Below are 67690 nucleotides of genomic sequence, written 5' to 3' on the forward strand. Positions count from 1 at the left end.
CAGAAGGCTAGGTTGGTCCAGGTTTAATTGAATTTGAAAAAGTGCCTGAAAATGTGAGACTGGGAGCTGGAACTTGGTTGTGAGGGGACCAGGGAAAGGAAAAGGTGGAAGATGATCAAAGGAGGCTGCAGGATCAGGAGGAGCTCACACCGTGGTGGAGACAGACTAACCTGTCTGTGGCCACAAGTACTCTGAGAGAGCCTGGCAGGCAGCCTCCCTCCCGCCCTCCCCTTCCCGGCTCAGTAGACAGGACTGGAGCAGTTTCATGGCCTCATTCCTCCCCCTAGAGGCTCCTAGAAGCACAGCCTCTTTCTCCTAAGTGTGAGCAGGTTTGTGGTTTGAAGTTCTCTTTGGTCCTATCCCCTTGTTTTCTAGGTCAACCCCTTGGCCCTCCTCAAGCCGTGTGAGTCCCCTTAGGAGCTGGGTAAAGAAAAAACAATCAACTTATTGAAAGCAGTTTCTGGAGACTATGCTGACCTGCTTGTAGAGGGAAGTGGGAAGGTTCTAAACTGTCTGCCCCACTTGGCCGAAGCTGCTGGAGCCAAAGTGCACCATCTGTATGGGGGACTGGCATCACCCCTCACAAACTGTGACCTTGAGCCAGTAGTTTCACCTTGTGAAAACTAGTTTCTCCAAGATGGGCAGATTGCTTGAGCTAAGGAGTTCAAGACCAGCTTGAGTAAGAGCGAGAACCCTCTCTAAAAAATAGCTGGGTGTTGAGGCTCATGCCTGTAATCCTAGCAATTGGGAGGAAGACGAGGGAAGTAGATTGCCTGAGCTTATAGATTTGAGACAAGCCTGAGCCAGAGTGAGATCTCATCTGTAAAAATAGCCAGGAATTGTGGGGGCCACCTGTAGTCCCAGCTGCTTGGGAGGCTGAGGCAAGAGAATCCCTTAAGCCCAGGAGTTTGAGGTTGCTATCAGCAATGACACCATAGCACTCTACCAAGGGTGACAAAGTGAGACTCTGTTTCAAAAAAAAAAAAGAGAGAGGGCGGCGCCTGTGGTTCAGTGGGTAGGGCACCGGTCCCATATACCAAGGATGGTGGGTTCGAAACCAGCCCCGGCCAAATTGCAACAAAAAATATATGGGCATTGTGGTGGGTGCCTGTGGTCCCAGCTATTCAGGAGGCTGAGGCAAGAGAATTGCCAAAGTCCAGGAGTTGGAGGTTGCTGTGAACTGTGATGCCACGGCACTCTACCAAGGGCAATAAAGTGAGACTCTGTCTCTAAAAAAAAAAAAAAAAGAAAAAAGAGAGAGACTTTAATTCCTCCATCTGTAAAACAGATATGACCACCCATCTCAAATTTGTTTATGATCTTTTTCTCAAGACAGGGTCTCACTCTGTTGCTGGGCTACAATGCAATACGTAGCTCACTGCAACTTCCAACTGCTGGGCTCAATCCATGCTCCTGCCTCAACCTCCAAAGTAGCTGGAAATGCAGGCATGAGCAATCATGCTTGGCTGATTTTTTTTTCTTTGAAACAAAAATTTCACTTGTCACCCTCAGTGGAGTGCTGTAGAGTCATAGCTCACAGCAACCTCAAACTCTAGGGTTCAAGTGATCTTGCCTCAGCCTCCCAAATAGATGTGACTATAGGCGTCCACCACACCACCTGGCTATTTTTAGAGATGGGGTCTCACTCTGGCTTAGGCTGGTCTTGAACTCCTGAGTTTAAGCAATCCATCTGCCTCGGCCTCCCAGAGTGCTAGGATTATAGGGATGAACCACCACGCCTGGCCAACAAAAATTAAAAAAAAAATTATCCAGGGCAGCACCTGTGGCTCAAAGGGGTAGGGTGCTGGTCCCATATGCCGGAGGTGGCAGGTTCAAACCCAGCCCCTGTTTTTGCCCTGCCAAAACCCACAAAAATATAAATAAATAAAATAAAAAATTATTCAGGGTCAGCTTGGCACCTGTAACTCAGCAGCTAGGGCTGGGGGCTACATGCAACGGGGCTGGTGGGTTCCAACCCAGCCCGGGCCTGCCAAATAACAATAACAACTACAACAACAATAAAAAATAGTCAGGTGTCGGGTGGCGCCTGTGGCTCAAGGAGTAAGGCGCCAGTCCCATATGCCGGAGGTGGCAGGTTCAAACCTAGCCCCGGTCAAAAACCACAAAAAAAAAAAAAAAAAAAAAAAAAAAAAAGCCAGGTGTTGTGGCAGGCACCTGTAGTCTCAGCTACTTTAGAAGTTAAGGCAAGAAAAGCACTTAAACCCAAGAGTTTGAGGTTGCTGTGAGCTATGATGCCATAGCACTCTACCGAGGGCAACATAGTGAGACTCTTTCTCAAAAAGAAAACAAAAGCTTGCTGCCCATGGCACAGTAGTTACAGTGCCAGCCACCTGCACTGAGGGTGGCGGGTTTGAACGCAGCCCAGGCCGGCTAAATAATGACGACTGCAACAAAAAAATAGCTAGGCATTGTGGCAGGCGCCTGTAGTCCCAGCTACTTGGGAGGCTGAGGCAAGAGAATTGCTTAAGGGCAGCACCTGTGGCTCAGTGGGTAAGGTGCCAGCCCCATATACCAAGGGTGGCGGGTTCGAACCCTGTCCCAGCCAACTAAACCAGCAGTGACAACTGCAACAAAAAATAGCCGGGTGTTGTGGCAGGTGCCTGTAGTTCCAGCTACTACTCGGGAGGCTGAGGCAAGAGAATCTACTAAGCCCAGGAGGTGGAGGTTGCCTTGAGCTGTGACACAACAGCACTCTACTGAGGGTGATAAAGTGAGACTCTGTCTCTAAAAAAAAAAAGAGAATTGCTTAAGCCCAAGAGTTTGAGGTTGCTGTGAGCTGTGACACCAGGACAACCTAGTGAGATTCTATCTCAAAAAAAAAAAAAAAATTATCCAGGGACTGGGAGCAGTGGCTCACACCTGTAATCCTAGCATTTGGGAGGCTGAGGTGGGTGGATTGCCTGAGCTCACGAGTTCCAGACCAGCCTTAGCTGAGACCCAGTTTCTAAAAAAATAGCCAGGTATTGTGGCGGGCACCTGTAGTCCCAGGTACTGGGGAGGCTGAGGCAAGCAAATCGCCTAAGTCCAAGAGGTTTTTTTTTTTTTTTTTTTTTTTGAGACAGAGTGTGACTGTGTCACCCTCGGTAGAGTGCTGTGGCATCACAGCTCACAGCAACCTCAAACTCTTGGGCTTAAGCAATTTGCTTGTCTCAGCCTCCCCAGTAGCTGGGACTACAGGTGCCCGCCACAACATCCAGCTATTTTTTTTTTGTTGCAGTTGTCATTGTTGCTTTAGCTGCCCCAGGCTGGGTTCTAACCTGCCACCCCCAGTGTATGTGGCTGGCACCCTACCCACTCAGCTGCCAAGCCCAAGAGTTTGAGATTGCTGCGAGCTGTGACACCATGGCACTCTACTGAGGGCTACAAAGTAGGGCTGTCTCAAAACAAAACAAAAAAAAATTAGCCCAAAGACTGGATGCCGTGACTGAGGCCTATAATCCTAGCACTCTGGGAGTCCAAGGTGGGTAGATTGTTTGAGCTCAGGAGTTCAAGACCAGCCTGAGCAAAGTGAAACCCTGTTTCTACTAAAAATAGAAAAAACTAGCAGGGTGTTGTGGTGGGCATCTGTAGTCTTAGTTACTTGAGAGGCTGAGGCAAGAGGAATATTTGCTCTCAAGAGTTGGAGAGTGTTTTCTTTTTTTTATTGAGACAGAGTCTCACTTTGTCACCCTCAGTAGAGTGCTGTGATGTCACAGCTCACAGCAACCTCAAACTTTTGGGCCCAAGCAATTTTCTTGCCTCAGCCTCCCTAGTAGCTGGGAGTACAGGTGCCTGCCACAATGCCCAGCTAAGAGTTGGAGATTGTTGTGAGCTAAGACACCACTGCCTCTAGCTTGGGGCAACAGAGTGAAACTCTGTCTCAAAAAAAAAAAAAAAAGGCTGGGTGCAGTGCCTCATGCCTGCAATCCTAGCACTCTGGGAGACTGAGGTGGGTGGATTACCTGAGCTCATAGGTTCAAGACCAGCCTCTAAAAATAGCTGGGCGTTGTGGTGAGCGCCTGTAGTCCCAGGTACTTGGGAAGCTGAAGCAAAAGAATTGCTTGAGCCCAAGAGTCCGAGGTTGCTGTGAGCACGGCACTCTAGTAGGGGTGACAAAGTGAAACTCTATCTCAAAAATAAATAAATAAATAAATAAGAATACAAAATAATTTTTCTGTAGACTTGAGGGTCTCCTATGTTGCCCAGGCTGGTCTCAAACTCCTGGACTTATGACTCCTTTTAATTGTATTAAAGGGTTGTGGCTGGGTGGCGCCTGCAGCTCAGAGGGTAGGGCACCAGCCCCATATACCGAGGATGTCGGGTTCAAACCCAGCCCCAGCCAAACTGTAATAACAACAACAACAAAAATAGCCGGGCATTGTGGTAGGCACCTGTAGTCCCAGCTACTCAAGAGGCTGAGGCAAGAGAATCACCTAAGCCCAGGAGTTGGAGGTTGCTGTGAGCTGTGTGATGCCACGGCACTCTACTGAGGGCGGAAAAAGTGAGACTCTGTCTATTAAAAAAAAAAAAGGGTTGCAGCATTAGGAAGGTTGAGAACCACTGCCTCAAGTGATCCTCCAGCCTTAGCCTCCCAAAGTACTGGGATTGAAGGTATGAAGAACTGTGCCCAGTCAACCGTGATCATTTCATTTATTGTTCAAACTACGTTTATTGTTTACCTGGGTGAGCTGGCAGGTATGGTATGAAATTGATTCAGATACCATTACTCTCTGTGCATGTGTGTGCACTTACACTGTTACTGCAGATGCTGGGAGAAGATATTCGCTTTCTCAGTAAATCAGTCTTGACACCTCCCCTTACTTCCTGTGCTGAGGTCAGCCTCTCTCCTCCACATGGGCCAGTGGGAGCTCTTGCCCTCCACCAGGCTGGAGGACCCTAGTCTTCCTCTCCACCCTGCCCATTTCCATGAGTGGCTGTTGTATTCACCTGGGACCTTGCTCACTCCAGAGAAGAGTGAAGATTCAGATCCTGGGGTTCAGGGATGGCCTCAGCTGAGGGCCTACTGAGCAATTAAAGGGCATTGGCAGGAATAGGCACAGAGGCTGGCCCTAGCCTTGGGCTGGGGGTTGGCCCAGCACCTTCTCTGCAGTAGGATCATGACTCTGGGCAAACTGTTTACCACAGCAGCAAAGGCCTATTTATAGCCTCAGCTCCTCTTCTTTCAGACTCACTGAGGAGGGGGTAGGGTGGCTCCTCATATCAAGGGTGGTAGCCACTGCCTGAACCCCTGGCCCCTTCCCATGGCAAGAGAGACCTTCCCTTTTACCTCCTCCACATTGCACTCTCTCTGCCTGCAGCGAGAGTGGGTGGAATGGAAGGACCGGCGGCGTGCTGCTGCCCAGCAGAGCCGAAGCCACAGGTGCCCCTTAAGTGTCCAGGCCCGACTCATCAGGCCTTGCCGCACCTGCCAAGACTCAGCTGTCCACAATGCCCTATTCTCTGGTGACCTACAATAGGTCCAAGCCCTGTTCCCAGATGAAGAGGCTGCCAACATGATTGTGGAGATGGTGAGCAACCATCTGGCCTGGTCGGCTGAACAGGGTAAGGACCACCAGGAGAGGGTGGGAGAGGAGGGAGGGCCTAGGCCCCATTCCCTCCCTGTGGACTGAAGGCTTGAGAGCACTGGTTCCCACTGCCCAGCCTTACTCCCTCCTAGAAGATGAGGCAGTCAGTGGCCTGCATGTCTTTTCAGAATTAAAAATTATATTCTTTTAACATATATTTTGATAAATATGATCATGTAGTATGTTAATTATATAGTAACATACATTCAAACACAATTTTTTATCTGCACATATATTCACACACATGAATATTTAATCTTTCACAGAATGAAATGATATCCCAAATGCAATTTTATAACCTTATTTTTTCATGTAACATCTTTTAATGTCAATAACCATGTCTAGAAAATATTTTAAATGGGTGCATAAGTTGTATGGTTAGGGGTATGTGCTATTATTTAAATAACTAACCCTCAAACAGATTGGGTAGATAGCGTTCCATTTTTACTTTTTTTTTTTTTGAGACAGAGCCTCAGGCTGTCAGCCTGGGTAGAGTGCTGTAGCATCACAGCTCACAGCAACCTCCAACTCCTGGGCTCAAGCAATTCTCCTGCCTCCGCCTCCCAAGTAGCTGGGACTACAGGCCCCTGCCACAACGCTGGCTATTTTTTGGTTGCAGCCATCATTGTTGTTTGGCAGGCCCAGGCTGGATTCGAACCCGCCAGCTCAGGTGTATGTGGCTGGTGCCTTAGCGGCTTGAGCCACAGGCGCCGAGCCCATTTTTACTTTTTTTTGAGACATAGTCTCACTGTGTCACCCTTGGTAGTGCTGTGGCATCACAGCTCACAGCAATCTCGAACTCTTGGACTTAAGCAATTCTCTTTTTATTTATTTATTTTTAAAACGACTGGCTATTTTTGTGTTGCAGTTGTCATATTTTGTTTTTAACTGGCCTGGGCCAGGCTCGAACACACCACCTTCAGTACATGTGGCTGGCGCCATAACCACTGTGCTATGGGAGCCAAGCCATTAAGCAATTCTCTTGCCTCTGCCTCCCAAGTAGCTGGGACTACAGGTGCCTGCCACAATGCCTGGCTATTTTTTTTGTTGCAGTTGTTGTTGTTTACCTGGCCTGAGCCAGGTTCGAACCTGCCACCCTAGGTCTATGTGCCTGGCACCCTACCTCCTGAGCTACAGGCGTCGCCATTCTTTTTTTACTTTTTAACTATTTAAAATATCAGTATGGGCTCGGCTCCTGTAGCTCAAGCAGCTAAGGTGCCAGCCACATACACCAGAGCTAGCAGGTTCGTATTCAGCCTGGGCCTGCCAAACAACAATGACAACTACAACCAAAAATAGCTGGGCGTTGTGGGGGGTGCCTGTAGTCCCAGCTACTTGGGAGGCTGAGGCAAGAGAATCGCTTAAGCCCAGGAGTTAGAGGTTGCTTGAACGGTGACGCCATGACGCCATGGCACTCTACTCAGGGTGACAGCTTGAGGCTCTGTCTCAAAAAAATAATAATAATAATAAATGAAATGAAATAAATAAAATAGTACAAGGAACATCTCTAATATACTTGCCAGACGACTTCCTTAGGATATATTCTGGCCAGAGGGTTTATCCACATAAATCCAAGATCTCAGCTGAGATCCTAATGGCTTCAAATCAACAGGAGATTGCCTCAAACCCACCCACGAACCTGGGGCTTGAATCCTGAGGAGAGCTTATCCTCTCACAGTCATTATGGGCTCCAAATTCTGTTTGGCTGTGACTCCACCATCCTGGTCTTGCCCAGCAGCTTAATCATATTACCCAAGAGACTTACTGTGCTGCCATGCAAACAAGTTATAGTTCCATTATTTGGCATCTTTTTTTTTTTTTTTTTTTTTGTAGAGACAGAGTCTCACTTTATGGCCCTCGGTAGAGTGCCGTGGCGTCACACAGCCCACAGCAACCTCCAACTCCTGGGCTTAAGCGATTCAAAAAATCGCTGGGACTACAGGCGCCCGCCACAATGCCCAGCTATTTTTTGGTTGCAGTTCAGCCGGGGCCAGGTTTGAACCCGCCACCCTCGGTATATGGGGCCGGCGCCTTACTGACTGAGCCACAGGCGCCACCCCATTATTTGGCATCTTATGTAGTGACCATTCAATCCAGATCAACCCCTCTCCTCATTCTTTCTCTCCCCACCTCCACGTCTTATTCTTACCTCCCACACATACACCCTCCCCCCTACTTCCACTCATCCCTCCCACCCTTGCTCTGGGCATATTCCCCAACTCCAGAACTCCAGTGGCTTCATGGCCACTCCTAAATTCAGGCCCAGGTCCACCACACACCTAGCACCTGAGGTGAACAAAAAAAGCCATCAACTCTATTAGTGGATCAAAGGCTTCCTTAATAGGATTCACTCTCTCTAGTTAGCACTTGTGGTTTTATAGAGCAATTAATTTTTTTCTTTTCTTTCTTTTTCTTTTAGACAGAGTCTCAAGCTGTCCCCCTGGGTAGAGTGCTGTGGCGTCATAGATCACAACAACCTCCAACTCATGGGCTCAAGGGATCCTCTTGCCTCAATTATTCTACTTTTTGGTAGAGATGGGGTTTTGCTTTTGATCAGGCTGGTCTTGGACTCAAGTAATCGAGCTCAAGCAATCCACCCGCCTCGGCCTCCCAGAGTGCTAGAATTACAGGTGTGAGCCACCATGCCCAGCCAATTAATTTTTTTTCTATGATACTATGTTTTGTTATAGGTTGACAAAGGCTGTTTTATTTTAATTTATGTTCCAAATTCAGGGCTTGAGTGAGCCCCTTTCCACAGACAGCCTGGCACAGTATTTGTGCCTCAGCAAACTGTGCAAAGTGAAGGCCGGGTCAGCTGTCAGCTGAAGGCAGCGCTGCCCTCCTCCACCCTGTCTGTCTCACACACCTCCTCTGACACTGCCTGCTCTCCTCAGGATTCTGGGTGCTGACCCCCAAGACCAAGAAGACGGCACCTCTCACCATTGTTGCAGCCTGAGGCTACACAGACTGTGAACATCACTTGATCCTACAGGGAGCTGAGCTAGACGCCCGGGTTGGGGGCCAAGCTGCCTTGCACGAGACCTGTGCCCAGGCCCAGCCTGACTGTGTGCAGCTGCTGCTAACCTTCGGTGCCAAGGCTAATGTGCTGTCTGAGGAGGGCACGACCCCCTTGCACCTCTGCACGACCCCTGAGTCCTTGCGGTAGGTGCCCAGGGACAGGGATGGTTTGGGGGAGGAGTGTGTGTGTGTGTGTGTGTCCCCAAATCCCAGGGCCAGAAAAGGTGAACTTGACATCCATAAGCAGCTTTGTAGTTCCCAAAGCACGTCACGTACATCTCTTCATGGCAACTTGGAGAGAGGTTCTCTTCTATTGAGGAGAAAAATGAGGCTCAGGAAGATTTAGTGACTTGTCCAAGGTCACATCTGCTAAACCCAGGAGGCAGAAGCCCTTTGCTCTTTCAGCTTTCCAAATGCAGTCTCCAATTTCCTGTGAATTCTCTGTAGCTAAATTCATATTTGTTTTCAGGTGGCCATCAAGAAAGAGCTAGCCCCAAGCTGGGCATGGTGGCTCACACCCATAGTCCCAGCTACTCAGGAAGCTAAGGCAGGAAGATCTCTTGAGCTTAAGAGTTTGAAATCAGCCTGGGCAACACAACCAGGACCTGTCTCTACAAAAAGAAAGCAAGAAAAATCTAGTCTCATGTTTGAAAAATCTAGCCTCATGTTTCTCAGACTCACTGTGAGGACCCCCATACCTCCTTCTCCCACTTGAAGGTCAATTGTTTCTTTGACTCCCTGTTTGGCGGTATTTGCACTTTTACAATCAGGCCAACAGTCAGGGTTCACAGGTAAAGATTCAAGGGTTCTTGGAAGACTCTCCACAGTTCACATGCTGGGGACTTCTCTCTGATATAGTACTATGTCAGTGATGGACCTAGAATCAATCAAAATTTGCCATCCCTTTCTTGGGTTCTCTACTGAAAAAAATAATAGAAAAATGGAAGCAAGAGATCTCTTGAGCCTAACAGTTTGAGGTTGCTGTGATGGCACTGTACCCAGGGCGACAAAGTGAGACTCTGTCTTAAATACATACATACATAGATTATTTGGATTTCGAATCTACCAGCCTTGGTGTATGTAGCTGGCACCATAACCACTGTGCTACAGCCTAGTATTTGGAAACAAAAACTATCCCGTGATTAGAATTTGCTGAGGACATAAATTGCCTAGTGTATGGAAGACTGGCTGCTACTCAGCTGTTGGCTACTGAGCAAAGCACCTGCTGGGTGACTGAGCAGAAATTCTGGCCATTTTGGGAAAGGACGCCTGTATCAGGGTTTTATCAGGATTGACTGATCTGCTCCTGAGTTTCCAGTGGCTGCTACTGTGGCTTTTTAATTATAAATTACTGTTAGTTTAATTTCATCATTATTAATTTAGTTCGTGACGTGTTTGGTTTACCCTGTGGTAGGTAATGATGCATATTTGTTACAACAGTGTTCTGGCCTATAATTTTCCCAGGCACGAGGAGATTGTGAAACATGCATTCTGTAAAATGTGGGAATTTTTGTTCCTTTGGTTTTATTTTCTATGAGGGAAAATGGGGAAAGGAGGTCCAGAAGTGCCTGCTGTTGCTTGAATGATTATGGCTTGGCCTAGAAGAGTGGTCCTAGGAACCAGGAAGAAAATATTACAATTCTATTTATTTTCCTTTTTGGCTCATACATTTCCTATTCATGTAGCTGTACATAGGAGTGAGTTTTTATTTTATTTTATTTTTTGAGACAGAGTCACTTTGTCACCCTCAGGAGAGTGCTGAGGCATCATAGCTCCCAGCAACCTCAAACTCTTGGGCTCAAGTGATTCTCTTGCCTCAGCCTCTCCAGCAGCTGGGACTATAGGTGCCTGCCACATACTAGGCTATTTTTAGAGACAGGGTCTCTCTCTTGCTCAGGCTGGTCTTGAACTTGGCCTCCCAGGGTGCTAGGATTATAGGCATGAGCTACTGTGCCTGCAGGAAGCTCATGCCTTTCAAAATTTTGTGCTGTCAAAATGTTAAGAGGCAGCTTGATGCCTGTAGTTCAGTGGTTAGGGTGCTGGCTACATACACTGGGACTTGTGGATTCGAACCCGTTCCGGGCCTACTAAACAACGACAACTATAACAACAAAAAAATACGCCAGCCCCATACGCCAAGGGTGGTGGGTTCAAACCCAGCCCCGGCCAAACTGCAACAAAAAAATAGCCGGGTGTTGTGGTGGGCACCTGTAGTCCCAGCTGCTTGGGAGGCTGAGGCAAGAGAATCGCATAAGCCCAAGAGTTAGAGGTTGCTGTGAGCCGTGTGACGCCACGGCACTCTACCCGAGGGCGGTACAGTGAGACTCTGTCTCTACAAAAAAAAAAAAAAAAAAAAAAAAATAGGTGGGTTGGGTGGTGCCTGTGGTTCAAAGGAGTAGAGCGCTGTCCCCATATACCAGAGGTGGCGGGTTCAAACCCGGCCCCGGCCAAAAACTGCAAAAAAAAAAAAAAAAAATAGGTGGGCCTTGTAGCAGGTGCCTGTAGTCCCAGCTACTTGGGAGGCAAGAGAATCACTTAAACTCAAGAGTTTGAGGTTACTGTGAGCTGTGATACCACAGCACTCTACTGAGGGCAACATAGTGAGACTGTCTCAAAAAAAAAAAAGTTAGGAGGCCACTGAGAAATAATTCAGAACCAGGCCTTGGGGTCCCATTCCACTGAGGAGTCAGGGCAGGTTCTGGGAGGGACTGAGGCAGTGAATACTAATTCTGTTGCAGCCACTAACTTGCTGTGTGACCTTGACTGCACAAATTGTTTCTGTACTCAAGTTTTTCATCTGAAAATTGGGGATGGTTCTGGTGGTTTTCATGGCCCTTCCAGCTCTACTGTCATGTGGCTTCTGTGATTCTAAGGGGTGACATCAGGCTGGACATCCAGGAGAGGGGTGGGAAAGAAGTAGGGGTGGCGGAGACAGCAGGCTCAGGGATCCCAGACCAGGCCTAGGGCCCTCAGGATTTGCCCCGGGGCCTCTTGCCCTGTCCCAGGTGTGCCAAGTTGCTGCTGGAGGCTGGAGGGAAGGTGAACCTGGCGGAAAGCGAGAGAGAGGTGACGCCTCTCCATGTGGCTGCGGCGCGTGGCCTGGACAAACATGTGGCTCTCTACCTGGAACATGGGGCTGACGTAGGCCTGCGCACCAGCCAGGGTGAGACGGCGCTGAACGCAGCTTGTGCAGGGGCCGAGGGCCTGGGTGAAGGCGGGCAGCACGAGGCCGCAGCACGTCTGCTCCTGAAGGCTGGAGCTGATGCCCGGGCAGCTGGGCGCAAGCGCCATACGCCGCTGCACAACGCCTGTGTCAATGGCCGCGGGGGCCTGGTTGAGCTGCTACTGAGCCATGGGGCCTGTGCCAGGGTCCGCAACAGGACGGGCCACACACCCATAGACTGTGCTCTGCAGGCCGTCCACGACAACCCCAACTGGGAGCCTAAGGTCCTCTTCGCAGCACTGCTGGATTACGGGGGCCCAGCCTATGCGTCCTGAGGTGCGTAGGGTGGGCCTAAGAAGGCGCCCAAGGAGGGTGAGGGCGTCTGCAGCTGGTATTTCCCTGCCTGTGGGGGAGAGAGGGGTCCAAGAGAGTGAATGCTGGCTCGGCGCCTGTGGCTCAAGCGGCTAAAGCGCCAGCCACATACACCTAAGCTGGCGGTTCAAATCCAGTCTGGGCCCACCAAACAACAATGACGGCTGCAACCAGAAAATGGCTGGGCATTGTTGGGGGTGCCTGTAGTCCCAACTGCTTGGGAGGTAGAGGCAGGAGAATCGCTTAAGCCCAGGAGTTGGAGGTTGCTGTGAGCTGTGATGTCACAGCACTCTACCCAGAGCGACAGCTTGAGGCTCTGTCTCCAAAAAAAAAAAAAAGAGAGACTGAATGCTTACTCAGTGGCTCAAGGTCTGTCCTCATCTTCGGAGGGGGGTGTCCAGGGAAGGAAAGAACCCCCAAGGAAACTGGGGCCGAGATGTTGGAACACACTTGAGGGTAGTGTAAATTGAGGCACGGAAAAATGAGAATATACTCAGACCTTAACTCAGCCAAATTAGGTTGTGAGTCTGGACAGGGTAGCTCATGCCTGTTATCTCAGCACTTTGGGTCACTGAGGTGGGAAGGATTGCTTGAGGCCAGGAGTTTGAGACCAGCCTGAGCAATATAGCAAGATTCTGTCTCTACAAAAATAAAAAGAAATTAGGGTATGAGTGGGGATTTGGTCTTGGGTCTGCCTTGGTTGGGAAAGGCATAGTGCCCAAGACCTTCTTTTGATTCTTAGATGCTGAAACACTGTGCCAACTTCCCTCGGGCCCTGGAAGTCCTGCTTAATGCCTATCTTTGTGTTCCATCTTGTGATACCTGGGTGGAGACAGTGCTTCCAGAGCTGTGGCAGGTATATCCACCTTAGGGCAGAGGTCCTTTCACAGGGGAGACAGGGAGGAAGGATGCACCACAGATCTGTTCCTCCATGACTGTCTTTTTTTTTTTGTAGAGACAGAGTCTCACTGTACTGCCCTCGGGTAGAGGGCCGTGGCATCACACGGCTCACAGCAACCTCTAACTCTTGGGCTTACGCGATTCTCTTGCCTCAGCCTCCTGAGCAGCTGGGACTACAGGTGCCCGCCACAACGCCTGGCTATTTTTTTGTTGCAGTTTGGCCGGGGCTGGGTTTGAACCCGCCACCCTCGGCATATGGGGCCGGCACTCTACTCACTGAGCCACAGGCGCCGCCCCCTCCATGACTGTCTTAATGGAAGCAGGAGCAGGTAGGCCCCTGGATAGGAACACGGCCAAGTGGAGCCCCCTCCACTGGCAGCACAGACTGACTTGTAATTTTACACACCCTCCAGCCTGTCTCACCTGTATCAGCACTGACATTTATCAGGCGTCTCTGACTCAGGGGACACTGTGCCAGCATCTCTGGGGTGGGAGTGGGTGCAGACATGGCTGAGACCCTGCCCTGAAGTATAGCCCCAGCCCCCTTTACCACTGCAGGGCCTCTCTGGCTCTAAATCTGAGTCCTTCAAAATGCATTGGCCACCCAGATGGGTTCATATTGCAAAATCCCAGGGCCCCACCACTGGGCTGCCCCCAAATAGTAAGGCATAGTCAAGGGTGTTGGGTCACTTGACCATCTTTTACTCCTGGCCTAGGAGCACAGTGCCTTCTACAGCTCGGCCCTGCACATGGTAAACCAGCCAAGGCGACTGCAGCACCTGGCCAGAGTGGCTGTGCGTGCTCATTTGGGTGGCCACTGCCGGCAGGCTGCTGCCTGGCTCCCGCTGCCTCCAATCCTCAGGGACTACCTACTGCTGCGCATGGAGGGACTCATCCAGAGAGCCCCATGCCAGGCTGCACCCACAGCTCGCCATGCCTCCTCCATAGGTCCCGGCCCCTAGCCCTAAGGACCAGTCCCTGGCCCTTTTCTCTGTACTCCACATGCCCTCTGGCCCAGCTCATGCCTCCACTGGCTTCTTGAGCCACCTGCTAACCTCTTGCTGGACCTGAGCTTCAGACCCTTTCTCCAGTGGAAAGGTCTGTAGCTCAGCCTGTTCCCAAACTCAGCCTTTGCCCACTTCCTCCTGTGCTTAAGTGGACAGCACCTCTGTCCACCCAGGCCCAAGCCAGGAGCTGATGATGATCCTTATCACCTCCATCCCCTGCCCCCATATCCCTGTTCAGCCTCCTAAACAATAACAGACTGCCTGCACTGCCTTGCACGTCCATGAAGGTCTTGAAACCCATGCCCTGAATGGATGCTAGAATGATCCTTGAGAATCACCACCCTGATCATTCCCTTCATTGGATTCTTTCTACCTTCAAGCTAAAATCAAAACTCAATAAAACAAAGCATCTAGACTAGGGTCTCTGCCAAGTTCTCTGGCTTCCTGACCTCCCTCTCCCTTCCGAGGTTCCTGCAATCCAACTTTAGTAAACTAGTTGCCAGTTGCTGGATATGATTTGCTCTTCTTTGCTTATAGGTGTTTGCCTGCCTTTTCCCCATTGCTTGGCATATTCTTCCACATACTTTGGCCAGGTGAAAGCTGATTTGCCCTTCTGGTCTCAGTTCATATAGCACTCTCTCTGCAGTGCCTTCCCTGGTGCTGTAATTACTTAACTGTATTCCTGGAACAAGCTTTTCAGTAAGTGATTGGTGTGGGAGGAGTATGCATGAGGCCTGGGCTTCCTCAGGTGTGTTCTCCCCACCTCCAAGTGATGCACTGTGACTTTGTGTGTATGTGTGTGACACTCTTACTCTTTTGTCCTGGGTAGAGTGCTGTGGTGTCATCATAGCTCACAGTAACCTGAAACTCTTGGGCTCAAGCAATCCTCCTGCCTCAGCCTCCCAAATAGTTGGGACTACAGGCATGCACCCCAGCTAGTTTTTCTATTTTTTGGTTGCAGCCATCATTGTTGTTTTGGCAGGCCCGGGCTGGATTCAAACCCGCCAGCTCAGGTGTATGTGGCTGGCGCCTTAGCCACTTGAGCCACAGGCGCCAAGCCTAGTTTTTCTATTTTTAGTAGAAATGGGGTCTTGCTCTTGCTCAGGCTGGTCTCAAACTCCTGAGCTCAAGCAGTCCACCTGCTTTGGCCTCCGAGAGCTAGGATAACAGTCATGATCCAGACTCGGCGCCTGTGGCTCCAGCAGCTAAGGCGCCAGCCACATACACCTGAGCTGGCAGGTTTGAATCCAGCCCGGGCCTGCTGAACAACAAGGACGGCTGCAACCAAAAATAGCCGGGCGTTGTGGCGGGCGCCTGTCATCGCAGCTACTTGGGAGGCTGAGGCAAGAGAATCGCTTAAGCCCAGGAGTTGGAGGTTGCTATGAAATGTGATGCCATGGCACTCTGCACTCTACCCAGGGTGACAGCTTGAGGCTCTGTCTCAAAAAAAAAAAAAAAAAAAAAAAAAAGGTGGTGCCTGTGGCTCAAGGAGTAGGGCGCCAGCCCCATATAACAGAGGTGGTGGGTTCAAACCCGGCCCTGGCCAAAAAAAAAAAGAAAAACATGGGCGGCGCCTGTGACTCAGTGAGTAGGGCGCCGGCCCCATATGCCGAGGGTGGCGGGTTCAAACCCAGCCCCCGCCAAACTGCAACAAAAAAATAGCCGGGCGTTGTGGCGGGCGCCTGTGGTCCCAGCTACTCCGGAGGCTGAGGCAAGAGAATCATGTAAGCCCAAGAGCTGGAGGTTGCTGTGAGCTGTGTGAGGCCACGGCACTCTACCGAGGGCAATAAAGTGAGACTCTGTCTCTACAAAAAAAAAAAGAAAAACAGTCATGATCCACTGTGCCCCAGCCAATGTAAGCCAGTTTTGATGAATGCATACAAGTGATTTGTGTATAGAATGAGAGCATGAGTATTGTTAGGTTTAATATGTCTGAGGTCTAGGCTTGGCGCCATTGGCTCAAGCAGCTAGGCACCAGCCACATACACCAGAGCTGGTGGCGGGTTCGAATCCAGCCCAGGCCTGCCAAACAGTGACAACCACAACCAAAAAAATAGCCGGGCGTTGTGGCCGGCGCCTGTAGTCCCAGCTACTTGGGAGGCTGAGGCAAGAGAATCGCTTAAGCTCAGGAGTTGGAGGTTGCTATGAGCTATGACGCCACAGCACTCTACCCAGGGTGACAGCTTGAGGCTCTGTGTTAAAATAAATAAAGAAATAAATATGTCTGAGGTCTCCATCACTACATGTTTATTTCCCCCCCTCTTGGGTCTTCTGTGCTTCCAAATTTCCTGCACTCAGCCACTATTTTTTTATTTTTTGAGACAGAGCCTCAAGCTGTCACCCTGGGTAGAGTACTGTGGCATCACAGCTCACAGCAACCTCAAACTCCTAGGCTCAAGCCATTCTCCTGCCTCCACCTCCCAAGTAGCTGGGACCACAGGCACCCACCACAACACCCGGCTATTTTTTGGTTGCAGCCATCATTGTTTGGTGGGCCAGGGCTGGATTCGAACCTGCCAGCTCAGGTGTATGTGGCTGGCGCCTTAGCCGCTTGAGCCACAGGCGCTGAGCCCTGCACTCAGCCACTATTATAAGAACAACTCAAGGACTGGGTACAATAGTTCACACCTGTTGTTCTAGTTACTTAGGAGGCTAAGGCAGGAGAATAACTTGAGCCCAAAAGTTTGAGGCTGCAGTGAGCTATAATTGTGACTGTAAGTAGCCACTGCATCCAGCCTGGGCAACATAGACCCAGCTCACACCTGTAATGCCAGCACTTTGGGAGGCCATGGTGGGAGGATTGCTTGATCCCAGGAGTCGGTGGCTGCAGTGAACTGTGATTACATTACTGAACTGCAGCCTGGGTGACAGTTCTTTTTCTTTTTTTTTTGCCGGGGCTGGGTTTGAACCCGTCACCTCCGGTATATGGGGCTGGCACCATATTCCTTTGAGCCGCAGGCACCGCCCTAGTTTTTTTTCCTTCTTTCTTTCTTTTTTTTTTGTTGCCTTCAGTAGAGTGCGGTGGTGTCACAGCTCACAGCAACCTCAAACTCTAGGGCTCAAGAGATTTTTTTTTTTTTTGTAGAGACAGAGTCTCACTTTACAGCCCTCGGTAGAGTGCCATGGCGTCACAGGACTCACAGCAACCTCTAGCTCTTGAGCTTCCACAATTCTCCTGCCTCAGTCTCCCGAGCAGCTGGGACTACAGGCGCCCGCCACAACGCCCGGCTATTTTTCTGTTGCAGTTCGGCGGGGGCTGGGTTTGAACCCGCCACCCTCAGTATATGGGGCCGGCACCCTACTCACTGAGCCACAGGCACCGCCCTCAAGCGATTCTCTTGCCTCAGCCTCCCAAGCAGCTGGGACTATGGGCACCAGCCACAATGCCTGGCTATTTTATTTTCATTTTTTAGAGACAGGGTCATGCTCTTGGTTAGGCGTGTCAGCAATCCACCCACCTTGGCCTCCCAGAGTGCTGAGATTACAGGTGTTAGCCACCTCACCTGGCTGAGACCCCATCTCTCTCTTTTTTTTTTTTTGTAGAGACAGGGTCTCACTTTATGGCCCTTGGTAGAGTGCCGTGGCCTCACACAGCTCACAGCAACCTCCAACTCCTGGGCTTAAGCGATTCTCTTGCCTCAGCCTCCCGAGTAGCTGGGACTACAGGCGCCCGCCACAACGCCCGGCTATTTTTTGGTTGCAGTTTGGCAGGGGCTGGGTTTGAACCCGTCACCCTCGGTATATGGGTCCGGCGCCTTACCAACTAAGCCACAGGCGCCGCCCTCTTTTTTTTTTATTTTTTTGTGGTTTTTGGCCAGGGCTGGGTTTGAACCCGCCACCTCTGGCATATGGGACCGGCACCCTACTCCTTGAGCCACAGGCACCACCCGAGACCCCATCTCTTAAAAAATAAGTAAATAGCCAGGTGCGGTGTCTCATGCCTGTAGTCTTAGTAGCTTCTTGGGACGCTGAGGCAAGAGGATCTCTTGAGCCCAAGAGTTTGAGGTTGCTGTGTCTATGATGACTATGATGATACCATAGCATTCTGCCCAGAGTGATAGAGTGAGACTGTTCCAAAAAGAAAAAAATAAAAGGTCATATAAACACCAAATCATAAAAATAAATAAAAGGCAAAATAGGGGCGGCGCCTGCGGCTCAGTGAGTAGGGCGCCGGCCCCATATGCCGAGGGTGGCGGGTTCAAACCCAGCCCAGGCCAAACTGCAACCAAAAAATAGCCGGGCGTTGTGGCGGGCGCCTGTAGTCCCAGCTGCTCGGGAGGCTGAGGCAGGAGAATCACGTAAGCCCAAGAGTTGGAGGTTGCTGTGAGCCGTGTGACACCACGGCACTCTACCCGAGGGCGGTACAGTGAGACTCTGTCTCTACAAAAAAAAAATAAATAAATAAAAGGCAAAATATTGAAGAAATTATCTGCAGCTGAAAGATTTTATGTCCTTGATTTGTGAGGCAGGAATGGCACCTGTATTATTTCCCTTTGTTTACTTATTGCCTCTATAGTACTGTCCAGAAAACACATATCTATCAAATCAGTGAATGATCAATGCTCAACTTCACCCTCATCAGGTAAATGCAAACTAAAATAAAACAACTTTAAGATGTTGTTCATCTTCTAGATTGGAAAATTTTTTAGTTTGTTTTTTGAGACAGTTTCACTTTGTTGCCCTTGGTAGAATGCTGTGGAGTCACAGCTCACAGAAACCTCAAACTCTTGTGTTTAAGTGATTCTCTTGCCTCAGCCTCCCAAGTAGCTGGGACTACAGGCGCCCGCCACAACGCCTTTTTTTTTTTTTTTTAGACAGACTCATTTTTTAACCCTCAGTAGAGTGTCATGGCGTCATAGCTCACAGCAACCTCCAAATCCTTGGGCTTAGGCGAGTCTCTTGCCTCAGCCTCCTGAGTAGCTGGGACTACAGGCGCCCGCCACAACACCTGGCTATTTTTTTTGTTGCAGTTTGGCCGGGGCTTGGTTTGAACCTGCCACCCTCGGTATACGGGACTGGCACCTTACCCACTGAGCCACAGGCACCACCCGCCTTTTTTCCTTTGAAAGCAGTGTGTCAGAATCTTTGGTGATATTTGGGAAATTTTCTTTTATAATATTCTCTAGTATGGCTTCCATTCCTCTGGGGCATTCTTCTTCCCCTTCTGGGATTCCTATAACTCGTATGTTGGAACGCTTCATAAAGTCCCATAATTCTGACAGTGAACGTTCTGCTTTCTCTCTCTTCTTTTCTGCCTCTTTTACTATCTGAGTTATCTCAAGAACTTTGTCTTCTACTCTGAAATTCTTTCTTCTGCATGGTCTAACCTGTTGCTGATACTTTACATTGCATCTTTTAAGTTCCCTAATTGACTGTTTCAGTTCCTTCAGCTCTGCTATATCCTTTCTATATTCTTCATATCGTTCATCTCTTATTTGATTCTGTTTTTGGATTTCCTTTTGGTTATTTTCCACTTTATTAGCAGTTTCCTTCATCGTTTCCATCATTTCTTTCATTGTTTTCAACATGTGTATTCTAAATTCCCTTTCTGTCATTCCTAACATTTCTTTATAGGTGGAATCCTCTGCAGTAGCTACCTCATGGTCCCTTGGCGGGGTTGTTCTGGACTGGTTCTTCATGTTGCCTGGAGTTTTCTGTGGATTCTTCCTCATGAGCGATTTCTTTTATCTGTTTCCTTGCCCTAATTTTCCTTTCACTTCCTCTTGCTCTTTTTTTTTTTTTTTTAGAGACAGAGTCTCACTTTATGGCCCTTGGTAGAGTGCCGTGGCATCACACAGCTCACAGCAACCTCAGCTCCTGGGCTTAAGCGATTCTCTTGCCTCAGCCTCCCGAGTAGCTGGGACTACAGGTGCCCGCCATAGCACCCGGCTATTTTTTTGTTGCAGTTTGGCCGGGGCTGGGTTTGAACCCGCCAACCGCGGCATATGGGGCCGGCGCCCTACTCACTGAGCCACAGGCGCCACCCTTCCTCTTGCTCTTTAAGTTCTAGTACCTGTGGACTCAGCCTGGCCGTTCTTCCTTTCATTCTTTGTGATGCCAAACTGTCTCCTACTTCTCTCTTACATCTTCTCTTCACTCCCGACTTGTTCTCATCTGTCTTTCTCACATCTTCCCCCATTTTCTTCCCATTTCTGTTTCCAGGGTGTCCTCCGACTTCCCTACAGATCTCCCACAGATATCCCCAGACCTGCAGGTCACAAGGTAAGAGAAGCTGCAGCAGACATACCTGGGTGCCCCTGGAGATGCCACAGTGAAGAGGAGACCACCACCCGCCTTTTTTTTTTTTTAAAGAGAGGTCTCTCTCTGGCTCAGGCTGGCCTCGAACTCCTTAGCTCAGGCAATCCACTCGCCTCGGCCTCCCAGAGTGCTAGCATTAAAGGCGTGAACCACCGCGCCGGACTTTGAATGTGTCATCTTTGAAATGGTTTCCCGTCTTATTTACTTATTTTTAGAGACAGAGTCTCACTTTATCACCCTCTGTAGAATGCCATGGTGTCACAGCTCACGGCAAGCTCCAGCTCTTGGGTGTAGGCGATTCTCTTGCCACAGCCTCCCGAGTGGCTGGGACTGCAGGCGCCCGCCATAATGCCCGGCTATTTTTTTGTTGCAATTTGGCTAGGGCCGGGTTTGAACCCACCACCCTCGGTATATGGTGCCTGCACCCTACTCATTGAGCCACAGGCGCCGCCCTTCGGTCTTATTTATTAAGGCTTTACATACCAGGGGCCACACTCCCCAAACCCTGTGTGGTGACTAATTTGTCTTCTCATCTTCCCGACTAGCCCAGATCTGAGTTCTGGGAGGTCAGAAAGACCAGTCCTTAACTAATGCGGCTCACCTAGAGGTTGGGCGCGTAGCAAAGCAGTAATGAATCCAATTTGCCAGGGAGAAGAGAACTAGGCTGGAAGGAGGAAAACCCCGCTGGGTTTCTACGCCTGGAAGCGCCAACCTGGGCATCCCTCCACAGGCACGAAGCCACGCCCCCTCCGCAAACACCTCCCCGGATTTACTCCTCCCCTCTTGTCTCGCCTGTCCTCCCAGGCTGCCTAAGGCCCCGCCCAGTGGGCGTGACCCCACAACCCGGTGGGCCACGATCCCGCCAACAATGACCCCGCCTCTCTTTCCACTGAGAAACCTGTCCCTTTTATTTAAAGATACGTTTACGTCAACCCGCCTTACGTAGCTTTGCGTCATCAGTGAACGGCACGAAGGCGGGACTTCCTGTCCTTCGTTCTAACAGTTTCCGGGAGAAGCCGGAAGAGACGGGACCCTGGAGAGAAAGGGGGATTTCCAGCCCCTCCCCCGGCCCCTACGGAAAGACGAGGCCAGGGGCCGTCCTGGCGAAGTCAAAACGCTTAGTCTGGCCTTTTCAGGTGAGGACCTCGTTCCCTATCCAGGCACAGTACCGGTACTAGCTCCCTTTAATTTCCCATGACTCCCTGCGTCCTCAAGCCCCGCCCACAGTTCCTCCGTCCCGCCCCGAAGTTTGAGGGGTGTGGATGGTTTGTGACCCCCTTCACCTGACCCTACACCTCACCGGCTGGGAGAGCTGATCTTAGGCACGGCGGCCGGGAGCTGGCAGCCCTTTGATTCGGGTGGGTTTATGGACACCACTCCAACGCCACGGAAGTAGGACCGTACAAAAGCGGAACCTTCACCTAAAAAAAAGCAGAGTCGGAGACCCTTCCACAACGTGGTCAGGGTAGTTCACAGGCCCAGAAGAGAGCAAAGGCCCTTGAGGTGGAAGATCTTGGGTTCTGCCCTGCCCATCCCCACAAGCGTTCCCTGTGTGTCTGCCAGTCGTTTTGGTCTTTCTTTGCCACGGTTTCTTTTTCTGTAAATCATGGGTGATGACATTTACCATCATACCATCAGTGGTTAGTTGTGGGAGTGATAAATAATTGCTATCATTTGTTTATTGAACATTCGTAATGTGCCAGGCACTGTGCTAAGTATTTTGCTTCGATGATTTCACGTCATCTTCAAAACAACTTTATGAGGTAGGTATGAATTTTAATCCCATTTTACTGAGGAGAAAGCTGAAGCTGTGAAATGTTGTTTGAGGTTACATATCTAGTAAGGGGGAATACTGAGATTATAGTTTTTTTCTGACTGTAGAGTTAGTTTATTAAATAAGGCTGTGAAAACTATTCAGATGTTGATAATGTTCCACAAACATTGTTTGAATAAGTACATGGATTTATGCTGGTCACTGTGGTGCAAAAAGAAATACATGTAATCCTTGTCTGCCAGGAATGTAAGATAGACAGGTTGATAAGTATAATGAAGTTTTATAGGTGCTGTGAGAATAGTGTGATAATGATAATCACCAGACAGGATTTGCTCAGGGACAGGTGTGAAAGCAGCAGATTCTCTAAGGGAAAAAGGAGGTACTCCAAGGAACAAATAGATCTTTCCTGCCTTTCTAAGAAAATGCAGAGGGAGAACGTTCACAGTAAAAGAAGAGAAACTGAGATAAGGATTATGAGAGATGGTGTGGAATCTTTTCTAAATCACTTTCACTTGGGGAGTAATTTTTTTTTTTTTTTTTTTTTTTGTAGAGACAGAGTCTCACTGTACCGCCCTCAGGTAGAGTGCCCTGACTTCACACGGCTCACAGCAACCTCTAACTCTTGGGTTTACACAATTCTCCTGCCTCAGCCTCCCAAACAGCTGGGACTACAGGTGCCCGCCACAACGCCTGGCTATTTTTTTGTTGCAGTTTGGCCAGGGCTGGGTTTGAACCCGCCACCCTCGGCATATGGGGCCGGCGCCCTACTCACTGAGCCACAGGCGCCGGCCCCTTGGGGAGTAATTTTTGTAGTCACAAGCCCATGGTGACCTGGGAAAGTGCTGTTTCTGGTGTCTGTTCCACATGGCTCCCCGCACGTAGGGCTTGCCAGAGGGTTTCAGAGGAGACAGATGTAGTGTCTGCTGCATAGTATCTACTGATGGTCACTACAGAGTTGTCTCTTTGAGGTGATTTGACTTCACTTTTTTTTTTTTGAGGCAGAGACTCAAACTGTTGCCCTGGATAGAGTGCCGTGGTGTCATAGCTCACAGAAACCTCCAACTTGGGCTCAAGCAGTCCTCTTGCCTCAGTTTTTCTATTTTTAGTAGAGATGGGGTCTCCGTCTTGCTCAGGCTGGTCTCAAACTCATGAACTCAAGCAATCCACTTGCCTTGGCCTCCCAGAGTGCTAGGATTACAGGCATGAGCCACCTCACCCTGCCCTGACTTTACTTTTGATGATGGGTTAATTTTTTTTTGACTTGACATTGTGATGAGAATGGCTTGGATCTGTGATGAGAAATGAAATAAGCTGATTATGAAACAATCTGTCAAGGGTGGCTGCACAGTGCCTCCATAAGTGCCCTAAAATAAAACATTGCAGGCTTTTGGTCTCTGAAGCTACTTTGGAGGTTGCTCAGAGAACATGTTTGCTTTACCAAGTGATAGAAATCCTAGAGAAACTCAGGATTGGATGGCCGTGGCTCACGCTTGTAATTCTAGCACTCTGGAAGGCCAAGGCAGGTGGATTGCTTGAGCTCAGGAGTTCGAGACCAGCCTGAGCAAGAGAGAGACCCCCATCTCTACTAAAAATAGAAAAACTAGCTGGTTGTTGTGGTGGGTACCTGTAGACCCAGCTATTCAGGAGGCTGAGGCAAGAGGAGCGCTGGATCCCAAGAGTTTGAGGTTCCTGTGAGCTATGACGCCAGGGGACTCTACACACGGTGACAGAAACAAGACTCTGTTTAAGAAAAAAGAAAAAGAAACTCAAGGCTCAAAGAAGCAAAGGTTTTTGGCATCTACTAAAAAAGCAGTGATAACTAGCAATAGAGCTAGACTGTGAAGTTCTCCTAGTGATCCTTCATTGTTGAGGGGTTGGAGTGTAAGTGAGGAAAACGTGTGGAATTTGAAAGAGTTGCACAGTAGAGGCAAAGGATAAGTCCTTAGCTTTAGGTTGGGGGTCTATAGAGTTAGGACGGTTTGTCCTCCCTTCTACAGGAAACTAATTCCATTTTCTTTCAGGGCTGGTCAGTTAGAATCTGAACAGACTAGAGCCCTGGTTGCAGCCCTCAGGCTCTGCTGACATTGTCCCCTTTGTTCCTGCAGCGTTGACGCAGTCAGCAGCCAGGCCATGGAGCTCTCTGATGTCACCCTCATTGAGGGTGTGGGTAATGAGGTGATGGTGGTGGCAGGTGTGGTGGTGCTGATTCTAGCCTTGGTCCTAGCTTGGCTCTCTACCTATGTGGCAGACAGCGGTAGCAACCAGCTCCTGGGCACTATTGTGTCAGCAGGCGACCCATCCGTCCTCCACCTGGGGCATGTGGACCATCTGGTGGTGGGCCAGGGCACCCCAGAGCCAACTGAACTCCCCCATCCATCAGAGGGTAATGATGAGAAGGCTGAAGAGGCTGGAGAAGGTGGAGGAGACTCCACAGGGGAACCTGGAGCTGGGGGTGATGTTGAGCCCAGCCTTGAGACTCTGCTTGACATCCAAGGCCTGCCCAAAAGACAAGCAGGTACGGAAATTGACAGTCCAGAGGCCCCCGTGAGATCTGAAGATAGCACCTGCCTTCCTCCTAGCCCTGATCTCATCAATGTGCGTCTCAAATTCCTCAATGACACCGAGGAGCTAGCTGTGGCAAGGCCAGAGGATACTGTGGGTACCCTGAAGAGGTAAGTTGGCTGGAAAGTGGGAGGCTGCTTGTGGCCCATGTCCCCAGCCCTCAGTTGACTTTAAGGAGGCTAGTGCAGCTGTGGGAGTAGCAGGAATGTGTTAGGTCCACCCCTACCAAGGGTGGGTGGGATCCTTTAATGTAAGTCTACCCTTTAGTTTTTCCCTGCTGCCCTACTTTGTTGGTCCAGGCCTGTTTATCTTCTCATTCTTCACCCTCTGTCTTCTTTCCTTCTCTTTCATCTTTACAGCAAATACTTCCCTGGACAAGAGAGCCAGATGAAACTGATCTACCAGGGCCGCCTGCTGCAGGACCCAGCACGCACACTGCGTTCTCTTAACATTACCGACAACTGTGTGATTCATTGCCACCGCTCACCCCCAGGGTCAGCTGTTCCGGGGCCTTCAGCCTCCCTGGTCCCTTCAGCCACCGAGCCACCCAGTCTCGGTGTCAATGTGGGCAGCCTTATGGTGCCTGTGTTTGTGGTGCTGTTGGGTGTGGTCTGGTACTTCCGAATCAATTACCGCCAGTTCTTCACAGCACCTGCTACTGTCTCCCTGGTGGGGGTCACTGTCTTCTTTAGCTTCCTAGTATTTGGGATGTATGGACGATAAGGACATAGGGAGAAAATGAAAGGCATGGTCTTCCTCCTTTATGGCCTCTCCCCCTTTCCTGGCCAGAGCTGGGCCCAAGGGCTTAGGAGGGAGGGTGGAAAGGATGTGGTGGGTATCCCTCTACAAGACACAGGAGGCAGGTATCGTTCCTCCCATTCTCATCCATGGGGGTACAGACATCCCCTCTGTGCAAGCACAACTCAGGTAGAAATGAAGATGTCTTCTTCCTTCACTATTAGGGTCCTGAAAGAGTTCAGAGCTGATAGCCAAACTCAGTGGGGAGCCTGGGCTCTGGGGATTCCCTCCCAACTGTGGTCCTAGCTCTTCCCAGTGTCCTGCATGCCTACCCCCAGCAACCAGGGCTGCTCAGTATGGCCCCAGCATACCTCTGTAGGGAACCTAAAGTATCTTTCATTTCCTCAACCAAGTATCAGTCTTAGGAGATGGAAATCACAGGCAGGAATGAAGATTGTACCAGCTTTCCCTGTAAGTGCACCTTCTCCCTCTAGCCCTGGAGGAGGAATAGGGTGTTCTCCCTTATTTCAAAGCACTTTGCTTGCTTTTTTTTTAAATAATCCTCAGTCAGGAAGGGGATGGGGGCAGAAAGCCAAGCCCCCAGCATTGGGAGTGGCCAGGCCACAGCTGCTACTACCCTAGGACTACAGCTGTAAGCAAAAGACAGTACTGGCCCTTGGCCAGCACCCTACCCTACCCAGCTGTAAGGATGATCTCTGAGTATGGATCACTGGGCCCTAGGCACTTGCCTTTGGGGTTCTTGGATGGAGGATCAGTGTCTGTGACTGAATAAAGTTCCATTTTGTGGCTATGGAGCCTCCTGTGACAGAGAATGGCTTTGCTCTGCTCCCAGCAACATGCCAATGAAGGGTGGATAGGCCAGGCTACCAACGGGAGATGCAGTTTATTTACACCAGCAGCCATGGGGGCAGAGGAATACACAGCGTTTACAAAGTTAGCTACCTGTACAGGATGGATTACATATGCAAAAATAAAAATCTCAAGACCACAGGACAGCGTGAGCCCCTCCCCCCTCCCCCAATGACCCCAGCATGCGGTAATGCCAGGCGGGTGGCCCCTGGGCATGCGGGGGGGAGTGATGCATGGAAGGAAAAGCCACCGGCCATGGAAATTAGTACAGAACCCCCCCCACACACACTCAGACACATGATAGGATACGGGGTGGACGACACCTAGCTGGGGTGGGAAGGATGGGAATTGAAACCCACACAGCCTGCTGTTAAGAGGGAGGGGGTGGTGAGCTCCTAGCCCCTGTTCAACTACATGGTAGGGGGGCACTCTCCCCAGAAAGAGAGGGGTTTGTTCCCTCAGGGTCCCTGCTGGACCAAGCCCATCTCTTACCCAGCCTGGGCAGGGGGCTCTGCCCTGAGGGCGGGCCAAGGAACAATGGGTAAGTTTATGTGGACAAACCAGTTCCCAAACTACTTCCCACTTCTCCCTCCTCCAACCAGAAGAGGGAAAGGAAGAGGCCAGAGGGGAAAGGGTGTATTAGGGCCTGAGCTACAGCTGCCTCTCAGAAGGGAGAGTGGGCCATAGCTTTCCTCCCTTCACCTTCAACCTACTCCCAAGACTTCATGTGGAAGCAGGCTGGAGGCTTGCTGAGATCCTCCTTCCCCTCGGAGAAAAGCTATGGAGGGCCAAGAACAGAGGAGCCCAGGCCCCAGGATTTATTCCAACTCCTGCCAAAATTTGTTTGGCTTTTTAAAAAATAATCACAATTGTGGGTTAAAAACCAATTTGTACCAGGCATCAGCCACAGTGAGAACCACCCCAGAGGAAGAGTGGGGTTCCAGACAGGGCCCTAATCTCTGTTGCTCTCTTTACCCTCTAGGGTCCCCAATCCAAATCAGTCCAACCAGTCCTGGGTACTAGCTACCCAAATGTGGGATGGCTCCTCCTAGGAGGAGGGCCGGAGATATGCCCAACAAGGGCCAGAGAATTTGGATCAGGGTCAACTCCACCCCTGTGTCAGTCAGCTCTGCTCCCAGCCCAGACTGCAGTCCTCCAGCTTTGCTCCTGGGAGTGATGGTGCCTGCACAGAGGGGGTGTCTAGGATATAGACTAAGCAGGTGGGCACACTGGCATGACAGTCCCACAGAGGAATAATGACACCCCCTCCCCCTACTGACAACTCAGAACACACAGACCACCTTCTCTTCCGACCCCACTCCTAGCAAAGAGGGAGAGGCACAAGATTAGGATTTTCCTCAGAGCCCCAAACCACAAGTACAGAATAAATAACTTAAAAGCGGCTAAGGATGGGGAAACAGGGCAGGCTTTGGAGGCAGGAGCATTGAGAGGAACTCAATCTGGTCAAGGTGAAGGGGTGGCAAGCAGCAGTTGGGAACTTGGGGTGCCCCAGTAGGGCAGGGTTGGCAGGAGGAACATGGGGCCACCCCAGGAGGGTGAGGCAAGGCCCCTTCCTGGGGCAGGGAATGAGGTAAGAAAACATTTCAAATAAAGCAGCACCGTTCCCTCTCACCTTGGGGCCCCACTCCTCACCAGCCCTGGGTCAGGGAGGAAAGGTAAGGGGGAGTTATTTTGATACACAGCTCCCTCTTGCTACCCTCCTCTTTCCCATTCCTTGAAGCTGTAGAGGCTGGAGGCCCTTTCCTGGCACCCAACAACAAAAGGACAGCTCCTGCTGCCAAGGAGGCCCATGGGGACTGAGGGGAAAGGGCTGCCCCTGTGAGGGGCAGGGAAGGTGGCGGCAGTTCTGGGCGCCTACCTCAGCAGACAGCACACTGTGCCTGCCTACCCCTGGGACTGGGGGCATTTGATAGGATTCTGCACACAGACAGGACAGGCCCAGCCCTGCCCCTCAGCTCCAAGCACCGGACCCATTCACATTGCTGAGGGCAGCCAGATGAGGCCCCCTCCAGGCTCAGCTTCCAACCCACAGCCTTCAGGGTAGCCACAATGCCCCTCGGCAGGGCTTAAGTCCAGTTCCTGGGGTGGGTGGCAGGCAGTGCCCTGGCACAGTGCCCAGGTCAGGCCCCTGGCCTCGCTGGACATCCAGTAATTCAGAATAAATAGGAAAACCGCCTCCCCACCAAACTTATGTCCAAGGCATAATATGTCCAGGTCTGAGTCCTGCACGCTGAGGGGTCGTGCTTCATTGCAGAGGACCCTGACACCCCCCAGGGGTGCATAATTGGATCCTCTGCCTGCCTGGCCCACCAAACTTCCCAAGCCCAAACCCCCAGCAGCTGTCCATCTGCCAGGCTATGCCACCTGGGTGGGGGTTGGGAGAGAGGGCTCTGCTCAGCCAAAGGCTATCCCTTGCACCCAAGTCAGTTGATGTCATCATAGATGCTGGGCGTCGGGGGTGCCGGTGGCTTTGGCTTCTTCTTCTTGTTGGAGCCCAGTCCAGAGGCAGTCCCTACCAGGCTCAGATGGGATTTCTTTTTCTTGGTTTTCCGTGACTCTGAGCTATTGGTACCTGCATAGAAAGAACCATGTGGGGTGAGAGCAGGTTGTGGCAGGAGATGGCGTTCTGTGCCTTTGGGCAAATTGCTCCTGGGGCCTAATAGTGTCACGTACCTAGACCCCATCCCTGATTTTCACTCGTCTTGGAGGAGCCTGAATCAGAGGGCGAGAGATCAGAAGAGCCATCCCACTGAAGCCGGCTGATCAGGGCCTGGCTGTCGGTCATGTCAAAGCTGTCATTATCCAGGGAGCTCTCAACCTCTGGAAGGACGCTGCAAGGGGAGGAGCCAAGAAGGGCTTTAGAGATACCCTACCAGCTACAACCCACCACCTATCCCGTAAGGTCACTCACGCTGAGGGCCCGAGGAAATAAATCCGCACAGTTCGCCTTTGCTCATCTGTGTGCTGCGGGCAGCGCAGGGACCTGGTGGGGAGAAAATTATCAAACCCTGAAAGGAAGGGAAGGATCTGTGGCACTCAGGTAAAGGCCGGCCCCTCAACCAAAGCAGGTGGGTAGGATGGGCAAAGACAGGGAAGGGATGAATGGAAGGCACCCAAACTGCAGCCTAAGCCTGGCCATTAGAGGAAGGGGACAAGCAGGAGCCCCCACTGCCTAAGGGTGGGTATGCAGGAGGAGGAGGGCCCCCTGGTCCATCCACCTTCTAGGTTCTGTGCTCACCTTGTGCACATCTTCTTGGTGTGTTCAGAAATCACCCCACATTGCTGGAAGAAGAATATAAGCTGAAAAGAGGGACACAAGAGAACCTACTCTTCCAATGTAAGAGACAATACACATTCCCTTCTGTGTAAATGCTAGACTCCACAAGCAGAAATGGCCCCAAGGTGTCCGGAGCAGATGGTCCCAAGCCACTATGGGCCAAGAAACCTACTTCCAGAGAGAAAATTGTATGTCCCTAAGTATTATGTCACCAGCATCCACTCCCAGAGGCCTCTGCTTCTCTGGTCCCTCACCGTGGTAAGCAGGCTACGCAGCTCCTCTGGCCCCAGGGTCTCATAGCTGATCCCAGTTGAGTTGTTATACTGTAGGAGAACCAGAGGGAGAAATTAGGGAAGGAGCAGACAAAAGAGGGGGTGTAATAGTTGATGGAGAATCAATCCCTCTCATGCCTAAGTGTGGGGCTTTAGGACTATGCAATAATTTTCCAAGTAATTCTTTTTTTTTTTAACTTTTTTTTTTTTTTTTAATTGCAGTTTGGCCGGGGCCGGGTTTGATCCCACCACCCTCAGTATATGGGGTTGGCGCCCTACTGACTGAGCCACAGGCGTTACCCACACCACCCCCCTTTTCTTTTTGAGATAGTGTCTCACTCAGTCACCCTGGGGTTGAGTGTCATGGCATCATAGCTCACAGCAACCTCAAACTCTTGGGCTCAGTAATCCTATTCCCTCAGTGACCTGAGTAGCTGGGACTACAGGTGCCCACCACAACACCCAGCTAGTTTTTCTATTTTTAGTAGAGACAGGGTCTCACTTTGCTCAGGCTGATCTCAAATTCTTGAGCTCGGGCTATCCACCCTCCTCAGCCTCCCAGAATTTAGAAGCCACTGCTCCCAGCCCTAAGTAATTCCACCTGCATGTGGATGAGGGGGTGGGACTCAGAAAGAACATAAATATACAAGACCCAAATAATTTCTCTAAGGCTTCTGTCAGCATTTTGATCCCCACTTCACCAAAACCCAACCAACTCACAACAATACAATGAGAGGGAACATAAAAGGGGTAACCTATACTCACCTTAAAAGGATCCGAATTGCTAAGTTCCCCTGAAGAAGAAAAAAGAAGGGGAAGGGTGTTTGATGCAGAGGTACAGACAGAGAACCCTGAAAATAACCAGAGAGGAAGTGGGGGTGACAGAAGGATCACAGGCCCTCCCTCAACACCCTGCCCCCCAACCCCCACCTCCACCCCACAGCAGTGAGTCCCAGAAAACACTGCTAGAATCATTCCCATTGTTTCAGCCCCACTTACCATTTTTGTGTTTTAAAGACTTGGATCTTCGAGGGGAATTGGGGTTCTGGAATGGGAGATACCATAGCTTTGGGGAAAGGGTAACGATAAGGGGGAGCCGAGAACCCAGGAAAGGAAAAAAGATTTGACAAAGAAACATCCTCAAATTCCTACTCTTCCTACCCAGTAAGAGGCTTGTTTACCCATATTCCCTCCCCCACTCCACCAAAGCCTCTGCTGCCCCATGCCCACCATAGATACCTTTGTCCCAAAACCCAGAGAAGCCGCAGTGACTTCAGATTTGAGTCAGGACACCCAAGGACTCCCTTCCCAAAAGGGAGGGTTATCTGTCCTTTGCCCAAATTTCCCCCATGCTTGCCCGGCTCTCACCTTGTCTGATTTTCTCTTCTTGGCTGTGGAGAACAAAAGGATAAAGAGGAGGGTTACTTTAAGTTCTCAAAGTAAAGGCATCCCAAGAAGAGTACAAAACTACACTTTGCCCCCACTGTTCAAGGCAACAACTTGTGACCACTGTATCCCCAATTCCTGCTTGCCCACCTCATCCCAAAGTCCCCCCAAGTTTCCCCAAATACCTTTCTTCTCTGAGCCATAGGACCAGTCGTTGTCATTGATGTCATCATTATCCTCTTGGTCGCTCTCAGACTTGTTCATATTGTTGCTATTGGCAATCCTGCCAAGGGTGGGGAAGAAAAAGGGTCAAGGTTGCCACCTTGTCTCCCTACAACATCCAGGGTACATGGAGCATCTGGGAACAAGTACAATTCTCTGTCCCCTAGTAGTGCCCCCAAGGGACTACACCATGGTGCAGGCTGCAGAAGATGAGCAGCTCTGGTTCCAGCAAGGGGAAAGGCCCTCACCGGCGGTTGGCAATTCGGCTGCTGTTCCGACCCATTCCCAGGCACTTCTCCAGGTGGGGAGCAAAGCGGGAGGCGGCAATGCTGCGGCTGCAATTGGGGCAAACACACTCCTTGCTCTTCCACTGGTTGAAAACCTGTCCAAAGATGTCCAACCCCGGCTGGTCCACGATCTCTGGGGATAGGAGAGGCGTGGCGATCAGGGCAGGCAGGGGACCCTCCTCTCTTGTTCCCGTGGCTTCTTCAACCCCCCTGCCCAGGCTCACAGGAGTGCCAGGATCTATATCTAGTGCAGTTTCCAGAGAAGGAAACTCAAAGCACTCCCAGCGCAGGGTTAGACTGCTCTCCTTCAAATCCTGAAGCTCACCAAAATCCTTCATGCTATCAGGGTCCGTGTCGTCCAGGAAGAAGTAGCCACACTTGACAGCCCGGTGTACCTCAAAGCAGAATCCCAAACAAGAATCCTCGACCAGGTCCGCGTATATCTCCTGAGCGATGGCCTAGGCCCCAGGGGAGAACATCCATGGTCACAAGAGTCACAGCCCCCTGGTCTGATAGCAACTTTCACCAACTAAATCTCCTGCCAACTGGCCGAGCCAAGAATCATGCTTTCTTTGCCATTATCCCCATCATGACTTTGTGTTCTTTCTTCTTCCTGGATCCATGGGCCTTTTCAGCTGGCTATTCCCTTTAAGGAACAAGGCTAACTACCCAAATTCCTCTTTGGTGTGGATGCCAGATATAGTGACGTAGAGACATCAAGAGAAAGAACTAGAGGCACATGTGGGGAGCCCTCACCTCTAGTTTGCTGTTATCCAGGCCAGACAAAGACATTTCCTCCATTTTCATTTGTAAACTCTTGTGGAGACGGCGCTCTGACTGCTCATAGCACAGCGGGCGGCAACTCGGCTGCACACATTGGGGTGGGGGTTGGTGTGAGTCCAGGGCACTCTGAAGACTGCCCTCACCCCTGCCCACCTCACTGCCCAGTTATCCTGGCATCAGGGTATCTCCCTCTTCAAGGCCCAGGCTCACTAAGTCTGGATGGTCCTTCAAGGCCTGAAACCTAAAGGTGGCCTAGTCCTTCCCAGGCCTAAGCTCAGGCCCTGGACTCCACTGCCAATCAGAGTGTAGGACTATAGGAGGCAGCAGCTCACCCCAGGTCCCTAAAACTCAAACCCCTCTTTGATACCCATGGTGCAATGCAGCAGGGGGAGGAGAAGGAACTCTAAGGCCTCAAAGCAAACCCACAGGGTGTGGCAAAGAACTGCACAGACTCCTAAACACAACCCCCCTTTCCCTAAAGGCTCTCCTCAGAGTCACCTCTGCTTTCAGCCAGGATGTCCACTTGGGGGGGTACTGCTACCAGAAGTACGAATGGCCCTAGGACCCTACAACCTTCACCCTACTCTGCTTTCCTTTGAAATAAGCCTGCCACTCCATGAGGGAGCAGAGCTCACAGAAGCCTTAGGGCTAAGGGGCATTTCTAACCCACCAGGAACAAGAGAGGGGTAGAGCCCGATGGGATAGCATGGCAGAAGTGGGCACTTCCCTTACCTCTTCTTCCTTTAGATAACCACCCTCCCTCCCTCAGGACAAGCCGGAAGTCTCTCCAAGAGCCCCAAAGTCCAGGAACCCCCAGCAAAGGATTCAGAAACAGCACCCACAGTCCAGGGCCCCCCTGAATGGTGGGTACGAGTTTAAGGAGCTGCCGGCCTAGAGTGGGGTGGAGACTGACAAATGAGCCAGGGGCACTGAGAAGGGTAGGAGGCCGGGCCTCGGCTCTTCCCCCGTCCCTGCGGCACTGCTGCTGCATCATACCGACTGGGGGGAGGAGAGCAGAGCCGCTGGAGGCCGGCGCCGGTGCGGGACAGACCGACCCCCAGAAAGTGGGCAGAGTGAGACGCGTCTCAGCCCCTCTCCTTCCTCGCCCGCCAAGAGCCCCGGCCGGCCGGGGAGAGGAGTCTGGGAGGGTGTCTCTATTGTCCCGGGGGCTAGGGCCTGGCTCCCTAACAAAGGCCCCGCGCCCCCTCCCCGGCCGGCCCTGCCCCGCCCAAGGGGGACCCAGACGGGGTAGAGCAGGGGGCCCCGGTCGGGCCGGGAAGCTGGGGGAAGCCGGGCGTTTCCGCGTCGGCCGGGGGGGAGGGGAAGGGGCGCTGACCCAGACCTGGGGGGAGGGGGCCCAAGCCCCGCCTCGGGCCCCGCCCCCCGCCCCCCGCAGGCCCCTCCCCCGTCCCCGTCTCCGTCCCGTACTCACCCCGCCCGGGGGGCCGCGCCGGGGCCCGGCGGCCTCTTAGGGCCGCGTCCTCCGGCGGCGGCGGCGGCGGCGGCTGCTCCGGAGCCCCATGTCCGTCGGTCCGTCCTCGCCTCTCCCCGGGGCCCAGGGCCCGGGGCCGGGGGGTCGGGCCGCCCCCCCGCCTCGCCGCCTCACCGGGCGGCCATGGCCCCTTCCCCTCCCTTCTCGTCCCGTCGCCGCCTCCTCCTCCTCCTCACCTTACCCCGCCCGCGCGCAGTCCGCGCGCCGTCCGCGCGCCCCTCCCCCCGCCCCCCACTCCAGCCCGCCTCTCCCGGGCGGGGGGTGCGGCGCGAGCCCGGAGCGCGCGCGCGTGCCGCGACCGGAGGATGGATGGATGGAGCGAGCGAGAACGCGAACGTGCGCGCGCGCGCCCCTCTCCCCCTCCCTCCGCGCGGGCGCGAGGCCAAGCGCGAACGCGCTCCAACCTCCTCCTCTTCCTCCTCCCGCCCCTCCTCAACACCCCGCCCTCGCCCTCCCTTCCTCTTCCTTCTTTCGCTTTCGCACGCCCAGCGACTGCTGGCGCCTACTAGAAGGGCCCGAGCGCGTGCATCTGCCCCGCGGCCGCAGCTCGGCAGCATTTGCTCCAGGGGGCGGGGACCGGGAGGGGCGGAGGGGCGCCACGCCGCCGTCCAAAGTACCGGCGGACGGGGACGGGGGCGGAGAAATGGGCGTGGCTTTCAGGAGCCACCCCAGCCAATCGCCGTGTCGTCTCGGCCTGGGAGGCCCAATAAGATGAAAGTGGGTGGAGCGGCGTTCAAGGTGAGGTGCGCGGTGCGCTGGAGGCGGAGACGTTGTGCGGTCCCGGCCGGCTCGGGGGCGGGGGCAACGGGTGGCGTCGAAAGAGAGCGCCGGCTCCCAGCTCAGCCTGGGACGCCTTCCGGCCCAGGCTTCCCCGCCCTTCCCTCGGGGTTCCGTGCTCTCCTCCCCCCCACCGTTCTGCTCCCCCTTTTACCCCAAGGTGTGCAGCCTCTTCGGTGAAGAGGCCAGACTTGAAGTGGGGCGCAGATAGGACTTCAGGCCGAAAAACCCATGGAGCCGAAGGGCTCGTCCGCGCCTCCGTTCTCTTGGTTTCTGGGCGGGTGTCAGCCCACTCCAGGCCTGTGAACCAACAAACGTCCGAGTTGAGGGTCCACTGCTGAAGGCGGAGGCCCGGCTGTGCCTTTCTGAGCGAGCACCCTCCCCGCCCTCATCCTAATTTAGATATCACACCTGCTCCCTTTCCTGCTTCCGGAACCCACGCTGGACCCCCCTACCTCTCCACAGCCTGTTTGGCGCTGGGCAGACCCCCCGAGTCAATGCTGCTCCCCTGAGTGTACCCGTATCTGCACGCTCTCGGTCGGGGTTTTATCTTCTGGAGGAAAAAGCTTTTCCCCAGCCATAGCAGATACCTAGCCTGGCGCTTCCATCTCGGTTACTCACTGTGCCTGGTGTCCTGGAACGGTAGTGTGGCAGCCTTCTCTCAGGAGATAAGATTGAAGGAGGATAGTCTGAAATCACATACTTTTGGACCGTCATTGGCTCTTTAGTTTTCAGTAATTTACTTATTTATTTATGTTTATTTTCACTGGTTTCTCCTGAGAAATTTATTGAACCAATTTCTTAAAGTGATTGAGACCAGGAATCAGGTCTGTATTTAAATCGGTGCACTTGGCAAATGAAGTCCCTGTGCCTCGGTTTCTTCCGTTGTCAGTGGGTGTAAAGATAGTACCAATCTCATTAGGTTGTGATGATAAACAAGTCAGTGCATGTGAAACTCTTAGCTATGTGTAAGTGCTTGTAAATTTTAGCTATTATTATTACAGTGCTCCAGGTGCTGGCATATAAAGATGAAATAAAACTCTTCAAGAAGTTCACAGTCTTGTGAGGTAGACAGACCTATAGGATAATAATTGGAAGTGTGATAAAAACAGAGATGCAGAGTGAAGAGGTGGTCAGGAGGAGACTTTGAATGATACAAGAGAATTGGTCAGGAAAGGCTTATTGTAGGGGGAGATGAACCAGGTCAGGGTAGGCCGAGATATCCTGGAAAGTGAGCTTCAGAAGGGTAGATGAGGCTGAAACAGAGGAATGGGTGATGGAGCACCAGGAGGTGAGTAGGCCAGATCATACAGGTACTGAGAACTTGTGGGCTTTAACCCTACAGGCAATGAGGAGTCAGTCCTCAAGGAGAATCTCTGACCAGGCTTGCAGTTTTAGACCACTCCAAGTGTGGAGTATGAAGAATACTTCAGAAGCAGTAGGTTTCTGTTATTGATTGTAATGTACAGAGTAAAGTAGTGAGAGGCCCTGAGAACACGTCTAACCAGAATGGAGAACTTCCAGGACATGGGAAGATAAAGGAGAATGACCAGTTCAATTTGGGATATATTGAGGTTACTGTGGGATCAGCAGATAGAGATTTTCAAAAAGTGGTTGAACTTAATCTGGAACAAAGAAGTAACCCAGGCCTTGGGGAACTTCTAAAGGGTGGCCTCATCCGTCCTTACCTTTTATTTCCCATCACCTTTTCAGAAAATCTCCATTCCAGTGATACTGATCTGTTTCTTTAAATATGCCTAGTACATCTACTACAAGGAATTTGCACATGCCCAGAAAACCCTCCTGACTTCTCCCTGTTTACATAAATCCTTCCTCCTATCCCCACCCATGGCCACCCTCTTACCAAACTTCTTTACAGCTGGACTGTACTACTCGTTTGGTGCTTGGTCTGGGCTGCTCTGTGGTGGTGGCCTCTTTGGGCACATGCCCAGTCTCCACAGTTAGCACCAGTTAATAAACACTGATGCCTGAGCTGGTCCTGGATCTGGGTGAGGCCCTGGGGTTACAGCAACAAGCAAGAAAGACACACAGACCTTGTCCTAGCAGAGCTTACAGCCCAGTAAAACTTGATGTGAAAGAAACAAGTCTGAGTGTGAAGGTATACAGGCTGCTGAAGAAACATGTAGCATGGAGACTTTTTTTTTTTTTTTTTGTGGTCAGGGGTTCAGGGAAGGCTCCTGAATTAACTAGGTAGAGAGAACACTTTGTGTACAGGCCCCAACGACAGCATAGTATGTTTGAGACATGGATAGCTGGTATGGCTAGAGTTGGGGTAGAAAGGCTAGCAGGGGGCCATATTTACTCATTCAACAAGTGTTTCTTGGGTGTCAAATGTAGTTTCGGGTGTGGGATTACTGTAATGAATAAGCATGTAAGGTGTCTCCTACTTGGGGAGACAGAAATAAACAAGTAAAATACATAAACAAGGAGACATAGATGTAGAGAGAGGTCTCTTTAGAAGAGTGTGGTTGGGAAAGCCCTCTCTGTAAAGTAACATTTGAGCTGAGGCCTGAAGAATGGAAAACCAAGTATGTGTAGAATTGGAGGAAGAGCCATTACAGATAGAAAGAACAAGTGCAAAGGCCTTGTGGTAGGCATGTTTGAGGAGCAGGAGAGAGATCACTTAGCTGGATCATTGTGAGTGGTTAGGAGGAGGAGGAGGGAAGAAAATAAGAGAAAGGATGCAGGGGCCAGGCCTTGTAGGGCCGTGGTAGGACATGGTAAATTTTAAGTACAAAAGTAATCAGATTTGTTTTTGGCTGCTGTGTGAAGAGTGGACTGTAAGGGCAAGAGTGTAAGAAGGAAGGCTAGTTGTAGGTCTTTGCAGAACGTGAGCAATGGCAGTGGCCTTGAACTGTATGAGAGTGGCAGCTGTGGGCAAAGGGAGACAGATTTGAGAGAGGCTTAGGAAGTGGAATGGGTAGGTCTAGGTGATCAAATAAACATGGAAGTAAGAGAGGTGTCAAGGCTGATACCCTGGTTTCCAAGTTGAATGACCAAGCGACTAATGATCATTCTGCATCTTGAGGTATGAAGTGCCTGCAAGGTATCTCAGAGGATGCAGTGTCCACCCAGGTCTGTGGCTTGGAAGAGTGGTCTCTGCAGACAGCACCTTTTGGAATTTTTGCATATGGGTGATAATTGGAGTTTCAGGGGAGAGTCATGAACACCTAGGATAAAATGAAGAGGTGATGCCAGCAGAAGACAAGAGACAGTGTCCACTGGATGTAATGATGAGTATGTTGATGCCCTGGGAGAGGAGCCTCAGAGGAATGCTGAGTAGGAGGTAAGGAAATGGGAGACCACGAAGGGCATCAAGCTTTTTAGAAATTTGAGCAGGAACAGGAGGGGGTGGATGTTGAGGGAGAGCTCTTGGACAGGACCTGGGTCTTTACTCCTTCATAGTTCCAGGAACCCAGCCAAAGTCTGGGCAGAGGAGTCTTTGTCTTCCTTACCCACAGAGATCAAGTCATTGTGGCCCAGCCTGCTTCCCATCAGAGACCTGGGTGGAGTTAGGAAAGTCATCCCTAACCCTGGACAGAGCTGAGGGCTCAGAGTGAGGGGCACTCCCCACTCCACCCCCACCGGACTTCCCATGACAAGCCTCTTACACTAGGAGTTAACTCTAAGAGTTCATCCCCTTCAGTTCCCTAAGGAAATGCCTTTGGGTAAAAATGTATTTGTTCTCCAACTTTGCAATCTTTAGTGAGTGGTCTGACAACCCAAGGTGAACAAACTGAATTGAGAAAGTGTAAGAACAGTAGAAGAATGTGAGGGTAGGTTGCCTGTGGGATCTTTAGGGAAAAGGAAGATAGTTCTAGAAGGAAAGAACAAGATGGTTTCAAGGGTCTTTTCACATCAAATCTGTTAGGTCACCCCTGCCCCCACCTGCATTGATTCTAGTAACCAGACGCAGTCAAACCTTTGCTTTTCACTTTATTATACAAAAAATGGGAAAACAAAACTCCACAGTTGGCCTTAAGCTTAGGCAGACAACTCTAAGCCACTCCCTCCCACCTCCCATGATACAAATTCAAGTTGTGGTTGTTGTTGAAACCTACAAAACACTCTTAAATATTAGAAAAAAAAGGGGGGGAACGGGGGTCCTCCCACCCCAGCCATTCCATCCCAGTGCCAAAATGCACTCAAGAGTGACCTCTTACAGCACCAACACCCCTACCCCTACAACCCTGTTTGTACTGTAAGAATTTTCAATTTTTAAAACAGGAAAAAAAAAAGAGTGCCCCTTTTAAAGTTGTTTTTAAATGAAAACACATTCCACTAAAACACAACAGTTAGGGGCAAACAAGAAAGTGGGGTTCTTTGCAGGGGCTCTCAGGAAGAAATAGGACCTCTGTACCTAATTCCAGGATCAGGACAAAGGAAGGGGAGTAGGAGTGGGGAGTGACTCCCCACACCCAGCACCACAGTCCAAAGCAAAGCAGAGATCATCTCTGCCTTCCTTTGGGAGAGGGACCCACCAGCCTTCTTAGGGCTTGGGCCCTCACCTTTTCTGCCCTGCCTCCTTGGCAGAGTCCCCACTCTTCCCCCAGTCCTTGGCTTTCATTCAGAGGGGGAAGGTGGAAAAGCACAAAGCCCCAGTTAAATAGGTCACTGACATGATTATAAAAACAAAAAAGGAAACCCCTAAATTTAGTCAACAAAAAAATTAAGTCCACAGAGATAAGGTGGCTTGGCTTACTAAGAATCAAGGGATCAGGGTACCAAAAAATTTGAGATGTCTGGGAAGAGTTAAGAGACAGCTGCAGAAGCAGCTTTTGCAGACTTCTCCAGCTGTGGGGTTGGGGGAGGAGGGAGCAGACCTGAGAAATCAAAGGGAAGAGAGGGCAGCTGGAGGATATGGGGAAGGTAGGAGGGATGTGAAGAGCCCCCAACACATTTCTTGAAGCTCAGGTTATGAGTCTAGGTTGGCCAGGCAGACCCCTCATGTGAGCTGGGGGGGAAGGGGGGGTTTCCCACCAAATAGAAGCTTTAAAGTTCACACCATTTCCCCCCTCACCTCCCCTGCTAGACAGAGACCAGCACAGCTCAGATGAATATGACCCTGGCAGAGGGAAACTGGTCTAGGAAGCATGAGAGAATGGCTTCAATACACTCCTCCAAATAGAATCAGAAACTGGGCAAAGCAGAGGATGTAGAAGGGGTAGTTTCAGCCTGTTCCCATCAGTCATCCTGGCCCTCCAGGGTCATCATCTCCCTGGCCCTCATGAACTCTATTCCAGACTCAAAAACTGCAGTGGGCTCCAGGACAGACCCCCTTCCACACATGCGCACTTGCACACACCACAGGTGCACCCATGCTATGTACAGGACACACACACACTCACTCACTCTCCCCCACACGCGTCAAGACCATTTTTTAAAAAGTTCCAAACCTACCCCCTAAGCCCTCCCTCTCCCAGAAATGACAACAGAGACGGCAGCCGAGATCGGTAGGAAACGTCTCGTTGACAGCTCAGAGCTTAAAAAAAAAAATATATATACACATATATAAAAAACACTTTTGCCCCCTCCCCCACAAATGGGTCCAGGCAGCTCCTTCCTGCAGGGGGCAGGAGAGAGGGCCATCAGAGCAGTGTCTGTTTTCTCAACAGCACCTGCCCTCCTCTTCCCTGCCTCCAGTTTCAATGCAGGGGTCCAGGCAGCAAGCCCCTCTAGGAAGGAAGGGGTCTTCCCCGAGCTCCACCCCACCTTGGGCTGAGCTGCAGGTGTAGAGAGCCTCATTGAACTCTTTGGGAACCACCCTGCCCCCCACTCCCCGGTCCATTGTCCATGCCGGAACCGTAAGTGCAGAAGTGGGTGGGTTGGACCAGGCCTGTCCAGTCCTGGCTCAGTCTGATGGTTGCTCTCCCTGGAGGGCCCCCTGAGGGCTGATGTCTTTTGAGGCTGCAGAGTCCTGGCCTGGGCTCTTTTAGCCCCCTACCCCCACCATATTTTGTTTAAAAAAAAAAAAAAAAGAAAGAAAGAAAGTTGGGGGGGGGGCAGGGGGCAGAACATGGGGGAGAAACAAAGGTGGTCAGTTGGGGAGGGGAGGTCCTGGGCTCTCTGTGGCTGCCCTGAGTGGGTTGAGCCTCAGTTGGAGTCAGAGTCTGAGGAGTCCCCTGAAGAGGAGGAGCTGGAGCTGCTGCCCTCTGACTCGTTGTCTTCATCTTCATCGTCATCTTCATCATCATCCTCGTCCTCATCATCATCATCATTCTGGTGGTTGCGGATGAGAAAGGATGTAGGGTCACTAGGTGGCCCTCCTTTAAAACTCAATCCTCCCCCCTCACCGTGCCCTACCTGCCCTACCTCATCTCCGTCCTCGCTCTCATCTTCACTGCTAGACTCAGAGGAATCACCACCATCCTCAGAGGAGTCCCCATTCTCATCATCTTCCTCTTCTTCATCCTCATCCTCGTCGTCCTCATCCTCTTCGTCATCCTCCTCAGACTCCTTGAAAGGACGAAGGCACATCAGTGGTCTGCCCTACCACTCTAGGCACCCACCCCCCATCTGGGAGGGGCTCCTCACCGACTTGGACTGTAGGGTAGTCCGGCTGGACTTGGGGTTTGGGCCTCGGAGCTTGGTCATACTCTTACGTTTCTACAGGGGAAGATGGGGACACAAAGGGGCAGCATTGAGTCCTAGACCCTCAAGATCCCCTGAGCCCCCCACCCCACTGCTGTCTTGCTTCCAGACTCACATTTGAGATGTACTCTTTGTATGCTGCACGATCCTGGGGAGACAGACTCTGGGGAGACAGAGGAGGAGGTGAGGGTTGGAACACTATCCAGACTACTGCCAACCGAGCTTGAGTGTAGACACATCGTCACCTCATACTTCCCCCTCCCAGGCTTCCCAGATTTTGAGTTTCTGCAGAGAGCCCCTGGGATCTGAGAACATAGCTACAGTACTTCTGTTTCTGAATCTTTCTTTTTAAGCAATCCTATACTAAGACTGTGGGTTTTCATGTTCCTTCTGTTGCTCTACCCAAATGGAGACTCCAGGGCCTTCCTTGCCTCAGAGAAGTACCCCTGTGATGACTCACATAGCCTGGCATCATCAGCCCTTTTTCAACACCAAGCCCATGAGCACTGGTAAAGCAATGAGGCTCTCCACCAACCTGCCTGGGTGGATGGGGAGGCCACAGGTGTTTTTCCCCACTTTATAGGTCTGACTGTTCAACTAGAGCACAAAGGGGATGCTCAGAGGCCAGGATCCTTCCTGGTCCTGGCTTGAGGGAGGAAAAAGGCAGTGTGATTTGGGTTTTCCTTTTTTTTGAGACAGAGTCTCACTATGTTACCCTCAGTAGAGTGATGTGGTATCACAGCTCACAGCAGCCTCAAACTCTTGGGCTCCAGTGATTCTCTTGCCTCAGCCTCCTAAGTAGCTGGGACTACAGGCACCCACCACAACACCCGGCTATTTTTTTGTTGCAGTTTGCCTCGGGCCGGGTTCAAACCCGCCACCCTTGCCATATGGGGCCAGCGCCCTACCCACTGAACCACAAGCACCGCCTGGGTTTTCCTTCTTATTCTGTGACCTCAGGCAAGGTCTTTAACTTCCCTGAACCTTGATTTCCTTACCTTTGAAAGAGTAACAATAACTGTTATTTATAGGCCTGCTGAGGCAGTGAATGAAATTATGAATGAGGACCAACTTCCCTCTTCTTTCCAAAGGCCCCTGCCCTCTCACCTTGACCCAGAGGTCCAGGTGCACCTTGTACTGCTTTTGTTGCTCCTCAGCCAGCTTTTTGTAGTGCTCCTTCTGACTTTGGGAGATTCGCTGCCAGCGGCTGCCAATCTCCACCATGCGCTCCTTCAGCGGCAGGTGGTTCAGTTCCCCGTTGGACAGCAGCTCCTGGGAGAACTTCTGGTAACCATTCCTGAGAGGTAGGAATGGTACAGGGATAGTCAGGATCCCAAGAGAGCAGCCCTGATGCCCCCATTCCCAGGGTAGGCTCCAGCTCCCAGGCTCACATGGGAGGTTTCTTGGGTTCTCCCTGGAACTTCATCTTCTTGGAAGAGTTTGTAGCAGCTGGAGGTGCCCGCATCTCACTCAGCTCTCTCTGTGGGGAAACCCAGAAAGGTCACATTCATCCCCCACCCCAAGCCCTGAAATACTGCTGCCTCTTGCCCCATGCCACTAGCACTTTAGTTGGCTCTGCTTTTCTATGACAGAGGGGAAACTGAGTGAGGCACAGCCAGGGCATAACTTCCTAAGAACTTACATCTATGTCAGGCCCTGTGGATTTTTTTTTTTTAAAGAGTCTTGTTCTTTTTTTTTTTTTTTTTTGAGACAGAGCCTCAAGCTGTCACCCTGGGTAGAGTGCTGTGGCATCACAGCTCACAGCAACCTCCAGCCCCTGAACTCAAGCGATTCTCCTGCCTCCGCCTCCCAAGTAGCTTGGACTACAGGTGTCTGCCACAATGCCCAGCTATTTTTTGTTGCAGCCATCACTGTTGTTTGGCGGGCCCAGGCTGGATTCAAACCTGCCAGCTCAGGTATATGTGGTTGGTGCCTTAGCTGCTTGAGCCACAGGCGCCGAGCCAGAGTCTTATTCTTTTGCCAGTGGTGTCATCATAGTTCACTGTAAACTCACACTCCTGGACTAAAGTAATCCTCTTGCCACAACCTCCCAAGTAGCTGGGACTATGTGTGTGTGCCACCCCTAGAGACTGGCCCAGCCAATCTCACTATGCTGCTCAGGCTGGAGGACCTGCAATTTAAAAGGACTCTCATAACTCTATTAATGTTGTCACTTCTATCTTACTGATGAGAGACTGAGACACAGAGAAGGAAGATAAAAGATGTTCAGGATCACATAACTAAAGGTGAGACGTCGGGCTCAGAGCTCCACACAGTGAGGAGGGCTTTCCACTCAAAAGGGAAACCCCAAGTTTGGTGGGGTTTTTTTTTGGGGGGGAGGGGGAGACAGTTTCATTCAGTCACCTTGGGATTGAGTGCCATGGCATCATAGCTCATAGCAACCTCTAACTCTTGAGCTGAAGCAATCTTCTTGTCTCAGCCTCCTGAGTAATTGGACTACCACCCACCACAACACCTGGCTAGTTTTTTTATTTTTAGTAGAGATGAGGTCCTACTCTTGTCAGGCTGGTCTGGAACTCCTGAACTCAAGTAATGCACCTACCTGGGCCTACCGGAGTGTTAGGATTATAGGCATGAGCCACTTTGCCTGGCCAGAATCCCCAAATTTTAAATGGAGTCGGTGGCCCCAAGCACCTTCCCACCTCATATCGCTTTTGGTCTTCGGCTGCCTTCTTTATCCACATCAGTTTCTCCTTCTTCTCCATATTATTCCAGGTCATCTCCATGGCTTTCAAGGCTTTCACCCGGTCATTCTAGGGAGAGACGGGTATCAGCTGAGAGAAAAGTCACCTGGGGTTGGAGGCTGCAGATACAACCGTTTTCCCACGCCCTGGCACCTTGAAGCGGGCCAGGTAGTCGCCGATTACACTCTGCTGCCAGATCTCTTCAGCTCTCTTGGGTGACTCGGGCAGCTTGCCCCGCTCCTCGCGTTCCGCGCCAGGCTTCCTCTCTGACTGCGCCTTCAGCGCCGCCTCCCGGGCCTTGTACTTGGCCTGCGGGGATGGCCTGGTGTCAACCTTCCGGCTACCCACAGAGGGCGCGCGCGTCCCATCCAGCGCGGAGGCTCCCCGGCTGGAAGGTGGGGCCTGAAGGCGTGGGCTGGTGCAGATGTCTCCCGCCTGGGGCTCAGCCCCCGCCCAAGGCTCTGCTCCCCAGGGAGCCAGCAGCCCTCAGCTGACAGCTTCCCGCCTTCCTGCTCTCTGGGCTCCCAGCCCCACTATCTGGAGCTCAGGCACCGCGTGGGCACCCAGGGCAGGGTTGGGCGGCCCAACCAGCCCTGTGGGGAGGAAGTGGCCCCCGCAGCCTCCAGGGGCTCTTCAAGGCAAGCCTGACCTTCTTCTTCTCAGACAAGTCGTTCCACATTCGGGCCAGCAGGCGGGTCAGCTCGCTCTCCGAGAGCTCAGGCCGCTCCTCCTGCAGCTGTCGCCGCTTCTCCTCGGAGAAGATGAACATGGCCGACACCGGGCGCTTAGGCTTCTCAGAGCCGCCCTGCTAGGGAAGAGAGGGTCAGGGGTCCACAGGGGTGGCTGGAAGCCCCTCCTTCCTCACCCCCACCTGCGCACTGGGGCCCTGCTCACCTTGCCCCCCTCCTGAGTTGGCTTCTTAGAGGCCGGGCTGGTGGCTTGCTTCTTGTTGATATTCAGCATCTTCTCCTCCCCCAGGACCCGCTGTTGCTCCTCCTCGGGCAGGCTCTGGTCAGGGGAAGAGTAGCATAGGTTGCCAAGCTGCATCCTGCCATCTCAGGGGCTCCTAAGGGCACTGCCTGCCAAGTCCCAGGCTTCTCTGCCCACTGCCTCACCAGAGGAACACTCACCTCCAGAAAACGGAGCAGTTCCACCTCATAGTCTTTCTTTTTCTGGAAAGCAAGGGGAGTCGGGTTCAGTCTGACTACAGTACTCAGGAGACTATAATCTCAGTAGGGTGGCAGAGTCTGGACACAGCTGTAGCTGCCTCTCTGCAGACAATAAGGTCTGGGCCAGAGGCTTAGCCTCTGAGTTGGAAGCAGGTGCCCAAGGCACACATGCCACCCCTAGCTGGGGTCAGACTTCATGCTTCATACACCCAAAGGTCTCTAGGGTGGGCCCTGCCACAGCTCACCTGGTCGCACTTCTTATGGTAGGCATCCTTCTCTTTCTGGGAGAGCAGCTTCCACTGCTGACTGCACAACACCATGCGCTCCGTGCTGGGCACATCCTTCATGTTGGCCATGAGCTCTGCGCAGTACAGTGAGTAGCTGTTCCTATCAGAGCCAACAGGAAGGGAGATGCAGCCTTTGAGCAAGCAGGACAGCAGGCTTCCTTACCTGCAGAGCCGCCCACCACTCCAGCTGCCAACTTGCCCACCCACCCCAGGGCAGCGCTCACGGAGGTGGCTTGGTGGGTCGCCCATCAAACTTGTCCTTGAGCTGGCGTTCAGCTTTGGTGAGGGTGGACTTGGTGATACCCTCCTCACTGATGTTCAGTTCAGGGTGCTTCTGGATATAGTCCCGCATTATCTCCTGCAGAGTGAGGTAGAGGTGGAGGGCAACGGGGTATGGGGATTAGCCAGGGAAGGGTCAAGGGGAGAGCCGCTGGGGAGAAAGGACAAGGAGCAAAGCTGGGGGTGGATGTGTGTCAGTGTGCCACACGAGTCATGGTGCCCTGCTCTGCCCTAGCCTGAGATCTCATGGGGGCGAGGTAGGTAAGGTAGGGGAAGAGGTGAGGGGCCCAAAAGGCCCCTCCCCCAATAGATGGATGGGAGTGATGCCTCCAGCAGAGCGCGGTGGCCACGGAGTCAAAGGGCAGAGGCTCGTGAAGAGCCGGATGGGGAGGAGCGCAGCGGAAGCCTAACCTCGTACTCCTTCCGCTGCTCCAGGGCCTTATGAATCCATTTCAGCCTCTTTTTGTCCGAGAGCTGAGACCACTGCTTCCCCAGGGAGTCCTTCACCTCCTTCGTAGTGGCCTGCAAACCAAAAGCCGTCAGACACACACAGGCAGCCAGGGGCAGGGAGAGGGGGGAGGGGGGCACAGAGGCCCCCGCCCCCTCAGGCCACAGGAGGTCACACCAGTGTCCCCCATGGGCCAGGAGGGGAAGGCAGAGAGGCGGGGATCCCGCCTGAGTGAAGGGGGACAGGATCATACACGCACACACACACTCGCACGCCAGCTGGCCCAGGCCCTGTCCATGCAGCCCACCCCTGGGGAGGGGGCCTCCTCTCCTGCTCCCCTGCACCGTGCCCGGCCAACCTGGCGCGGCTCCCCCCTTGCTACCACCATTCACCTTCTACCCCCACCCTTGGCCAGACACTCACATCAGGCCGCACTTTGAGATACACTTTCTTCTCATGGGTGTACCACAGCTGTTGCGGGGTTTTGGGCTTCTCAGGGATGTCCGACTTCTTGGCATTCTGAATTAGGTCAGGGTGATCCTCTCTAGCCAGGGCATGGGGAGCATGAGTCAGTAGGGAACACTACCAGGACAGACCCAAGCTAGCTGCCCCCCCACCCCACTAAGCCTCCCTGTCTGCTCCTGGCCCTGAGCATGAGGCACTGGGGTCCACACATGGCCTATCCATCTTCCATGCCCCATGGATGGCAAACTTGGGTTCTGGCCAGGGTTAGCCTATCCTGCCACACCCAGCACCCAGTGGCCCTCCTCTGGGCTCCACTGCCTTACCTGAATCGGGCCAGGTTTCGCTCGAACTCCTGTTTCTCCCTCTGGAAGTCCTGAATATATTTCATCTGGGGGGGGGAGGAGGGGATGGGGTCATCCAGGACCCAGGCCTACCTCACCCTGAGCTATAAAAGGTACCCAAAGCTCTGTGTACCAGCTCTTTTACCCCCACTCTATGATACAAGAGTAGATGGCAGTCTGCCTTCCAGGGGGATTGGGGCCATAGACCAGATCTGTTGGCTTATAACCAGACAAGGCAAGGCACAGAGGTCTCCTAGACACTCAATCCTACATCCTGTTCTCTCCTTTTAAGAGTGAGAGTCCCAAAAGGAAGATAGGGTATTACCCACAGTAACACAATGAATAGTGTCAGGGAAGGGACTCCCACAGTGAGGAGTTAGGGGTAGACTTTGTTCTTGTCACTCCTTCCCATTGACTGTGGCAACTGATACTGTCTGCCTCCTTGGAGGCAGGCCACAGGGCAGGGGCAGGCCAAACTTGAAGGCATGAGGGAAGACTGTGTTGAGGGGAAGGCAGAGTGAAGTCTTACAACAGAAATGGTGTCCTATCTCCTGAATTTCTGGGTCTCCAGCTACCCTTCCCATTTCTTTTCGATTCTGAGACTATCACCACCTTCTCTCTCTCTCCAATCCTATCTTCTAGGCTCCTGCAGCCCTCCCTCCCTCAGCCCACTCATTCTTTTCTGCCACCTGACTTCCCTCTCCCAGCTCCTTCTATCAGTCTTACTCTCCCTTCCCATCCCCACCTGACTCCCTCCCTGCACATTTCATACCTCTAAATATCCTCTCTCATGCCTCCTTTTCAGTCTCTTCCCCTTTCTCATCACCTCCTTTCCTGGCTCCCACTTAGCGTCTATCTCATTTTCCCTTGGAAGTTCACAAGGAAGGCGCCAGGGGCTTTGGTGACTGACCCCAACCCCTGCCCAAGTCAGAAGTGGCACCAGGTCCGGGGAGTCAGCTGCATTTGGCCCTCTGGTTCCCACAGAAAACCAGGAGCAGAGCCCAACCTCTTCTACCCCAATCTCAATCCTCCTCATATAAAACAGCAGTTTTTAAGAGTCAAATCAATCTGGTTCACCCTCCACACTAAGATAAAGACCAGGCCTAGGGAACTGAAAGTGACTTACCAAACGCCCCACAAACAGTGATTCAGTGAGAAAGTCAGAACAGGCCCAAGTCTTGTGTCCCCCCAAGCCAACACCTTGTCCACTCTCCCAGTTTCTTCTGGCCTTCTCTGGTTTTCAGACCCTTGGCCTATCCCTCCCATCCCATGAGTATTTGAGTGTTGTATGTATAGTCAACTGTCCAACCTCATCCATGGAGTCCAGCAATTCATATCCCTGCTTGGTATGGGCAATGGTCGTGCAGACAGCTGGTTTTACCCAAGCAAGCTGGCTCCTTTTGGGGGTATAGCACCAAGAACATGTGTCTGCAGCCAGAGTATTCCGACCAGGTAAAGGGTTACTTACAGTGTGGTGGCCAGTGCCACCTTTTGAGAGCTGTGTACAACTTTGTTTCCTCTCCAAGATGTGTTTTTTTTTTTTTGTTTGTTTGTTTTGTCTCTCTTGTCTTTCACAACATCCCTGGCTGTCTTGCCATCCAGCATCTCTTCTGTGTTTATCTCTTTCGTTAACCCATCTTACTCCTGTCTCTGGGAGGGACTCCTGAACTCTATGCTTGACTGTGTCATCCCTGCCCAGAAGCTTGGGCAACCTCTAGCCCAAGGTTGAAGCCCTTTGATGGTCCAGGAAAATGCTCTACACCCACCTCTGCAGGGGACAGCATGAGGCCAGGAGGGACACATGTCCTTGGGTGAACATGTGTGTGTGGGGAAGGAAGTCCATGTAACACGTGGGCATGGCAGTGAGAAGAGCCCAGGAACTAAGGCCAAGTCCTGCTCTAGCATCATTAGTTGTATGACCTGGACACTTGGTTCTTTGCTCACAAAATTTGAATAACCCTTTTTCCTGGGGTTAACTTTATGAAGACATTGCAAGTATCAAATGAAACCAAGATGGAAATGTTCAGAGAGTGAAGAATTACTGTGCAGGCAGTAAGGATGCAAGTATGAGGGAAGAGCTATATGAAACAGAATGCTATGGGTTGTCTCTGGGGGAAAAGTTGGTCTGGTTTCCCATCTATGATGGTGCCTGTGCCTGGTCATGTGTGAGCCTGGGAGGTGATCTGGTGTGGATGCCCAGGAACCTGCTCTGCGGTGCTAACTCACATCCTTGAAGCCAAGTCCCTCTGTCTAAGGCTTATCCTTGAACTGACCTACACCACACCAGTTACTCCTAACTTTTCCTGTCCCCTACCTAAGCCCTCCTCCCCCCACCTTCTTCTTCTCTGGAAGCTCCTTGTACTTCTTGGACAGAATCTTGGTCAGGTCCAGGTTGCTCATCTCAGGGTGGAGTTTTGCATACTTGGCCCGCTTCTCCATGAAGAAGCGGAAATAAGGAGTCAAGGGCTTCTTTGGGAAGTCTGGGTGTTTCTGGAAAGAGGGACAAGGACACAATGGAGGTCAGACACTATCTATTCTTTGTCCCATTCCTTCTCTACCCATCATGCACCTTCTTCTGGTAACTTACCTTGAGTTTTTTGCCTTTGTAAGGATTTTTAACATGTTCCTGAGCATCAAGGATCAATTCTGTCAAAGTACGGAACTTCCTCACCTGGAGGAAGAAGTAAGTGGAAATGGAAGGAGAAGCTGGGAAGAAGAAAATGCCACACAGAAGCTAACCTCATTTCCCAATGTGTCTCTATTCTTTACTAGACTGAATTTACCAAAGGGGTAGAGCAGAGACCAAGAACCATACAACACAGGTCCCCAATGCCCAGGTGCTGGTCTGTGTCTCCAGCAGGGGCCCAGGAAGCTAGTATACACCAAAGGGTAATGACAAGGTACATGCCTGACCTCAACATGGTTGTCCATGAAGCACCTCATTCAGTCCCAAATCAGCTCAGACAATAGAAGCCCCAAGAAGGTAAGTATTCAAGGTCACCCAAATAGAAAGTGGCAGAACTGAGAACTCAGTTATGGTGGCCAATGCTGTCATCTGTGTTACCTCCCAAAATATACAAAGTAGAGACCTAACAGGTGGCCACATGAACACCTCTCTTGGTCTTTTTCTTTCCTGTTTACATGCTTGTTTCACTTCCCTTGCCAGGAAGTTCAAGGAAAGGGCATGCATAGATATGTATATGTGTGAGTTAAGAGGGGATCAGTTACCTCATTAGAAATTTCCACCCATTTGAGCTTGCACATGTCTCCAGAAAAATCTTTAAATGCTACTTTTTCCCAGTCCATATGCGATTCGGTGGTTTTGAACTTGGAGCTGTCATTAGATGGAAGATTGTTCTTCATGCATTCCAGCAAAGTCAGCATGTCTTCCTGGGACCAACGGTCTGGAGAGCAGTAAGAGGCCATCACACCTGGCTCATGCTACCCTCCCATCTATCCCCAAGTCCATAAGTGCTCAACATTTTCTCCCCAGAGCATCCCCATCCTTGGTTGCTTCCATGTGAAGGCAAAGACAAGACATGGCTCTGCCCTAAGGCAACTATGGCTATCTCAGACACCAATCCATCCACTGTCATACCTACAAAGCCAGGCTCAAACCTAGGTCTGGCTTACTTCAAAGTTCTTATCATTTCTAACATGCCAGACTGCCACAGGCTGCTTGTTATTTACTAAAGGGGAAGGGTAAGAGTGGTAAAAAAGATATAGTGATTTGGGATCTTGTGAGAAAGCAGCTAGCTTTTTAGAGAGGGAGGGAAGCAGGGAAGCGTACATATCTAAATGTGTTGCCAAGTTCAAGTCTATGTTTTAAGCCGATACCCTAAAATGTGCAAGGACTGAGGATGCCATATGGGCAGTAAGGAAAACCCATGTATATCTCTTTCCAGCACAGCTGGAAACCAATATTAGAGATACCTTCCTCTCCCAATCCCTCAAGGTAGGCCAAAGGAGAATTTCCGGCACATAAGGAAAAATGGATGGATATGGAAGAACCATATAGGGCAGCTCTGAGACCAGGCACGCAGGTGGGCATGGCTCTCAGGGCCCTGTTGCAGAATTACAAGTTGACTACTCAGTCCACCTCCTTGGGGAAGTGGAAAAGGGGGGCTGGATCCCCCATTTTCAGCCACTGAAATGCAGCCCCTGAGAGCTCTATGCCTCTCTGAAGGGTGGCTGCCCTGGAAGATGACCTGGGAGAATATCTATCTAAGGACAAAAGTCAAACAGGCTCTTCATTTTCATTTGCATTGGTAGCCTGGGCCAGGGTTTCTGCAGAGTGGGTCACATGGACCTATAATCCCCTCTCCCCTCAATGTGCCACGAGCATTGCCAGATGCTTAGCTTCATCCTACACATCACTCCCCCTCTCCGCTCCCCCCCCAGAGACTGGATCCCTGCTGAATGAGGTAGGGATCTAGTTCATATACATCCCATGGCTTGGGGCCTCAAACCACCACAATACCCTTCCTCTCCATTAGCCTCTACAAAAGCCTTGTCATCTTAATAACAAGAAGCCTGAGAAGCCTTCTTAACTCCCCTCTTCCCTCCACACTCATTCTTCCTCCTCATTCCAGGACTCTGGGCTGGGACACTCTGGGCTTGAGACTCACTGGGAACCCCAGAAGGAAGATCACACAAGCTCCCTTCATCCTCCTCTAACATGAAGGAGAGGGGAACGGCTCCAGGCCAAATAATTTGGATTTAGCCAAAGTGTGAGGGATGCTTGACTCATAAACACTCCAGACACCTGCTAACCCTGATTCACAGAATGCAGACTGGAGAAACCCTTTTTAGAAGGGTAGTGAGCCCTACAGACAGCCACGTGGGAAAGAGAATTTAAGTTTAAGAGGGTTGGAGGTGGGGTCCCTACCTTGGCCTTTGGGGGCGGCCATTTCCAGGTCTGTGGGGCAGTCGGCTTCTCCGTTCATCCTCCAGCTGTTCAGCCACCTTCTGGGTCGTGTTGGCCGGGCAACCCGGGGTCAAAGCTTCCTCACTCTCTAAAAGACATACCAGTCTCCACTCAGGCAGGAGGAGAAGGGACTTTCTATCCCCCCCTCCCAAATGGGAGGGGGGCACAGGTCCACACTCTCTGAGGGACCCAGCCAAGACCCTTTAGACTTAATGGGTCAGTGGTACGGGAGTGCACTCTTCTTTTTAACCCCCTCCACCAGCCCCTGCAACCGGGCTCCGCGGCATGCGTCCTCCCCTGCCCACGCGAGAGCCTGCTCCCAGCACCCGCGTGCAGCGAGCGCCCGCCCTCCGCCCTCCTTCCCCCACCCTGGCCCAAAAAAAAAAAAAAAAAAAAACTCCTCCTCCTCTGAGCGCCCGCCCTGGGGAGGCCCCAGGCTGTAGGGCGGGGGAAGAGGAAGGGCGGGTAAAGGGCGCGCGCGGCCACGGAAGCGGGCACGCGCCCCAGTCTCCTCCTCCCGCCTCCCCCCGGCCGGTTCCCCCCGCCTCCGCAACCCGGCGGGGACCCGGACGCAGCGCAGCCGCCGCCAGCCCCGGAGCGCAGCGGCCGCACCGCCCCCGGGGACCGGATCCGGATTCCCGCCGCTCCCCCCTCCCGGGTTCCCACCGCCGTCCCTGCCCGTCCAGGCGGGCGAGCAGCCGAGGAGAAGCGGCCTCGCCTGCCCCCTGCCCCCGAACCACCCACCCTGGCCAGCGGCTCCTCCACCGCCCAGCCACCCCGACGCGCACGGAGCAGCCCGGCGCACAGGCGCGACCGCGGCGGGAACGGCCGCCTCCTCCCCCGAGCCTGCGGCCCAGCCCCGCCGGCGCCCCCGCCCCGGCCTCCGGGGAGCCGAGCCAAGGAGAGGGCGGGAGGACAGCGGCTGGGAGGCGGGGGCGCAGCGCTCACCGGCCCCGCCGCCCCCTCCAGCGGCCGGCGAGAACTGCGCCTGCCGGCTCGGAGAAGCGCGGGCTTCTCAGCTTGCAGCCTGGGCTCAGCTCGGGCCTTGCTTCCTGCCTTCCCCTCCCCCGGCTCTCGGTGTCTTCCCCAGTTCCCTGGTCCGTTTGCGCCCAGTTCCCTGGTCGGAGGTTGTCCTGGGTGTCCGCTGCACCCGTTGTTGGCTCCCTGCCTTCCGGCCCCGACCCCAGCGCCCGTCCTCGGCCGCCTCGGTTACCCAGCGCAGCGCGGCCTCCAGGCTTCCCGCTCTGGTGGCTCCCTCCCCGGCTCTGAGCGGCGGCGCCCTCCCCCGCTCGGCCGGGCACAGCCGCAGCTCCCTCCCGCGGCGGCAGCGGCTCCTCCTCCGGGCGAGGCGGCGGCGCTGGGGCGGCGGCTGCTGCTGCTGTGGCGGCGGCGGCGGCTGTGGCTGCTGCCTGCTGCTCCTCGCGGCGAAAAGCACAAAGCACAGCGCCCTCCGCCTGCAGGCAGCCCGCCCGCCGCCGGCCCCGGCCTCAGCTCGCACACCCCCCGCCGCCGCCGCAGCCTCCGCCGCCGGAGCGGGGAGGAGGAGGGAGAAGGGAGGAGGAGGAGCGGGAGGGGGGGCGGGAGAAGCGGGGCAGCGAGCGCGTCCTTCCCCGTAGAGCGCACACCGACCCCCGGGGAGTGAGCGCCAGCCCGCCCGCCTCGCCGGCTCCGCTCCCTCCCACAGCCTGCCCGGGCGGGCTCCGCGGGGGGCAGCTGGGAGGAGGGGCGGGAGCTGTGGGGACCCGGGCGGCCGAGGCGGAGGGAAGGAAGGAGGGGAGGGGGGTGGTGGTGGTGGTGGTAGTGGTGGTGGCGGCAGCGGCAGCGGCAGCGGCTGTTGCTGCTGCCTCTGCTGCCGCCGGGGAGAGGGGGGGCCGGGGCAGGGAGACAAGCAGCCGCCCGGATGGCGGCGGGGCTCGGAGCCGAGGCGGGCGGGCGCCGAGAGCGACCTCGCCAGACCCGCGAGAGAACTAGCAGGCTCCGCCGGAGAGGGAGGGTGGGCCGAGGCGCGGTGGAGGAGAGAGTGCCCGGAGGGCCCCCAGGCGGCCGAAGAGACTCGGGGGGTGCTCGCAGACCTGCTCCAGAGCTCTGCCCTAGGTCCTCTTAGCTCTGAGACGGGCTTTCAGCCCAGCTCTCACTCGCTCCTCTCACCCACCTCTCGGAGCGGGCAGTCGGCGCCCACCCCCATCCCCCGGAACGTAGCCATGGGCTTGGGGCGCACGCACGCCGATTGCCGCGCCAGGCTTTGGCGCCTACTTCGCGGTCCCCGCGCTACCGAACAGCATTCACGAAATTTTGGGGGGAAAAGTCACCCCTATTCTCCCTCCAAAACCTTTGGTTCTTAACACTCCGGGAACGGTGAGGGAGCCACGGGCTCCAGCGGAGTTGCTGCTCTGGGAGCCGGTTCAATCCAGCCCGGCATGGCTCCCCAGGCCTGCCCGGGCGCATGGAGATCGCTCAGCCACTACTCGCAGCAACCCTTCTCCCCCGAAATCTGCGGCTTCGGGGCTCACTTACCGAGCGTGTGGATGGGAGCGGAGGCCGAGGGCACCTGGGAGCGCGGCGGGCCGAAGAGCCGAGCCGCCGCTCCGCCGCAGCCGACGCCGGAGCGGCCAGTAGCCAGACAAAGCCCGAGATGGCGAAGCGGAGCGACGGCTAATGGCGAGCCCCACGCGCCGCGCTCCGCCCGCCCCGCTCCGCCCGCCCGCCTCGGCGCAGCGCAGCGCCGCTCCGAGCGCTCGCCCGTCAGAGCCGCCTCGGCGCCGCCGCCTCCCGGGCCACCCCGGCTTCGCCTGGCCCCTCCGCCTCCTCCAGGCGGCTCAGCCTCACCCCTTCCCTCCCACCGCTCTAGGGGCTGCACGAAAATAAAAAAAAAAAAAAAAGAAAAACAAAAATGTTTTCCGTCTTTTTTTTTTTTTTTTTAAAACAAAGCAGGCGTGTTGATACTTTTGGATCTTTCTGCCCCCAGCTCACACTCACCTGCGGAGCCGCCGGGAGGGCTGGGGGTGGGGGCGCGCGGGGCTGGAGCCGGCGAGCGCGGGTTGAAAGCCAGCCAAGCTCTGCAGCGCCCGACCCGGGCGTGTACGCCGCTGCCAGTCCCTGCAGAGAAATCGTCCTCCTACCCCCGCCTCCATCGCTCTGCGTTTCTCTTCCAATCAGCCGGTCGCTTGGTGGCTCCTCCATTCTCCGGCCAAGCCCGCTGCCTAGAACGAGCTCCACTCCATCTGCTCGCCGGCTTCTCGCTCCCCTGCCGGGGCTGGCGAGGCGGCGTGAGGCTGGAGAGGGATTTACGAGGGAACCTGCCTGCTTCCCGCTCCCATCGCTCCATCCCCGCTGCCTCCAGCCTCCAGCTTCTCTCCTGCGTCTTTCCAACTCTCCCCTGTCGCCACTGGAGTGTGTCTGAGTGTGTGCGCAGTTTTTTCTTTTTCGTTTTTTTTTTTTTATTGCTCTTTGCTTTTGCAACCCTGAAGCCAAGGGGGGGGGTTTAAAAAAAAAGCCAAGAAAGAAGCTCTTTAGATTTGCAACACATCGGAAAACCGGGGAAGCACCCCGCCTGGTCCAATCTCCATGCCCCGCAAGGGCCTTCCGGGTTTTAGAGCGAGCCTCTCGTCGTTCTCAATGCCTCCACACTTTCGCCGGGCTGAGGATCCAAGGAGTCCGGGCAAAAAGTTCTCCTTTTGGGTCGCAGTGAAGGTGTCAGGGTGGAAGTTGGGGGAATTTTTCAAGAAGCAGCAGCCATCCCTCCTACCCCGGCTTCCGTAACTGGGCTGGGGTGGGGATAAAGAGCAAAATCCCGGTGGGTTTTCGGGAAGAAGCTTGGAGGGTGGGAGTCAGTACTCGAAGACCGCGATTCGCACATCACCCCCTCAGTCTCTACCTCCTGTCCCTCGCCAGCTCCCCCTTTAATTTTTTTTTTTCTCTCTCCTTTAATATAATTTCTTCCAACTCCACCTTTGTTGTTACCGGCGTCACGCCCGGACCAGCCAATCCCCGCCACGCAATCAGCTTGTCAAAAAGGCTCGGCCAGCCCTGGGAAAGCAGGCCGCAGGCGCTGTCCCCCGGCGGTGGTGGGGAACCACGAGGGGAGCCCGGGACCCCGGCCTCGGCGCTGGAGCTGCAGCGGGGCAACCTTCGGCTAGGCCTCCCCTAGTCCACTATCTTGCGGGCCCAGGATAGAGCTAGGCGAGGACCACCAGCTGCCACGGCTGTGGTGTCTGTTTGATTCTCCTTCTCAGAGGTTATCAGGACAGGACACGGAGCCAGAAGACAATCTGAAGGACGATTGCTTTCAACAGACTAGCCTACGGTCTGAGCTACCGCTCCTGGCAGCGCCATTATTCCTGGCTCCCAGGTGGCTAGTCTCCCACACCAACACTGCTACTGCCCACCATCTCGGCCAGCTAGGTCGTCCGGCCCCTTTGGTCGGTCCCCTGGTGCAGCCTTCTCCATCCTCACATCGCCCTCTTTGCTTCTGCTGTAATTCCTCTTGTCTCCTAGGAGAAGAGAGATTCCTTTCCCAGGACTTCACATCACCCTTCTGCCACGTTTCAGAAACTGGGAGGAAAATCCTGTCAAGACCTGGTGTGGCCGTTTTTTTTTTAATTTTTATTTATTTATTTACTTATTTATTTTTAGAGACTCTCACTTTATCACCTTCGGTAGAATGCCGTGTAGAATAATGTGTCGTCACAGCTCACAGCAACCTCCAGCTCCTGGGCTTAAGCAATTCTCTTGCCTCAGCCTCCGGAGTAGCTGGGACTACAGGCGCCTGCCAGAACGCCCGGCTATTTTTTTGTTGCAGTTTGGCCGGAGCTGAGTTCGAACCCACCACCCTCGGTATATGGGGCTGGCACCCTACTCACTGAGCCACAGGCGCCGCTCCTGTGTCCGGTTTTTTTAGAGGGCACTGGAATGTTGAAGAGGCAGATTTACCATGATGCAAATGAAGTTTAAACTTCTAGGCCCCTTACTTGCAGGGCCTGTCCAAAGCTCTATATTTAGTTTCATATTCATTTTTTTTCTTTTTTAATAGAGCAGTCTCAGTTGTACAAGTTTCAGCTCCACAAACCCAGATCTGTGCTTGAAATATACATAGAGCATTTGTGTAGGATTAATCCATCTCACACTGCACTGAAATTGGGTGTACAGCTAACTTAATAGATTTGACTGGGAAAGGACAAAAGGTTTGGAATCAAAAATCCCAGCCTCCACCCCCCCCTTTTTTTTTTTTTTTGAGACAGAGTGTCTGTTGCCTGGGCTAGAATGCCATGGCCTCAGTCTAGCTCACAGCAACCTTGAACTCCTGGGCTCAAGCAATCTTCCTGCTTCAGCCTCCTGAGTAGCTGGGACTACAGGGATCCCTGGCTAACTTTTCTATTTTTAGTAGAGATGAGTCTCATATTGGTCAAATTGGTCTTAAACTCCTAAACTCAAGGGTTCCTCCCACTCAACCTCCCAGAGGACTAGGATTATAGGCATAAGTCACTGCACCCAGCCCCCACTGCCTTCATAATGTTTGTATTTGAACACAACTTTACCTCACCTAGTCTCATAGGTGACTAGTTTCCATATCTGTAAAATTAGACTTGTGATCCTAGGCCAGGCATGGCATCTCATGACGCCAGCATTCTGGGAGGTCAATGCAGGAGAATTCCTTGAACCTAGGAGTTCAAGACCAGCCTGGGCAACATAGCAAGACCCTGGCTCTACTTAAAAAAAAAAAAAGCAAGGGTACATGTGAAACTTACTAAATGTAGAATATGAATGTCTTAACACAATAACTAAGAAAATTTCAGGAAGGCTATGTTAACCAGTTTGATGAAAATATTTCAAATTGTATATAAAACCAGTGCATGGTGCCCCATGATTGCATTAATGTACACAGCTATGATTTAATTAAAAAAAAAAAAAGGATAACAATTCTATTTATTTTACTTTCCTCATCAGGGATTAGAGGATCAAATGAGATGATATATGTAAAACTGTAAAACACGCCACAGATGTCACTAGCCATGTTACAATGGGAGAATATGGAATCTGAGGCCCCAAGAAAGTTCCAAACCTACATACAGATCCAGAGCCCAGGTGTCCTGGCTTCTGGCCCTGAACTTTTTGGCTAGGTCAACGGGCTTTTCGGTAAAGTGCTTTGGAATAAAACAGGATGAACATGAATCATAAGAATGATTATTATTGATTCCTTGAGCAGCAAAAATCATGGCTGGCACCATTCCCACCTGGAAACCAATTGGCTTGTTTTACATCTATTGCATCTGTGGTGAGGTCAGGAGTCCAGGACTCCGGCTACGTGCCAGAGTATGAGAGAATCTGCCCTTGGCCTTTTTCCTTTGCCCCTGTTTCCAATTTGTCTTCCTCCCCCTCTTCCAGTTTACTGGCATGTGTCTTGAAGCAGAGCCTCAGCATTCAATAACCCTAGCCCAGGCTGGTGACAAAGCATAATCCTAGCTATGCAATCTCCACTTGGCTCCAGCCCTTCTGCAGGTTGCCAGCATCCAAGCCCAAGCTCATATAAAACCCAGAGTGCCTGGAAGGTATTAATCAAAGTGTGGGACTTTAATTCTTTCCTAGTGTGCAAGGAGTAACTTTAGATGGTATATGGATATTAGAGTGTCCAAAATGTCACCATACATAGGGAACATGGGAAATTGTATCTAAATGTCCCTTTATTTACAAAATATTCATCATAAAATTTTATAAAGAGGTGGCCAACACGTAGAGAATATTTTGTAAATATTTTGTAAAATTTTGTAATGAATATTTTATATTTTTGATGCATATTGTAAATGTTCTATTTTTAAAATTTTATTTAAGATAGTGGTATAAAGACTCTTTTTTCAGGGAGGGGCTACTCTCTCAATTTTTTTTTCATTTTTTATTGCAATATAACTTAAAGACAGTGAAGTACACACATTTTAAGTATATAGCTTGATGAATTTTTTTTTTTTTTTTTTTTTTTTGGCCGGGGCTGGGTTTGAACCCACCACCTCCGGCATATGGGACCGGTGCCCTACTCCTTGAGCCACAGGCGCCACCCGCTTGATGAATTTTTATATATATGTACATAGTAAACAAGTTACATATGTATATGACATGTAACTACTGCTCAGATCAAAATATTGTACATTTTCTGTACTTAGCAAGCTCCCTCAAAGTCAATAGTCCCCTCCAAATGTCATCAATATTCCAAACACTATTAGGCTGATGGCTCATGCCTGTAATCCCAGCACTTGGGAGGCAGAAGTATGTGGATTGCCTGAGCTCACAGGTTTGAGACCAGCCTGAGCCAGAGTGATACCTCATCTCTGAAAAAAATAGCCAGGCGTTGTGGTGGGCACCTGTAGTCCCAGTCTAATCTAAATATTTAAAGCTGTTTTCTGTTAAGCATTGCTTGTGTCTCACAAATTTCGATGATGTGTTCATCTTCATTCAATTCAAAATATTTTTTTCCTTTTTTAATTTTTTAAAGAATTAAAGAATTCTAATAGTCTCACTTTGTCAGCCTTGCTGTGGCATCATAGTTCACAGCAACTTTAAACTCTTAGGCACAAGCGATCCTCTTGCCTCAGCCTCCCAAGTAGGGACAATAGGCGCCCACCACAACACCTGGCTATTTTTTAGAGACAGGGTCTTACTCTTGCTCAAGCTGGTCTCGAACTCCTGAGCTCAGGCAATCCACATGCCTTAGCCTCCCAGAGTGCCAGGAGTTCAAAATATTTTCTAATTTTGGATGGCGCCTGTGGCTCACTGAGTAGGGTGCTGGCCTCATATACTGAGGGTAGTGGGTTCAAACACAGCCCTGGCCAAACTGCAGCAAAAAATAGCTGGGAGTTGTGGCGGGCGCTTGTGGTCCCAGCTACTCAGGAGGCTGAGGCAAGAGAATCGCCTAAGCCCAGGAGTTGGAGGTTGCTGTGAGCTGTGACGTTATAGCACTCTATTGAGGGTGTCAAAGTGAGACCCTGTCTCTTAAAAAAAATTTTTTTTTTCTAATTTTACTTATGTCTTCAGCTTTGGTCTATGGATTATTTAGAAGTGCACAGTTTGTTTTCTACAATTGGGGATTTTCTAATTTATTGATTTCTAATCAATTGATTTGATTAGAAATTGATTTCTAATTTAATTCTATTAATGGTCTGTTAGGACCATTTCTAATTTAATTCTATGATTTCAGTTATTTTATATTTGTTTTGTTTTGTTTGAGACAGTCTTACTCTGTCACCCTGGGTAGAGTGCTGTGGCATCATCATAGCTTACAGCAACCTCAAACTCTTGGGCTCAGGTGATCCTCTTGCCTCAGTCTCTCAAGTAGCTGTTACTATGGGTGCAAGCCACTATGCCTAGATTATATTTTCTAATTTTAGTAGAAACGGGGGCAGGCTGGTCTCAAACTCCTAAACTGAGGCAGTCTTCCCACCTCAGCCTCCCAGAGTGCTAGGATTATAGGTGTAAGACACTGCAACTGGCCATCTTTTATATTTGGTAAAGTTTGTTTTATGACCCAAATGTGGTTTATTGTGGTGAATTATCCATGTGAAGTTGAAAAGAATGTGTATTTTGCTGTCATTGGGTGGAGTGTCCTGCAAATGTAAATAAGGTCAAGTTGGTTGCTACTGCTACTCAGGTGTTAATGTATCATTAATGATTTTCTGTTTACTTGTTCTATTATTGAGAGAATAATTATAGTTTCCTACTATCATGGTGGATTTATCTATTTCTCCTTTCAGTTTCATTAGTTTTTCTTTTATGTATTTGAAGCTATGTTAAATTAGTATTCACATCTAAATAAATGTGGAGGGGGCTGTTCTCTTGAGGAGAGCACAGAAGGCAGCCATGGCACCCAGCTGCACTGGTATGATGCTAAAGCCCTACTTCCACAAGGACTGGCAGTGGCGCGTGGCTACGTGGTTCAACCAGCTGTCCCAGAAGATCTGTAGGCTTAAGGCCGGAGAAGCGAAGGTGTGCTGCAACACCCCACGCCCCACATCCGGCTCTATCGGGCCCATGGGCCCATTGTCAGGTGCCCCACAGTGAGGTACCACCCCGAAGTTCATGCTGGTAGGGGCTTCAGCCTAGAGGAGTTATGAGTGGCTGGTATCCACAAGAAGGTGGTTTGGACCATCAGGATTTCCATGGATCTGAGGAGGAGGAACAAGTCCACTGAGTCCCTGCAGGCCAACATGCAGCAGCTGAAAGAGTACTGTCCAAACTCATCCTCTTCCCCAGAAAACCCTTGGCCCCCAAGAAAGGGGACAGTTCTAAAGAACTCAAATTGGCCACCCAGCTCATAGGACCTGTCATGCCCATAGGAATGTCTATTAGAAGAAGAAAGCCAGAGTCATCACTGAGGAGGAGAAGTCCAAGGCATTTGCCAGTCTTCGCATGGCCTGAGCCAATGCCCGACTCTTTGGCATACTGGCATAAAGAGCCAAGGAAGCTGCAGACAGGATGTTGAAAAGAAAAAATAAAGCCCTGTTGGGGACTTTAAATAAATCAGGAGTAAAGCTGGGTCTCCAAAAATATAAAATAAAATAAATAAATAAATGAGGAGGAATATATTCTAAATTTATTATTATTATTATTATTTTGAGACAGAGACGCAAGCTGTCACCCTGGATTCAGTGTTGTGGCATTATAGCTCACAGCAACCTCCAACTCAGGCTCAAATCATCCTCTTGCTTCAGTTTTTCTATTTTTAGTAGAGACAGGGTCTTGCTTTTTGCTCAGGCTGGTCTTGAACTCATGAGCTTGAGCAATCCACCCACCTTGGCCTCCTAGAGTGCCAGGATTACAAACATGAGCCACCATACCTGGCCTATATTCTATATTACTGGTAATTACTGGAGGTTTTTTTTGTAGAGACAGAGTCTTACTTTATGGCCCTCGGTAGAGTGCCGTGGCATCACACAGCTCACAGTGAGCTCCAACTCCTGGGCTTAAGCGATTCTCCTGCCTCAGCCTCCCAAGTAGCTGGGACTACAGGCGCCCACCACAACGCCCAGCTATTTTTTGGTTTGCAGTTCAGCCGGGGCTGGGTTTGAATATGGGGTATATGGGGTATATGGGGCCGGCGCCTTACCGACTGAGCCACAGGTTTTTATTCTCTAGGTTAAATAGTTCTATACTTTTAATTGTTTTATAATATGTGTGTTTTTTTAAATTTTTTTATTTTTTTGAGACAGAGTCTCACCATGTTGTCATTGGTAGAGTACCTTGGCATCACAGCTCACAGCAACCTCAGACTCTTGGGCTTAAGCGATTCTCTTGTCTCAGACTCCCAAGTAGCTGGGACAGGCACCTGCCACAACGCCCAGCTATTTTTTGTTGCAGTTGCCATTGTTGTTTTAGCTGGCCCTGGGTCAGGTTCAAACCTGCCAGTGTCAGTGTATGTGGCTGGCATTGTAACCACTGTGCTATGGGTGCTGAACCTGTGTGTATTATTTTTGAAATCTGAAGGTATTAAGTTATGGCTTTTTTTTTTTTTTTCAAATTTTGTTCTCCAGGCAGGGTCTTGCTCTATCACCTTGACTACTGTGCAGCAGCATCACAGCTCAATGTAACCTCGAAATCAAGGGCTCAAGAGATCCTCCTGCCTCAACCTCTTGAGTAGCTGGCACTAGAGGTGCACACCACCACAGCCAGCTAATTTTTCTACTTTTCTACTTAGGCTAAGAAATGTTGTAAAGGAAAGATAAGATTTTATGCCTATGAATGTGTCCCCCAGCCCTCAAAGCATTCTCTGGTCCGTCTCAGAGAACCACTGAGCATTCTCTGCCTGGCCCACTCCTGCTGAGCTCCGGCCCTTGGCCCACACCTCCTGCTTCTGCTTCCTCACCAGCCCTTCCTTCCTCACCTCCTGTCATCTGGCGTTGGGCCCAGATATATGGGAAAGAAACAATTCTCTGAGGTCACTGGGTAACCTGCCAGCCCAGCAGGCTTTCCATGATGTCACTTGACTGTGCTGAGCAAATTTCACCCATTTTATCTGCAGGCCAATTCTCAGACGTAGCCCTTTTTCCAGACCCCCTCTCTTATCCCTGTGGCAACTTCTACTTGTCCCTCAGGAATCAGATCAAATGTTTCTGCCTCTAAGAAGCCCTGCCCAACTCCAGTACCCCTCTGTATCCACCACTCCTGCACTTTTGCTGAATGCCTGGTCCACATGCTTCTGTAGACACTGTGAGGGCATCTCCTGTGTCTCCTTGCCTGTGCTATCTACTCACTGACATGCAAAAGTTTCCAATTTGCCTCCTTACAGCCAACTCCTCCTGTATGTAACCCTCAGGTGAATAACTTTATTTTTATTTTATTTTATTTTATTTTTTTTTGTGGTTTTTGGCTGGGGCTGGGTTTGAACCCACCACCTCCGGCATGTGGGACCAGCGCCCTACTCCTTGAGCCACAGGCGCCACCCAGGTGAATAACTTTAATCACATCACAGCCTAGGTCAAGAACCTGCAACGTCTCCCTAGTGCAGGGGTCCTCAAACTTTTTAAACAGGGGGCCAGTTCACTGTCCCTCAGACCATTGGAGGGCTGAACTATAGTTTAAAAAAAAAAACTATGAACAAATTCCTATGCATACTGTACATATCTTATTTTAAAGTAAAAAAACAAAATGGGAACAAATACAATCACACCGCCGCATGTGACCTGTGTGCTGTAGTTTGAGGATCCCTGAGTAGTGCCTGAATCAAGTCCAAACTCTTTCTCTTGGCATTCAGGGTTCTTCAAACCTGACCTTGCCCTTCCTTCCTTCCTTCCTTCCTCCCTCCCTCCCTCCCTCCCTCCCTCCCTCCCTCCCTTCCTTCCTTCCTTCCTTCCTTCCTTCCTTCCTTCCTTCTTTCCTATCTCTACCTTATATAAACCTATTTTCCAAGAAGCACACACTTCTCCAGTCAAGTTTTCCCTGTGATGTCCACGGGGGAAACCATTCCCACCTCCCTTCCCATGGCCAAACCATTCCCCTGCCTACCTAGAAGTCATGCCACCCTCTATTCTTCCTGACTCTCGAAGCCAACTTGAATTCTGTCCACTGTCTGAAGACCAATTCCTCTTCTTCCAATCCTGATCTCTGGATTAAATGCACTTAATGGGCTAATAGTAGAAGCTGGTCAAACCACTCTGCCTTTTAGAAGCCATATGACCTAGGGCAATTTCCGTATCTTCTCAATACTTCAGTTCAAGGGTAAAACAGGGCTAGAATTTACCTCTCAGGGTCATTGCGAGGCTAAAAAAGAGCGAGAACATGTAAAGTACCAGGAAGTGTGCCTGGCACACAGTAAATGTTAGTAAATGCTAAGAGCCACGCCTTCGGCCCATTCTGATCTTGATCCTCTCAATTTCCATGGCTCATGTCCCTGCAGCCTGCCAAATCTAGGTTGCATCCTAACATACCGCCCTGGAACTATTCTGTAAGGTTAGCAGACATGAGAGCCCAGACTCACATTTTAGACAGAAACAAACACTTAAAAGATTACACAGCTCTGGGCAGCGCCTGTGGCTCAGTCGGTAGGGTGCCGGCCCCATATACCGAGGATGGCGGGTTCAAACCCGGCCCGGCTGAACTGCAAACCAAAAAATAGCTGGGCGTTGTGGTGGGCGCCTGTAGTCCCAGCTACTCGGGAGGCTGAGGCAAGAGAATCGCTTAAGCCCAGGAGTTGGAGGTTGCTGTGAGCTGTGTGATGCCATGGCACTCTACCAAGGGTGATAAAGTGAGACTCTGTCTCTACAAAAAAAAAAAAAAAAAAAGATTACACAGCTCCTTAGCAGTGAGATCAGAGAACAAAAGTGTTTATTACCCAAGCCAAGAGTGATCCCCTTCCTCCAACAATTTCATAGGGCTCAAAGGGTCAGGGACCTGGGAGACTGGGGAGGACTTTTTATTTTATTTTATTTTATTTTATATGGAGTCTCACTCTGTTGCTCCAGGCTCCCAGCAACCTCAAACTCTTGGGCTCAAGTTATCTTCTTGTCTCAGCCTCCCGAGTAAATGGGATGATAGGCGCCCACCACAACACCTTGCTAACTTTTCTATTTTTAGTAGAGGGGGTCTTGCTCTTGTTTAGGCTGGTCTCAAACTCCTGAGCTGAAGCAATCCACATGCCTCGGCCTCCCAGAGTGCTAGGATTATAGGTGTGAGCCACCACACTCAGCCTGTTGGTTTTGAGATGGGGTCTCATGTTGTCGCCCAGGCTAGAGTGTAGTGACATCCTCATAGCTCGCTGCAACCTCAAATTCCTGGGCTCAAGCCATCCTCCTGCTTTAGGCACCTGAATAGCTGGGACTACAGGCACATGCCACCATACCCAGCTAATTTTTCTATTTTTGTAGAGACAGGGTTTTGCTATTACACAGGTTGATTTTGAACTCATGGGCTGGTATAGGTATACGAGCTTGAAAGGTGGGACCTTTAAGAGGTGATTAGTTCGGCTGGGCATGGTGGCTCACACCAGTAACCCTAGCACTCTGGGAGGCTGAGGAGGGTGGATCGCCTGAGCTCAGGAATTTGAGACCAGCCTGAGCAAGAGTAAGACCCCCGTCTCTATTAAAAATAGAAAAACTAGGGCAGCGCCTGTGGCTCAGTCGGCAGGGCGCCGGCCCCATATACCGAGGGTGGCGGGTTCAAACCCGGCCCCGGCCAAACTGCAACCAAAAAATAGCCGGGCGTTGTGGCGGGCGCCTGTAGTCCCAGCTACTCGGGAGGCTGAGGCAAGAGAATCGCTTAAGCCCAGGAGTTGGAGGTTGCTGTGAGCTGTGTGATGCCACGGCACTCTACCGAGGGCCATAAAGTGAGACTCTGTCTCTACAAAAAAAAAAAAAAAAAATAGAAAAACTAATCAGGTGTTCTGGCAGGCACTTGTAGTCCTAGTTACTAAGGAGGCTGAGGCAAGAGGATTCCTTGAGTCCAGGAGACTGAGGTTGCTGTGAGCTATGATGATTCCACGGCACTCTTTCCAGAGTGAGGGTAAGATTCTCCTGTGGCTCAAGGAGTAGGGTGCTGATCCCATATACCAGGGGTAGTGGCTTCAAGCCCAGCCCTGGTCAAAACTGCAAAAAAAAAAAAAAAAAAAAAAAAAAAAAAGTGATTAGATTATTATGGCTCCACCCTCAGGGGTTAATGGATTAACTGGTTATTCAGGGAGGGGAACTGGTAGCTTTTTTTTTTTTTTTTTTTGTGGAGACAGAGTCTCACTTTATGGCCCTCGGTAGAGTGCCATGGCATCACACAGCTCACAGCAACCTCCAACTCCTGGGCTTAAGCGATTCTCTTGCCTCAGCCTCCCGAGTAGCTGGGACTACAGGCACCCGCCACAACGCCCGGCTATTTTTTGGTTGCAGTTCAGCCGGGGCCGGGTTTGAACCCGCCACCCTCCGTATATGGGGCTGGCGCCTTACCTACTGAGCCACAGGCTCAGCCCTGAAATGGTAGCTTTTTAAGAAGAGGAAGAGAAATTTGAGGTAGTATGTTAGCATACTCAGCCCCTTGCCATGTGATGCCCTGTATGGCTATGGGACAACACAGAGAGTCCCCACCAGCAACGCACCCCTTCAACCCTGGACTTCCCAGAATCCATAATCATAAGAAATAAATTCCTGGCTCGGTGGCTAGGGCTCCAGCCACATACACCGGAGCTGGCAGGTTCCAACCTGGCTGGGCCTGACAAACAACAATGACAACTACAACGAAAAAATAGCCGGGCACTGTGGTGGGCACCTGTAGTCCCAGCTACTTGGGAGGCTAAGGCAAGAAAATTGCTTAAGCCCACGAGTTAGAGATTGCTGTGAGCTGTGACCCTACAGCACTCTACCAAGGGTGACATAGTGAGACCCTATCTAAAAAAAAAGAAAGACTGCTTGGGAGGCTGAGACAAGAGAATCGCGTAAGCCCAAGAGTTAGAGGTTACTGTGAGCCGTGTGACACCACGGCACTCTACCCGAGGGCGGTACAGTGAGACTCTGTCTCTACAAAAAAAAAAAGAAAGAAAGAAAGAAATTATTTTTCCTTATAAGTTACAGATATTCTGCTATAAGCAACAGGAAAAAAAAAAGACTAATACACAATGCAAGGGGTGGGAAAACTGGTTGACTAAATAGATCAAAGACCTAATGTGAGAGGTATAACTATAAAACTAATCAAAAAAATGGAGGGAAATATTTTTGTCACAAAAGAGCAGGCAAGTTTATTAAATTATAACTTGATAATAAAAAATATGTAATTCATTACATCAAAGTGAAAGGTTTCTGTTCAATGAGGTGAACAAAGTTAAGAGAGAGACAACAAAATGGGAATATTTTTTGAATTTCTGAAACCAACAAAGGATAGAAATACCAGATTCTCTTGCAAATCAACATCCAAAATGCAGCAACTTTAATATGACATAAACATGAAAAGACAATTTCATGTTCATATAGGAGGAAATCTTTTTTTTTTTTTTTTGAGACCAAGCCTCAAGCTATTGCCCTGGGTAGAGTGCCGTGGTATCACAGCTCACAGCAACCTCCAACTCCTGGGGTCAAGTGATTCCCTGCCTCCGCCTCCCAGGTAGCTGGGATTATAGGCGCTCACCACAACGCCCGGCTATATAGGAGGAAATCTTAAAGAATCCTAGCATTCTGGGAGGGGGAGGCAGGTGGATTGCTTCAGCTCAGGAGTTTGAGACAAGACTGAGCAAGAGCAAGATCC

General features: G+C 51.5%; 5 protein-coding genes and 1 pseudogene across 21 annotated transcripts; 4 read left to right on the forward strand and 2 right to left on the reverse strand.

The window, feature by feature from the left end:
* The first annotated feature begins 5220 nt into the window (after nt 1–5220).
* Nucleotides 5221–15133, forward strand: ASB16 (ankyrin repeat and SOCS box containing 16). The gene is given in 6 exon segments (XM_053570249.1): nt 5221–5562; nt 8480–8747; nt 11609–12077; nt 12079–12102; nt 12881–12994; nt 13755–15133. Coding segments are annotated over 6 exon segments (1422 nt in total). The 5' UTR covers nt 5221–5261; the 3' UTR covers nt 14001–15133.
* Nucleotides 15134–21467: 6334 nt separating this feature from the next.
* TMUB2 (transmembrane and ubiquitin like domain containing 2) lies at nt 21468–26185 on the forward strand. The gene is made up of 3 exons (XM_053570248.1): nt 21468–22066; nt 24183–24749; nt 24999–26185. The coding sequence occupies exons 1-3, from the start codon at nt 22032–22034 to the stop codon at nt 25360–25362; spliced, it is 966 nt and encodes a 321-aa protein (XP_053426223.1). The 5' UTR covers nt 21468–22031; the 3' UTR covers nt 25363–26185.
* Nucleotides 26186–26262: 77 nt separating this feature from the next.
* Nucleotides 26263–34399, reverse strand: ATXN7L3 (ataxin 7 like 3). 11 transcript variants are annotated; one of them, XM_053570237.1, is made up of 13 exons: nt 33928–34399; nt 32469–32579; nt 32038–32170; nt 31674–31845; nt 31389–31486; nt 31186–31208; nt 30817–30862; nt 30583–30668; nt 29800–29868; nt 29507–29550; nt 29180–29251; nt 28942–29099; nt 26263–28840 (listed from the first exon to the last, which is right to left on the reverse strand). In XM_053570237.1, exons 2-13 carry the CDS (start codon nt 32517–32519, stop codon nt 28692–28694), a joined length of 1101 nt encoding a protein of 366 aa, XP_053426212.1. In that variant the 5' UTR covers nt 32520–32579; nt 33928–34399; the 3' UTR covers nt 26263–28691. The 11 variants fall into 11 exon arrangements, with proteins under 11 accessions (XP_053426212.1, XP_053426213.1, XP_053426215.1 ...); XM_053570238.1 differs by having other exon boundaries at nt 30583–30611; nt 30817–30883; XM_053570240.1 differs by having other exon boundaries at nt 30583–30611; nt 33928–34318.
* LOC128571132 (translation initiation factor IF-2-like) lies at nt 33202–36302 on the forward strand. The gene is made up of 3 exons (XM_053570771.1): nt 33202–33210; nt 33892–34725; nt 34925–36302. The coding sequence occupies exons 1-3, from the start codon at nt 33202–33204 to the stop codon at nt 34973–34975; spliced, it is 894 nt and encodes a 297-aa protein (XP_053426746.1). The 3' UTR covers nt 34976–36302.
* Nucleotides 36303–38713: 2411 nt separating this feature from the next.
* On the reverse strand, nt 38714–55111 carry UBTF (upstream binding transcription factor). Of its 7 annotated transcripts, none has more exons than XM_053570225.1 (21): nt 54974–55111; nt 51959–52085; nt 50299–50474; nt 49658–49741; nt 49405–49560; nt 47053–47117; nt 46688–46808; nt 46228–46338; nt 45762–45895; nt 45496–45637; nt 45212–45253; nt 44976–45089; nt 44731–44889; nt 44235–44390; nt 44040–44150; nt 42768–42856; nt 42484–42673; nt 41492–41539; nt 41320–41391; nt 41098–41241; nt 38714–41004 (listed from the first exon to the last, which is right to left on the reverse strand). In XM_053570225.1, the coding sequence occupies exons 2-21, from the start codon at nt 52014–52016 to the stop codon at nt 40879–40881; spliced, it is 2298 nt and encodes a 765-aa protein (XP_053426200.1). In that variant the 5' UTR covers nt 52017–52085; nt 54974–55111; the 3' UTR covers nt 38714–40878. The 7 variants fall into 7 exon arrangements, with proteins under 7 accessions (XP_053426200.1, XP_053426202.1, XP_053426198.1 ...); XM_053570227.1 differs by lacking the exon at nt 54974–55111 and adding an exon at nt 54512–54648 and having other exon boundaries at nt 44731–44886; XM_053570223.1 differs by lacking the exon at nt 54974–55111 and adding an exon at nt 54512–54648.
* Nucleotides 55112–59205: 4094 nt separating this feature from the next.
* Nucleotides 59206–63014, forward strand: LOC128571133 (60S ribosomal protein L13-like; annotated as a pseudogene).
* The last annotated feature ends 4676 nt before the right edge of the window (nt 63015–67690 follow it).

Source organism: Nycticebus coucang, chromosome 18, assembly GCF_027406575.1.
Source record: "Nycticebus coucang isolate mNycCou1 chromosome 18, mNycCou1.pri, whole genome shotgun sequence".
Lineage (NCBI taxonomy): Eukaryota > Metazoa > Chordata > Mammalia > Primates > Lorisidae > Nycticebus > Nycticebus coucang.

Bases quoted from the DNA above. Each gene is read 5' to 3' on its own strand.
- ATXN7L3 (XM_053570232.1), bottom strand. From the start codon at position 32,519: ATGAAAATGGAGGAAATGTCTTTGTCTGGCCTGGATAACAGCAAACTA. The intron at 31,209-31,388 runs GTATTTGGGGAA...TGTTCTCCACAG, and splicing joins CTATGGCTCAGAGAAGAAAG to CCAAGAAGAGAAAATCAGAC. The intron at 29,869-30,582 runs GTGAGTATAGGT...GTTCTCCTACAG, and splicing joins GCAATTCGGATCCTTTTAAG to TATAACAACTCAACTGGGAT.
- LOC128571132 (XM_053570771.1), top strand. The intron at 34,726-34,924 runs GTGAGGTGCGCG...TTTTACCCCAAG, and splicing joins TGGGTGGAGCGGCGTTCAAG to GTGTGCAGCCTCTTCGGTGA.
- UBTF (XM_053570225.1), bottom strand. From the start codon at position 52,016: ATGAACGGAGAAGCCGACTGCCCCACAGACCTGGAAATGGCCGCCCCC. The intron at 49,742-50,298 runs GTAACTGATCCC...TTCTTCCTCCAG, and splicing joins GGGTGGAAATTTCTAATGAG to GTGAGGAAGTTCCGTACTTT. The intron at 41,242-41,319 runs GTGAGGAGCCCC...CGTCCTTTCAAG, and splicing joins CTACCCTACAGTCCAAGTCG to GAGTCTGAGGAGGATGACGA.
- TMUB2 (XM_053570248.1), top strand. From the start codon at position 22,032: ATGATTTCACGTCATCTTCAAAACAACTTTATGAG. The intron at 22,067-24,182 runs GTAGGTATGAAT...TTGTTCCTGCAG, and splicing joins CTTCAAAACAACTTTATGAG to CGTTGACGCAGTCAGCAGCC. The intron at 24,750-24,998 runs GTAAGTTGGCTG...TCATCTTTACAG, and splicing joins ACTGTGGGTACCCTGAAGAG to CAAATACTTCCCTGGACAAG.